Here is a 70279-nt window from a genome sequence, read left to right as displayed (position 1 = left end):
TCATCAGATGAAGTAAATAAATAAACTTAAACTGAATTAAGATCATAATTCAGTGATCCACTGAAAACAGGGTGTGATAAATCTTCCCCAGGAATAAAATGTCAGGAATTCTGCTATTTCAGCTTTAATAAAATAATTTGTACCCTTCTGCCTATTAGCAGCTGCAGATAAGGTGATTGCACTGAGCATTTGAAGTCTTCTGACATGGGCGTCTGCCTTTGCATGACCATTTGCCCCTAGCCCTTCTTGTAGCCCAAGCCCCAATCCATGTGTTTTCGTCCTGAAAAAGAAAAAAAAGCTGGTTGCTCCCCTGGAAGGTACAGAAGGATTCCAGGCACGTGACAATTTTCTTACAGGGGAGCAGGATTTATCACTAAGGATACATCAGGAAATGTTGCTAGGGTTTTCTTGGGCAGTTCCTTTCCTTTCCAAACTTGGCTTGTTATGGATACTGGAAACTTGGGTGCCCTCATCCAGTAAAGTACTGGGCTCCTTGAGGAGTCACAGCCAGGGAAGAGAGCAGGCTGAAGGCTGCTGCTGGACACTCAGGAAGAAGTCAGGATGATGATGAGAAGGAATTTCTGTGTTCACTTCCAGCTGAATTTAAATTAAACCAGTTTTACTGAAGTCTTAATTCCTCCCCTGCATTTTAATGCTCTGATCTGGAAAGCAACAAGTTTATATTTATGTATCATACATCAATAAAGAGCTAGAGTTTTGTATGCTTCCTTATTAAATAATCTGGCCTAATTTAATTGGAATTTGGCTGGTGTGGAAAATAGCTCTGATTTAATTTGCTCTTGATTGTTCCACTAAAACTTTGTGATCTGAAAGTAGTGTGTTTGTATTTACTTATCGCAGCACTAGAGACCTGCATTGGCAGGCTCTCGATCAAATTACCTGATGAATATAAACAGCAGATTTAATTTAGTTTCATATTGATTTTTGTCATTATTATTAAAACCCTCTGATCTGAAGAATGAGATGCTTGTATTTCCTTAATATCTTATTACTGGGGTTTGGGTTAATCTTGTAGAGCTTTTCCTTTTTCTTTTGAGTAACCAAGTCTAACTAATTGGAATTTTAACATATGGCAATTTTGACTCTATAAAGGGGGAAAAGGAGCTCAGTATCCTAGGGCAAAATAGCAAAGTAACCCAATCTTGTCAGGGGCTGGGGTACTCTTCCCTGGATACCTGTGTGCACTTTGGGGGTTGTGGGTGCCCCAGGAGCCAGTGGGTCAGCTCAGGACCTCTGCCTTGCCATCTGTCTGGTGCCCACGTGGCACTGGGCAGGGACCCTTTCCAAGGGCTGGTTTCTGGGGAAGGGAGAGGGCATGCACAAAGGCTTTGGGATCCCATGGAAAGCAAATGGCTGGGAGATTTGCAAACTGCCCACATGGGAGTTGTCTGAAGAGCTGCTGCTCACCTGTAACTCAGCTTGGCCTTGGAAATGATTCCACGCTTCCAGCTGAGCGGGAGGGTGGAAGGTCCAGGTGTAAGCAGTGAGCTGTCTTCAGAAACCAAAGGCTTTCATCGATGTGAAAATAGCTTTGAGCAAAGCAACAAAAATGAGTGCATGGAACTTCAGCCTCTCATCTCAGGTGTGCTGAGGTTGCAGGTCTAACCCTTGGCAACAACTGAAAATTCAACCTTTGCCCTTGCTGTTTGTTGGTGTTTTAAAGCCTGTTGCTGCCTGTTGCATGAGGAGCTACCCAAGCTCTGCCCTGGGGGCACCAGGAGAGGGATTCTGGACAAGCCTGGAGCTGCCTTGGAGAAAGAACTGTCCCAGGCTGTTGTGGTCCCTGGTGTTGGACTCCCCCGTGTCAGGGGAGTCTCCTGCAGAGCCCGACCCAGGCTGGTGATGCTGTTTCAGTTCCAGGAAAGCTGAGTTTTGGTGGTTTGACACCAAAGACAGGCTCGCATTTTGAGGAGAAGAGGGCTGCAGGAGTGGGTCTATCTGTCTGTCTGTCCATCCCCACACCATCCAGCACCCCTCTGTGCTCATGGATCCATCACACCTTTTTTGTCAGCGAAAATTAGCTTTTGGGTAAATTAGCTCTAACCAGGCTCATCCTTTGAGGAGGAGAATGCCAGGGCCAGTTATCAGGCTGGCTGTCCGTCCATCCATCCATCCCTGCACCGTTCCATATCCCTCGCAGCTCACGGGGCCATCACCCCCTCTTTGTTTTTTGGGGGGCGGGGGGGATGGAAAGGGGTTGTGTGTGTAAATAATTTTTCCCGTTAATTCTCTCTGCCTGTTCCTCCTCCCCGACAGCCTTGACGGGCACCGGTGCTGACCGGGGCGGGGCAGCGGCGAGCGGCTCGGTGCGCAGCCGGTGCCGGTGCCAGCCCGGGCTCGCGGGCCGGTCCCCGGGCGGCAGCAGCAGCAGCAGCAGCAGCGGCAGGCGGCGCTGCGCCCCTTCCCGCCGGCACCGGCTCCGCCGGGCTCCGCTCGGCTCCGCGCCCGCCGCCCCCGCCCAGCCCCGCGCCGCCGCCGCCGCCGCCCGGCGATGCCCGCGGCCCCCGGCGGCTGCGGCCCGCGGAGGCGGCGCTGACCCGGCGGAGCGGAGCGGCCCCGGCCATGGGCGGCGTCGGCCCCCGCCCGCCCCGAGGCCACCGGCAGGTACGTGCGGAAAGTTTGGCGGGGGGGAACGAGAGGGCGGCCCCGGGGCCGCTCCCGCCGCGGTGCCGAGCGCCGGCCCGGCGCCGCTCCGAGGGGACGCTGAGTCCCGCCGGGGAGCCGGGTCCGGAGCCGCCGGGATCGGTGTGCCGCTGGCACCGGGATGCCGGTCCCGGGCTCTGCCGTGGGGTCCGGCGCTCCCGGCTCCGCCCGGCCGCCGTGCGTCGCTTCTCGGTCCCCGCGTGTCCCGGTCCCCGCCGCCCGCCGGGGCTCCCCGGTGCCGCTGCGGGGCTCGGGAGGGCCCCTGCAGTGAGTTTAACGGGGCCGGCTCTGCCCTGCGCCCCGTTACGGTGACTCCGGCAGCAGCGGCGGCCGCCGTCCCTGCGGGCTGTGGGGGGATTCGGAGCCGGTGGGGCCCGGTCCGGCCCCAGCTCGGGGAGTGGGCTCGTCGCGGATGCTGTTTTGCCAGCGCTGCGAAGCTACCCGCCTCTCTGGGAGGCAAAGCGCTGCTGGAGAGATCCCAGATTCTGCAGCCAAGGATGCTCCGTTGCTCTGGAAGGGCAGTGGCACTGAGAGCCAGCTGCCTCGTGGGGCGGCTCGAGGGGCACAGGATGGGTCAGATGGCCCCATCACCACGAGCAGAGGCTCAGGGGCTCACAGGAGGGCATGAGCTGTACCAGTCCCATTCTGGAGTCATGAGTTTGTCCATGCCGTGTGTGCCAAGGCAGGGAAGCAGCAGTCTCCTGCTCGTCAGCCATCCCTTCTGCTGCAGAGGGCTTGGGGGGCTGCTCATTAGCCTCATTAGCACCAAATGTTGTGGGGCACTGGGCTGTGCTCCAGCAAGCTGTGGACCCTGGCTGGAGGGGCACAGTTCCACATGTGGCTTTAACGGAGGAGGAGGAAAAGGTCCATAGCTCCTGTGACAGGCAGAGTGGTCGTTGTCTGGGAGGGCAGCGGGGAGCTGCTCCTGTAGTGCGTCTGTGCTGAAGAACCTCGATGAGCTCCCATGTGGATGATGGCCCATGCCCACATGTGCCTACAGGGAGGGACGTGGACCCTCACAGAGGAGCCATCATCTCTTGGCACTCTGGTTGCAACTGAGATTGGGGAATTTGACAGTTCTTTCAGGTCCCAGCTCAGACCCAAAAGGCAAAAGCAGCTAAAAAATGTTTGGGAAAAAATCCACAAAATTCTGAACAGCACATAACAGAATGGAGAATACCTAGATCTTCAATCAAAATTAAGTGTTGTGACATGCCAGAACACCACTCTTCATTTCACTGACATTGCAGGCTGAAAAATCTCAAGTCAGACCAAACATTTGTAGTTGTAATCTCACGACACTGGAGGTTGATAACTGTCAAAACAGCAATTTCTGTGGAGCTGTGTTTTCTAATGGGAGTTTGGGCACGAGTGGGAGCTCTGAGTGCCTCTGCCAGCATGGAGCACTGGGATGCACTGTGTCCTCCTGCTCCCCTGGACCACATGTGCTCTCCTGGCCTCCAGCGTGGCTCCTGCTCAGCTCAGTGGTTTCCCTTCGGAGTGTGGCATGGACAGTGTGGATTGCATTATTGATAACACTAATTTATTTATGCTTCCTTGGCTATAGCAAACAGCTCAGCCTTTCTGAGCTAAATATACCTTGCATTGGGAGTGTGTTGATGTCCTCTGTGGGATGGAGTGGCCAGTGGAGCGCTTGGTTTTTGGTCCAGCTGAGAGGTTTAGGAATGTCTCCTAGAGACTCACATGGCCTGGAGGGTCCCATGGGGATGGGCTCCTCCAGAAGGACTCTGTGTGTGCTATGGGGCTCAGGCCTGGTGCCTGGGAGCTGGGCTGTGCTCCCTGCATGGAGCAGCAGCTGGAGCAGCAGCCAGGAAACCAGGGTCTCCTGATGGGGACCTGGCTGCTCTGCTGGAAGGTGCGTGGGAGGTTTGTTGGCACTGGGGACTCACTGTTGTAAAAATCGCAGTAGCATTGTGTCGGATGTTCTCACACCTGGGCTGCCAGCTGTGCCCCATCATGGGCCAAGTCAGCTGGGACACAGCTCCTGCTGTGTGCAGCAGGGCTGGGCAGGGGTGGCCCCGGGTGTGGGGCAGGTGCCCCACTCCCTGCTGGATGCAGTGCTGTGGCACTGGCTGCCTCTGGATTCAGGTGAAGGACTGAGCAGCTCTGAGAGAGCTGTTTGCTTTGTCATTGAGCAAATAGTGCATGCTTGAAGCTGACACCCGTATTTACACAGGGGGCTGTCACCTCTCCAAAGGGACTCCAGCAGTACCAGCTGTTGTATGATCCCCCTCTGAGAAGCCTCATGCAGTCCCACCACATCACCCCGAGGAGCAATGGTTTTCTTGCACATTGAGCCACACTGGATTCTTCCTGGCAATGGAGGGGCTGGAGCAGGGGCAGCCCCTCATCACCCAGTGGGCAGGGATGGAGTCAGGACAGCAAGTGGGATGCTGCCAGACACTTCAGTCTGTTCCTGGTCAAGCTGACCATCCCACAGCATTAATTATAAGTATTTCCTTACCTCTAAATTCTTTTTTAGCATAAAATATGTGGTTTTGTCAATATACCTCTGGTTTCTTCCTGCGCAAATGTCAACACTTTTGATGACATTTTCTGATTTTTGTTTTCCAGATGGGAGAATCAAAGTGCAAAATATCACTTTAAATCACCAATTCAGAATGAAGCCTTTTTCATTTTGAAATGCCAGTTTAAAACAGGAAAATTCATTTTTAAATGCTTCCAAACAAGAAATGTCCTTTTTACCACTTCAAATCACTTCATTTTGATTAAAAATGTCAGCATACTGTGTCCTGGCTCTTCATTAGAGGAGTCTGTGGTTTCACTCTCTCATGGTCCAGAGCAGATAGAACTTTCAAACATGGTTGAAAATTGAAGATTTCTTCTCTGAGAGGTGTGGGTTTGTCCAGTGCACTGCCCGTGGAGGGGACTGTGGGTGCAAGGTTGGCACCGGGCAGGGGCACCCCTGGCACCTGCTGCTGGTCCTGGCAGCACTCCCCAGCCTCAGTGTCATCGCCACTTGTCTTTGTGGTATCTTGTTAGTAAGTTACGATCCAGCACTAAAATTTTATGGGGGACACAGTTGTTTGCTGGACCTGCTGAGACCCCAGCAGGTGATAATGGAGGCTGGGAGGTCACCATGCCACCTGGCAGCTGCCAAGCAGTGACATGGCTGTTGGTGCTGCTGCCTGCAGAGTGCCAGAGCTGTTCCCATCTGAACATGTTTAAAGAACCCAGCAGTAAAATACAAAACCTTTTGGGATTTACATTTTTCTCTAGGGGCTTCAGATGATGTAAAACTTGGCTTCTTCCCAGCATGTGCTGCATGGAGTGGGAGTGGTGCCAGTGTGGTGCCAAGAGAGATTCTCAGCGTGTCCAGGGGTAGCTGATGCAGCTTTGAGTGTGTGGTTGCACGACTTTGGTGTCTGTGCTGGAAGGAGGAGCAGCCCCAGAGGAAGGTGATGCCGGGGAGAGCAGACTGCAGGTCCTGGCACTGCCATGGGCTCTGTGTATCCGACTGGCAGTCTGCAGCAATTCCTGCTTCCTGTGGGTGCTGGCCCCGGGACATCCAGCGGGATCAGCCCATCCTCCTCTTTGTCAGCAAGTGGTTTACAAGTGCCAAGCCTTGGGCATCACTGCAAGGGACCTCAGTGACACAAGGACAGTGACAGCACGTAACCACGCACAGAAAAGGCAGAACCTGAAATGACTCGCTGCTGATCTGCTCTGGCTCTTCCCACACACACTGCCTGTGCATTTAGTGTTTGTCATCTGCTTTAATGACCTACTATAAAGGACCTGATTTTGTGCTCTCAGCAGTAAAAATCTGGAGCAGCTCTGCAGGTCCTGCTGTTCAAAGGGGTGAGCAGGGTTATGGACTGAGCTCCTGGAGAGGTTTCAGTGGTGCGATGGACACATGCTCATGCACCTGAGAGTGTGTGTCCTGAAGTGGGGCTGGTGAAATTCCCAGGTGTCCCCAGCCACTCCCAGGGACACAGTGGCCCATGCTGATGGCAGGTATCGCTGCCCATGTCCTTCTTTCTCCTTTCAGATGCGCTGATGTCTGCTCCTTGCAAAGACCTGACCCACCTGAGGTTGGCAGATGCACAGATGTGGCCGTGAATCACCAGTAAAAGGTAACCATCACTCACCTGTACTACTGCTGGTGGGATCTCTTTCTGTCCTGCTGAGATGGCCTATGCTGCTGATGAAGTCTGAGGTCATCTGAGGGTGGTGGGTGAATCCCTGCATCTCCCAGGGCCATGTCCCCACAGCCAGACACCCCAGTCCTCACAACGTTCAGGAGTCATACCACTGCGTGCAGGAGCATTGGTGAGTGGATCTGCACCTCCTAGCCCTCCTCAGTCCCTCTTCCTCCACATATCTCTTCTTGTTTTCGGTAGAATGAGTGAGAGAGACATACAGAGCCTGAGCAAATGGGTTTTCGTGCTCAGTCTCTGCCTTACCACGCTGTGGGGACGTCTGACGCTGGCCTCCACGCATCAGCACAGAAGCCATTCAGGTAGGGGAGCAAGACCCTTGCTGCATGTGTCACATGCTTGTGCAGTCATCTGGGTGCCCACGATAATGGCAGTACTTTGGGGTCTTCATGGGATGCCTGAGGGGGGGGTTACATGGGGATGAGCTGCTTGGTGGAGTTCTGTCTCACATTTCTTGATGGGGGAGGAGGAGTTCCAGGCTGTGGTGCACACCTGCAGCAGGCAGGCATCTCTGGGGATGAATGCTGACGGCCTCAAGGAGCTCGGTGTCCATCCCTTTTCCTGGGGTCTGGGCAGCAAGGGTGAGCATGCCAAATGTGTGGGGCAGCATCCAGCAAACAGACACCAAGAGGCACAACACAGTGCCACTGTGACAGCTGTTGGTGTTTGGAGTGTCCACTGTGCAGGAAACTCCTGGGACTGCTCCTTCAAGATGGGTGGGAACATGCAGCCATAGCAGCTGCTGCCTGGAGTTGGAAGTTGTGAATACTCATTATGGGGCATTTAAAACCAGTGGCTTGGTGAGCTGGGGTGGTCTAAGGAGTTAAAGAAGGAATTTCTTCATGTCTGTAGCAAAATCTGAGGCACATATGATGATCCATATGTAGATCTGATCCATCTATGTGAACCCATTGTTGCAGTAATTCCTGCTCTGTGGGCAGTGGATGTAAATCTTTCCACCCAAGTTGCTATGAGTATCACAAACCCCACTTGTTATGTGGTGGACACTCTCCACCCCACTCTCCACTTATTAGAAATAAAAATTTGTATCGCCCTGGTTGCAAAGATCATCTAGGAAGATGGAACAAGTGTAAAGTATGTAGAACTGAAAGTCTTGGTGGAAAACATCATTGTGGCTCTGAGATGTTCATTTGTTATTCCCAGCTGTGAATCTGAGATTTCCTCTCTGAGCATTGGAGTGCTGCTTTGTGGCATGGATGTGATTTTTTTGGAGGGGTTATGTGAACCCATGGTTGAAGTTTGTGTCTGGAGAAGAGAAGCATCTGAGAAGTTGTGCTCAGCCCTTTGTGCCCATCCTCCCTTGTACAGGAGCCTGATGGTCCAGGGCTGGGGGCTTCTTGGAGCACAGTGGGAGGATGTAGGGGAGGTGGGTGCTGGTGTTACTGGTGTTACTGGTGTTACTGGTGTTACTGGCGGAGCTGTGCACCTGGCAGCACAGGCAAACACTCGCATCCCAGGGCACCCGCTGTCTGCTTCATATGCCTCTGCTTGGAAAGGGCATTTAGGGGTTAATTGGAAACCATTCACACTCTTGATTGACCCCACACCTCGCCCTGTCCTATTTCTGTCATTTTTGCCTGACAGTTAAAGCAGTTCTAATCCTGTAATCCCCACCCGCATTGCTTAAAACCAAAACACATCTTCCAGAGTGCCTCCCTCACCCAATCAGGCAGCAGCTACCTGCCCTTCCCTCCTCCTAACCTTGGATACCCCATCCTTGGAAGTGTCCAAGGTCAGGCTGGACAGGGCTCTGAGCAACCTGGTCTGGTGGAAGGTGGTTCTGGCAGTGGCAGGCAGTGGAGCAAGATGAGCTTTAAGCTTCTTTCCAACCTAAACTATTCTGTGATTCTAACCGGGGGAAAACTCTTCACTTTTTTTCTGGGATGACTTTTTTGGCACTGAATCAGGTCTACCAGGGATATGGGCACTGCTGGCAGCTTAAATGCTCACTCAACCTGCCCAATCCCAGTGCCAGAGAGCCCTTCTCCTCCATGGTATTAATTTGTAGGGAGCTGCTTCTTTGAATTGTGTTTATTCACAGGTAAAACCACCTAAAAATTATCAGCAGCAGAGGAAGGTCTTTAATTGTGGCCTCAAACTTAAAAATTTTTTGAAGAGAGAGTCCACATGCAAACCCTCTGTTTGCTGTCCAGGGACACGTCTGACTGTGGCAAGCAGGTCTGATAACAGAATTATAAAATATCTCAAGTTGGAAGAGATCCACAAGGATCATTAAGTCCAACTCTTGTTGCACACAAATCACACCACGTGCCTGAGATCCCTTGTGCCCACCCAGCACATGGAGAGGCTGCTTTGTCCAAGCAAAGTGCTGCTTCCTGCAGAATGTGGTTGGATTTAAGGAGCCGCATGAATCAAGCACAGTCGGTAGGGAACAGAATAGGAGACTCCTTGGTGAAGAATATTCACCAGCAGTTTAATCCCCTGTGTAACATGGCGAGGTCTTCATGATGAACAAGGCTGGAATGTCTGGATCCAACTCCCACAAAGGCGGCCCCAGCACCTTCTAAAGCTGATAATCAAAGGGCTGTCTTTGCCTTTATGCTCATCACTCAACCTGAAGCAGAAGTAAAAAAGCATTTAAGTCAGCTGGGATTTTTTCTTTTGGAAAATGAGGTTCTCTTGGCATTGCCTGACACTTACATGCATCCAATTTCTCTTCATTTTGTAGCTCTCCACCAGCAAGCAGTATTTTACACTGAACATGTGGGGTTGTGCCCACGCTCCCTGAGATACTCAAAATGTGTCATTTCGGGTTATGCCATAAAAACCCCACGTTCTGCTGCTCATTTAAAGGTCAATCAGAGTAGGACAGCATTTTCATTTTATTTTTGCATGCAGGATTCAAAAGCTGTTTGCTCTTACAATTCTTCATGGTTCCATGAGATAAGCTGTGTCTTTTAAAAACGGGTTCCAGTGGGGAAATACCAGTTAAATGGGAGGGAGAAGCATGCCAGAAGCTCTGGAACTTATCCCAGGCTCTCGGGAGGTTTCCTGCTGTCGGTGTTAAACACACCATCCATCTGATACGCATTTTGTTCCAAGTTTCCTGCTGCTCAGCAAAAGGAGAAGCAGCTGCAGGGAGCTCTGGAGCCCGCTGCTCGCGCTGCACGTGGGCTCAGCCTCTCTGCTCTCACTTCCCAGGCACGGGACATGAAAACCCTGAGTGGCGGGGGTGGGAAAACAAGTGAATCTGGTGTGTAGGAGCTGAGGTGCATTTTGGCAGCTGGGATGGCCCCTACCTGGCTCCCCATGGGCTCAAATGCATGGCCTGGGAAGGGGATGCAGTGTCCTGCTGCCAGGACTGGGGCTGGCACCTGGAGGGGGCAAATTTCCAGTGGCATCGTGTCCTAGGGCAGGGCAGGGTGCCAGTTGGTCAGAAGAAAATGCAATGGGGAATGGTTTGAACTGGAAGGAGACAGGTTTTGGTTAGATGTTCAGAAGAAATTCTTCCCTGTGAGGGAAGTGAGGCCCTGGCTCAGACTGCCCTTGAACACAGTCCGGGAAGTGTTCAAGGCTGGGCTGGATGGGGCTTGGAGTAACCTAGCCTAGTGGAAGGTGTCTCCACCCATGGCAGGGCGTGGGATAAGATGATTGTTAAGGTTCTTTCCAGCCCTAGCCAGGCTCTATTCTACAGTTCTAAGAGCTTCAGGCAAATGGGACTATTCTGTGTCCTGAGAGCTGGATGAGTCCCGGGGCTGCGTGCTGCTTCTTCGGCTCTGCCATCAGTAGGGCCCTTGCTGTGAGTGCCCCAAGGGGGCTGTGGGGCTGTGCCACGGCAATGGGGTACCTGCCCCACACAGGTAGCTCTTCCTGGGCAAGGACTCTGAGCACTGCAATGCCCCACACTCAGGTGGCTGCCATAAGCCAGAGGGAGTCAAATTTCTCTTTATCTCTGAGCTGCACCTTTCTGAGCAAATTGAAAGGGCTTTGACACGTTAGCAAACTGCTATTGCATGGTTGTAATGACCAATTTCTCAGTTCTGCCTGGCTTTCCCTCGGCTGAACCTTTTAAAATTAGCTGGAAATGAGCAGCCGGAGAGCAGGACTGCAAGGGAGCAGAGGGCTCCTGGGCAGCCCTCCCGGGAAGAGCTCTGCTAATGAAGCTTTTCTGAAAATGAGTCAAAACCGTAACCTCGTGTGAACACTGAGACTTGAGGGTGTAAAATTCCCTGGTGAGGTGCGCGGGGTGGAAGAGTGACTCCCTGTGGTCCTGAACCGCAGTATGAGAGGAATGTGGGCTCATAGGCAGCCCAAGCCAAGGATCTCTATGTCCTCCTCAGATTATTTGAAAAATACCATGCAGCATAAAGAAAGGGCAAAACGGTCATGTTTGTTCTGCAAAGAGTTGCTTTCCTTTTCACTTTCACCGAAGTCTACCATTTCTGTATACAAAAAGAATAGAATTCATTATTAAAGCTGAATTACTATGGCATTTCAAAGAGAAGATAAAATTTGTGGCCAGAGATATTATTACAAAATATTCCATATAATAATGGTGTAATTTTTATGGAAGAAATGAAAGTAAGGGTTCATTAAAAGAAAATGACCATGAAATAGCAATAAATGGAGTAAATTAAAGTCATGGTGATTGTGCAGCCCGTCCTGCCCGTGTGCGGTGGTGCCGGGCACAGGGCAGCTCCTCACCTCCCCTGGGGATGCTCTTTGTCTCCCACCCGGCTCTCAGGAGGGCAGGGAGTGCTTTGACTGGAAGCGGGTAGAGCCATGCCCAGCTGCCACAAGCCAGGCGTTCACACCCCGCAGAGCATTTCCGAGCAGGGATGTGAAAAAATGTCTGCAAGGTAAAGGGATTTCCCCCGCGGTGGGGGAGAGATCCCATTTCCCTCAGCTGTCCTTGGAGAGGCGGAGTGGCTGCGTTCCAAAAGCTGGGCAGCATTTGTTGGTGAGGGTGGGCACCTGCCGAGGGGCACTCGCCATGCACAGGTCAGCTGCCCTGGACCCCCGGCTTTGTGTCACTGGCAGGGATGGCATTGCCAGCAGGATGCTCCAGGGTGAGCTGGGAGCTGTGACAGCATGGGCAGGATGAGGCAAATGCAGGGTGGGTTGGAGCAGCTGCTGGAGCCTCATGAGCTGGGAGAGGGCTTGAGTGGGGGCTTGTGCTGACAGGGTCCTGCAGCAGCAGCACACATCGTTCCACACAGCCCTGCATGTCCTGCTTGCACACATTGATCCACACAGCCCTGCATGTCCTGCTTGCACACATTGATCCACACAGCCCTGCATGTCCTGCTTGCACACATCGTTCCACACAGCCCTGCATGTCCTGCTTGCACACATCGTTCCACACAGCCCTGCATGTCCTGCTTGCACACACCGTTCCACACAGCCCTGCATGCCCTGCTTGCACACACCGTTCCACACAGCCCTGCATGTCCTGCTTGCACACATCATTCCACACAGCCCTGCATGTCCTGCTTGCTCACACCTTTCCACACAGCCCTGCATGTCCTGCTTGCACCTCTCTCCAAGTCTTTCGTCTGGTGGCAGCTCCTGGGGGCTCTGCGCTCCAGAGTGTGAGAGGTGTCCTGAGCCAACGGCATGGAGCAACCAGGAATGCCCTGATGCCTGCTTACCTCCATACGTTTTGGGATACCACACTGCAGGAATGCAGCTTCCCTGTCCTCTACCCAGCTTGGCTCCCGTTTGCTAGGGAATAAAAGACTGTCCCCAGTGACCCACAGGACCCAAGGCGTGCCCATGTGTGGCTCTGCACTGCTGCTCCAGTGCTCATTAAGCAGGACCTGCAGGCATCTCTGGGGTCGTGGGAATGAAGTCTCTCAGCCCTTTTTGGCTGATTTGTATTGTGCTTGTGTGGGCCATTACCCAGCCAAAGCACTGATTTGAGATGCTGACCAGCTCTAAACTCTGATCCCAGAGGTGATCAGCCAACACGGTAGTTTTCTATTTTCCTTAATATTTTAATGGCACTGGGAGGAGGAGCAGCAGAGCAGCTTGAATTGCTGATGAACACCATGACATTTCTCTGCCGCTGCAGGGTGGAAACCTGATCCTCCTCCAGGGAGAGGGTGGGTGATGGCAAGGTGGAGGCACTGACTGTAGCTGTGGTCGGAAGGGATGCTGTTCTGCTTGAAGCCAAAAGCAGCACAATGCACCATCCTCTCTTGTAGGAAAGTGCATCTCATTATCAGCTGCAATTAGCTAATGTGCTCGTTAGTTTCAATAAAGCTCTTGGCTTGGCTGTGGCAAGAGGGGATGCATTTTGGAGGGTACGATGGATGTGAGGGCTATCAGGAGCAAGAGCTGAGATATAAGAGGTGTGGGGCAGGAACCACCACTTTTCCTTACACGAGGGCTGGGAAGATGCTGTGCCCAGACACCAGCTGTCCATCACCAGCAGCCCCAGGGGCGATTCCAGAGCCGGGACACCACTGCACATACTGGGCTCTGCTGTGCCTTGGTCACAGCTCGCAGCAGCAGCCCAGGGCAGTGGGCAGGGGATGGCCTGAGCTCTCTGAGTCTCACGGGGCTGTTTCTCCTGCAGTGCACGTGGAGCCGGGCACGTGCGAGGTCATCGCGGCTCACCGGTGCTGCAACAAGAACAAGATCGAGGAGCGCTCCCAGACGGTGAAGTGCTCCTGCTTCCCAGGGCAGGTGGCAGGGACAACACGGGCAGCTCCCTCCTGCGTGGACGGTGAGTCCCCATGGTGCAACCCCTTCCTTTTCAATCCCTGACCTCATCTTCATGGGTTAAACATGTGTGGGGTCTTCATGTCCCTGGCATTAGCAGAGGAGACCTGCCCTGGGATCCTGCAGCAGAGCAATGGGGAAGGGGGCACATTTTGGGGACGCTCCTTCATTGGACACTCACTGAGTTGGTGTGGCTGTGATACTCCACTCTGTGCAGCCCTGGGTTATGTGCTGTGGGGGAGTTACTGGGGCTCCAGCTTCACTGTGCTGGGGTCAGGTCTGCAGCACTGATCCCTGCACTTCTCACCCTGCTGCCACAGCTGGAAGCAGGGATATGATTCCAGCCATGCAACACCTTTGCCTGTGAGGAGCACCAAGCATACAGCCTGTATGTTTTATTGAATGCCGTTATGTGCCATGACCAAGGAGCCATCAGGAGCACCACCAGCCCCTGCCAGCATGGTATTGATTTGCTTGACAGCCAGTGGCTTGTGACTGCAGTTCTGTGCAACACCAAGTAATGCCAGAATAAATTGTTAGGGAAGGCTCTTGTTGTCCCCAGCTGCTCAGGACATATTGTTCCCAAATATAAGAGAGCCCACTCTGGTTGCCCAGACTGGAGCCATGAATCACAAGACCCTAATAGAGCAGAGTGGTAGGAGACAATCCCTTTGCTCTGTAAGTGGAGCCTGAAACAGGTTCTTGAACAGCACTGCTCTCCCTGGGAGTGAGGACACTGGGCTTTTTTTCCCTTGCGTAGTGAGAGAAAACAGGGTGTTCTGGAGGCAGGTGGAGCAGCTGGGCCAGGTGAGGCCAGGCAGGTGAGGAGCAGCTCCTTGTCCAGGGCTCCCCAATGTGAGCTGTGCTGGAGAGAGGGGCTGTGTCTCCTGGTGTCACCCAAAGGTGGGCAGAGCTGGTCCTCCATGCCCTGTGCTGCAGCCTGGCTGCTGATCCCCTCCTCTCCCCAGCCTCCATCGTGCTGCAGAAGTGGTGGTGCCAGATGGAGCCGTGTCTGGACGGGGAGGAATGCAAAGTGCTGCCTGACCTGTCGGGATGGAGCTGCAGCAGTGGCAACAAAGTGAAGACGACCAAGGTACGTCCCCGCCAGGTGATGGGGGGAACCCAGGTGTGCCTTCCCCAGCCTGGGGCAAGCAAGCAACACCCAGGAGAGCACCCACAGCTCCGTGGGGAAGGAGAGAGCTCCAGCTCCTTCAGGGCACACACTGATAGGGACTCACCGGAGCAGAGCACAGGGTCTGGGCTGTGCACTTGCCACTGGTGCTGGAGGGGCTGGCAGGCATGCCACAACCCTGAGTGCATCGCAGAGCTTTGCCAATTGATCATTCTTGCTGGAAGGCTTGGTGTTGGATGGCTCAGCCGCTGAGCAGACATCCTAGGTGTGTCTGTGTAACATCCCAGGGCTCCCAGGGTGTCCAGGTTGCTCCCCAGCACTACCCACTGCTCTAAGGCCACAGGTTGCCCTTCCCAACCCAGTGGCACAGCCATGAATCTGTCCCTGTTCCCTGTCTGAGGCAATCATTTGTGACAGAGCACTACACAATTATTATTTTCATGGCTTGCTGAATACCCCAAAGAACAAGGTGTAATTAAAATTTTATCAAACTCATTAGTAATTACATATATGCCATGGTTAATCAGTTGCATAATTTTGTAATCATTGTTCATACTGTTGAGTGTAATTATTCCTTATGCTTTCGTTTTCCTCGTTCCACATCCCCCACCACAAAATTATCGTATTAAGCAATGTCAGGATTTTTTTCATTGCTGCTATTATTTTTGTGCACAGAAAGCACTTTCATGCTGAAGTGTTTTTATGGACATCCAAAAAGGTTCCTCCAGCCCTGAGCATCCATCACTGACCAGTACCTACAGCATTACATTGAGCTGGTTGTCTTTTTCCCCTCTTAGTGTTGTTTGGTTGGTTTCCCCCAGCAACTGACTTAGCACAAAGCCTCTGCTCTGGCTTTGCTGTCTTGAATTCTCACTGGGACCATTCCCATCTGGAATGGGAGTAGGACTTGGGAGCTTCTGCTCTCCTGCCTCATCCAGCAGTCCCCTCCATGGCCAACCTCCTTTTGGGTGCTGTGCCCCTCCTTAGGGAGGCAGCAGTTTGGGAACACAGACCTGTGTTTTCTAAAGGACTTCTGGTAACTTTGGATGACTTTAGTGACTTTGGAATGGTGCCAAAGGGCTGGATTTGCATCTCAGTCCCCTGTGCAGGCACACCTCCGTGGGAGCTGCAGCCAGAGCACAAAAGTCACAAACCATCCTTAAGGTGACATTTGGAGTGGCCACTCCATTAAATGAAAGTAAAGAGCCAATCTTATTTGCACCTCTTGAGGCTGTTTGCTGATAATTAATGGATGAGGAATCAGCTGGATGCATTGGATAATTTCTCCTCTCCTCCACAGGTCACTCGATAGCCCCCGTGCAGGGTGGCACAGGCTGAGCAGCCTTGCCGTGGGTCCTGGTGCTCCCGTGGGCAGCAGGATGTGGCCCTGCAGAGGGGGGATGCTGCAGGGCTGCCAGGCTGCACCCGTCAGCAGGACTGTGACACTGCTGGATCAGAGCATCCTCTGCGCCCCAGCTTCCCTGGAGGCTGCAGGCAGGGATCCCAGCGCAGCTGCCAGCATCCCATCACTCCACGGTTTCCTCCTTTTCTGTGGACACGTTCACCAACCAAGAAATGCGCTCGTTTTCTAATGCTCCTAAATAAAATACTCCCACTATGTAAGAGCTGTTGACAATGCAGAGACAGACAGGCAGCAGGCCCCCAAAATGGGCTTTAATTGGAATAGCTGAAATCATTGCTGTGAGTCGCCTTTCCCCCCAAGATGCTGAATCCAGGTTGCATTGGAATTGGGAAATCAGTGGTTATGTGAAACCCTTCCCCATGTGGCTCCTAGCCCTGGGGTTCCTGGGAGCAGCTGCTGAGCTCCAGCCTGATCCTGAGTCACTGAGGGCTGCTCTGCCCTCGGAGCCTGGCCTTTCCCTGCCCCACTGCTATGACCACAGGCAGCAGATGTGGCAGCGTGGTCAGAGGGTGTCTGACACCCTGTTGGCTCCCAGGGATGGTGAGATGTCTCCATGGTGCATGCTGCTGGTTTCTCCTTCCTCAGTAATTGCATTATTCAGGTTGCAAATTTAGTATTTTCCACCATGCAAATCCCAGGCATTGAGTTTCTGCTTGTGTTTGCAATTGAATTTCAGACTTGTGTGAGGCGACCTCTCTGTCTGCGGCTCTGGGGTGTCTGGGGCATCAGAAAGGGCCTCTGACCAAGCTAGATTTTGTTGTAGTAATCCCAAATAAAGGAAAAATGTACCACCTTCCGGCCCTGAGCTCATGACCTTCTCCAGGACACACCATTTCCTGTGGTGTGGCAACTCAAGGTGGGGGACAACGTGAGCTCTGTGCCCCCAGTGTCAGAGGTGCTGGGGACCCTGGGGCTGTGGGACCAGCACCTCTAGCCCTGATCTGTGGCTGCTCTGGGACCCTGCAGGGGATGTGCTGGTGCAGGAGGGGCTGGAGATGGTGTGAGGACCATGGCAGTGAGGGGGTCCCTGCCGTGCTTGCTGCCACCTGCCTCCTGCCCTGGCTCCCACCACAGGACTCATTATTGAGATGTTTTTGTAATGGGTTATGTAATACCCTCTCCAGATGCGATGTAAATACCGGACTGTGAAATAATAAATTCATTTTAATCTCTGCAAAAGATCTTTTCACTTATCAGCAAAGAGAGGCTCTGGGAGTGCTTCTCATGCTGCTGAATCCGAAGTGAAGCGGCTGGGGACTCTGCCCTGGCCATTCCAGTCCCAACCAGCTTGTTCAATGATGGCTTTGGAGGAGAGCTGAAAGCCTGTTGTGGCCAGCAAAGGCTGAGTCGCTCATAGTGATCCTAAAGAAAAGCGCATTAATTTCTGCAGGATGCTTTGCTTAGAGCTTCTCTTATCCTGCTGCTTCCCCTTTGTGTGGCAGCTCCCACTGCTGCAGCGCTGTGCCCCCAAAGATGCTCCCCCTGCCAAAGGCCAGACTGAGATTTTAAAGGTTCCCACCTGGAGTCCTGTGCCCTCTGAGAACCTAGGCTGTCGGATGCAGAGTGGGAATCTGTTATTTCCAGTAGGAAACACCAGGCTGTAGATGGGAACTTCCCTGCTTGGCTGAGCATTTTCATAGCTGGCTCATAACGTGAAGGATCCACTCTGTGGAAGTGTTGAGCTTGACACCTACATTGATATAAAAACATTTTATTGTCTGCATAATAGGCACCCTTGAAGCTTATTTTTCACTTACTGCAGCCCACAGTTTAGTGAGGAAATAGCCCCTTGGTGTCTCTGCTGAGTGCTGACCTCGCTGCTATCACACCATCCGAGTACACAAATACTGCAAATTGCTGCTCCTCTCCTGGCAGGTAAATGTGTTTCCAAGGAGAGCACTGCAGCCTGCAGGACTGCTGCTGTTACCTCTGACTCCTGAGCAGCCAGGGAAGGATGCTGCTGCCCTTTACAATTCTGGCCCTCTACCCTTCTTGCACTCACTGTGTTTTCAGTGCTTTCCTTTGGCCAAGCAGACAAACAGTCCTAGCAGGAGCAATAAACCAAGGAGGAGGGTGATGGTGATGGGAACATCTCTGGCCTGAGACAAGGACTTTGATGCCCTGTCTCTTCACTGCCTCAGTGGGACAATGCCACCTGCACAGTCCCCAGCAGACACCCTGATCCCTTCTCTCTCTGTGTGACCACACTGCTGGTCCCTGAAGGACAAATCTGTAGGGGGATAGAATATAAGAAAATAAAGATAGTATAGAAAGTAATCTTACCCCTAAGGCGTTGCAGCTGGGCCCATTATCAAAGATTAGGAACAGGTCTGACTTTAACATGCCACAGCTATAACCAGTGAGAAGAAGAGTGCTATAAAAGAGTGGATGGCTGGTTAAGACAGGAACTGGAGTCAGTTGTCTGCCTTGTGAAGAAGAGAGAGTCAGTGCTTGGAGGAACTGCCCACAAGAAAGCACCAAGAAGGTATGAAACTTTTGTGGTAAGGAACAACCGTATGGAACCCCTGCAATAAGATAACAACACAAATCAACCCCTGCAGCTGCATCAGCAGCTTGGACACCCCAAGCTCTCATGCCAGGGTCCCAGATCCACCCTGCCCAAGTCCCCGTCTTCGTGGGGAAGTCTTGTGCCAAGTTCTGTCTTGTGTGCAGTATCTGACTGGGAGCTTGCACAGACAGGATTTGAAGTTGCCCAAGGGGTGATTAGTCAGATGAAACTGTCACAGTTAACGTACTTTCAACATCATCTCCCTGGGTATTATAATTACACCCCATTCAATTAGTCTTCAGGGAAAAAAAGTCTTTTGTATTAAGATTTGGTGGAGAATTATTAAAGAGTGAATTAAAAGACAAGGATTCCATTTTACCTACAAATACTAAAAGCATAATGCATAAAATACCCCCAAATTACAAGCTGACTAAATGTAGAGCTGTGCTAGGAGGTGAAATGAAAGGTAAAATGAAACCCTTTGAGCAGTACAAGGTGCAGTATTATCAAAGAAATAAGATGGAAACATAATTAACCACCCAGCATTATGCTGAAAGATGGCAAATTGAAATGGGAGACAAAATTAGGTGAAATTGCAGAGCAGGCTCATTTATTTCTGCTTTATAAATCAGTGCTACCTGTCAGCAGTGATGCCAGGCTATTCCAGAACAGGAGCTTTCCAAGGGAGGATGTTCACAGAGACCTCACCTTGTCCACGTTGGGGCTGCTGTGCTCTCCTGGATGGTGAATCTGTGTCACTGTGGGAGCAGGTGATGCCTCCAAGGGTCACATCTTTGGTGCCCTTTCCTTCACCCAGCCATGGTGCATTCAGGCCACACCTGGTCTGTCCTCTTCCCCAAAGGCTGTTTCCCTTTCCCTGATGCTTTGCTGCTCTAACTAGTGCCACCCTTGTGACTTTTGCAAGTGCTGCTCCTATGGCATCCCACAGGGAACCTGCCATCAGTGGCCTCTTGCACTGGTGAGTGCAAGTCCAATTTAGGGCTGGAGGAACGTTTTCTTTAACTGTGCTAAATTTCCTCCTCTCAGCCTTAATTGGCTCCCATTCCCTATAACCCCTGCCCCCTCCACTCTCCTGCCATGGCTCTGCTTGCTCCTCTCTGCCCATTTGCTTTATTGCTGCTTTTCAATGAATTCAAACAAGAAAAGAATTGTCTTTTCCAGAAGTAGAGAGATTTTTGTTAGAATCACCTCAGCTATGCAGAAACATCCCTGTGCATCTCCCGTGCTGTGCTCGGGAATGGAGAAACCTGGAACTGGTTTATCAGATGAGAAGGAGAACCTGTCTCATCCAGCTTACAGGGTTCACAGAGGTGGCAGGTGCCCGTGGCTGTTCTGGCACTAGTGTACTTGGACGTGAGCACGTGGGTCAGGTTTTTTTCTACTTTGCCAATACCTCTCACTAAGAACACTATTTTTTGCCCCCTCTGGCTTGTTTGTAAGTAGATATATCCCTGTTTTGGGGATGTGAACCAAGTGGCTTCAGCACCCAGACATGCTGCCCCATCCCTCCCGCCCTCAGGACAGAAGCCAACAGCAGCCACAGCCCCACCACCAGGACATGGGGACATGTGGCCATAGGGACACGGGGCTGTGGGCACCTTCCCCACTGCCTTGCATGCCATGGGACTCCATTAGAATCACTAAAATAAAAATACAACAGCACAGTCTTTTCTCTGGTTAATACACTGTGATGGGGCTGTTGGAAGCATTAGATGGCTCTTCCAAAAATGCATCCTCATGTTTTATTCAACTGTGCATTTGTGAAGATGTTCTTAAGGGAATGAATAAAATATTCATTTAGATGCTCCTGTGCAATAAAGGCAGCCAGGGCAGAAACCATGCTGCTGGGTCAGGGCAGAGCTGGCCCTGGTGCAGGCAGCCCCAGGAGGATCCCTGGGGATCACAGAATATCCTGAGCTGGAAGGGACCCACAAGGATCATTGTGTCCAGCTGCTGGCCCTGCACAGGACATCCCCTGGAACCCCACCATGAGGGGCTGCACAGACATGGGTTCATCCTGGGCAGACTCTGCTTACTACCTGGATCAGGGATTAAATAGAGGCTCATTTTTACAAAGGGATTTCTAGCCTTGTTTTCCTGCTGGGGCAGCTGCAGTGGCCACAGCAGAAAAAGAGCCATTGGCTGGGCCAGAGCAGAGAGGGAGGATGCAATTTAATTTGTGCATTTCCCAGTTTGTTAATCTCCTGACTTACTGCTGGTATTTGATTTCCGTAGCATTGCTTCATAATAAAGGGATTAGCCTGGACCCTAGGTCTGCTCTAATGCTCATCTACTAGGGATTAGAGAGAAATTTTGCAGTTAGTTCATGGGTCAAATAGGTAGAAATGAAAATATGTGTATGGTTTTGTTGACATTTGCAGGAGCACTCAGTCTGTGATCTGGCACTGGCTCTCCTGACCCATTCAGCATCCCCTGCTTCCTGATCCTCTTGCTTCCCATTTTACAGGGCTCCCAATACCCTGGTCCCTGCCTCACAGGGGTCCCAATCCCCTCCTCCCCATGACAGGACAGTTTCAATCCCCTCTTCTCTGACTCATGGGCATCTCAGTCCCCTGTCCCCAGTCTCACAGGGGTCCCAGTCCTCTGCAGTTTGGCCCAGAGCCCCAGAGTCAGGAGCCTCAGCATCTCTCCCTCGTCAGGGTGATGGATGCTGTGGTGGCAACAGCAGCACCTCCAGCTGCCAGTGCTGGCATGGTCAGGAAGTGCCTTGGGCAGTGTGTAAAATCCCTGTGAATTGTGGTTTGATTTTTTTCCTGCGCACGTCTGTGGCACCAGAGGTTAATACATTACCAGGCTGACCTGGATATGAGCAAGTCAGACATCCTAATAAATGCGTGCTAACTGAAAACACAGACAAATTAGCACATGCTCCATTTCCTTCTAATGGTGTGCTTTTCTCTGCTCTCAGCTTCCCCATGCGTGCCAGGAGCCAGCTGCCCCTGGAGTCCTGTGGAGCAGGACTGGCCACCTCCCTTGCGTCACCTTCTCTGCAATGCTCCCAGCCCAGCCTGGTCCTCTGAGCCATCAGGAGTGAGATCTTACAGGCAGAGAGAAGCAAAATTGATTTATTGGTAACATGATATAGTGAACGGAGCCAGGATTAAGTAATGATCCAATTAAACGCTCCTGGATGTATTCATATTAGTGAGCTCTACGTCAATCAATTATTTAAATACAATAATACTTAAATACACTGGGAATCCTGTGTTTATTACAGGGGCTGAGACCATGTTTATTAACAGCAATAATAAATATTTTGGATACTCAGTTCTGTAAGGGCTTTTTTCTCTGTGAGTTGTGAAAACTGTGCAGGAACTGCTGTGGCCACTTACTCCAGTGTGAGCTGTTTCTGCACCTTCATCTCTCCTGCTAGCACCTATTTCCATTTGAGACCTCATCTGGAAAGCTGATGCCTGGAGCAAAGAATCCAGGACTCTTAAATGCAGCAAGGCTATTAATTAATATTTTAACTGCTTTGCTGGAATAAATTCAACTTTAATGAAATAAAATTAAACCAGTGGCCTGGTGGAAAATGAGCTCAAGGATGGAGCTTATGTCATATTGTAGTGTCCCAGTGGTGAGTTTTTAAAGGGAAGCTGCATTTCAGGCAGAGCTCTGGCTGTCAGATGGTTTTCCCTGTATCACTTCCAAATGCAGTACAGCTGCCTTGGAGCCAGGAGCTGGAGATGTGCCACCAGATGTTGGGAATTAAAGGGAACAAGCAAATCTGTGTCTTAAAAAAGAAGCCTCTGTTATTTGGGATGGAGCCATGGGACTTGACATCAGGTTCCCTCTTCTATTAATCAGTATTTGTGTTGGGTTTAATTAGCTTTGATTGCAGTTTACAGATGTAAATGTGTCTCTCATGGCATCTCCCTCACCCCCTGGGAATACGAAATGAGTGTTTAGTGTAGCAGCATTGGAGCGATGCACAGGAAGGAAAACAAACAGAAGAGCTTCATGTGCAGCCTCAGAGTTTCTGGTGATCTCCACCTCAGTCTGTGATAATAAATAGAAAAGGGAGAAGACCCCCAAAAAGAGAAGGGCAAGGAGAAAGGAGCCCCATCTTGATGCTCCTAGAAAGCAGTGTCTGATGCTCTGAGGAGAGGTCCCTGTGCCAGTGTGGAGCCTGCAGGAGTTATGCACCAAGTTGTGCTCCACAGGAGGAGCCACAGCAGTGAGGAGGAGCTGTGCTATGCACAGCCCAGCAGCGACCCCGGGGACACCTTGCATTAAACTGTGAGGTCTCTTATGTCTGTCAGATGAAGAAAGAATTCCTCCCCAGGAGGTTATTGTGTTTGATTCACCCCCCACAGCAATATGAGCTTCCTTATTAGTGTTTGCCATTTTATAGTTTAATTAAGGTCACCCAGTGGGCCTGTAAATGACATCTTAATTAATAGCCTGCAATATCTGCCAGCACCAGTCAGGCTTACTGTGGGTACCTCGGGAGGAGAGGTACCTGAGGCACACCTGGAGCTCTCCCTCTGAAGGAAGAGGTTAGTGCTGATTCCAGAGTGCTCCTGGGTGTGACAGGAGCATCCCTGCTGGTCCCAGAGTGTGACAGGAGCATCCCTGCTGGTCCCAGAGTGCTCCTGGGTGTGACAGGAGCATCCCTGCTGGTTCCAGAGTGTGACAGGAGCATCCCTGCTGGTCCCAGAGTGCTCCTGGGTGTGACAGGAGCATCGTGGCTCTGCCTGGGAGCTGCGTGTCCCCAAGGAAGGTGCTGTTTGATACTGGCATCCCAGATTTACACTGTGACATTTACTCCCAAACCATGAGACAGAGCAGAGGCCACCTCACCAGCCCGTAAATCGGGATGTGTGTGATCCAAAACCTGCTTGTGACTCAGCAATGTACTCAGATCCATCTCTTGTGATTTACAACTCAGCTTGGTGACTTATTTCGAGTCAGTCAAGTTCAGAGGCAGCCTATAACTCAGACTCATCACACATTCATCAGTGACACAGGACTTGGATAACTTGAGGATAACTTCAGAATTAATTGTGTTACTTATGATGTTGCTGACATGACTAATCAATTGCCACATGGTGAATAAATCAGCAAGACACCTGAGAAATACATCATCCTTTTTTTTTTTTTAGTTAGAAACTTCACATGCCTTATAAATCAGATATTGTAATAGTTTGTTTTACATCAAACCCAGACTTGCAAAATGGCCTTTTGGGGAGAATATATATTTATGGAATATCGGTCCTGAACCGGTTAAAAGAGTTAAAGAAAATGCGAGGGCAGTGGGTTGAACATTTTATTTTACAATCATTACCTGTGTGCAAGCAATGAACTAAGAACTTGCCACAGTCATGGCTCAGTGGTTTGGATCAGTGCAGGGCGTGGTGCTGTGTCAGGAGCAGAGGTGTGAGCCATCCCCTCTATCCCCACAGTCGCCACCATCCCCATCCCAGGGTGAGCTCCTGCTTTTCCCCTGGGCTCTCCCTGAACTGGGAAGATGTGCGTGGAGCTGACCTTCACATCAGACCAGGCTGGCTGAGGCTTGGAGCAACCTGGTCTAGTGGAAAGTGTCCCTGCCCAGGACAGGGGATGGAACCAGATGAGTTTTTAGGCCCCTGTGATGATTCCCTGTTGCACACAAAACATCCTTTCTCTGGAGCTCAGCAGTGCTGCTCTCATCCTGTCAGCCTCCTGCTCGCCAAGAGTAGCAGATCTGCTCTTAATGATAATAATCAATACATTCAATGAAGAATCAGATTTTATTTAATGTGCAATTCACTTAGAGTCTGACACCTCTAGATTTATTAAAGCAATTCTTGTACATTGACTCGGTACTGATTGATTCCTTGAAATGCATTTTAGTGGGGATTTAAAATCCCAACAAGATAGACATTTTCTATAGCCTGCATTTAAACTGCTACAAATGCAACATGTTCTTATCAGTAGGTGTCCCTTTAGAATACAGAATCACCTCACTTTTGTTCTATATATAAAATACACGGAAGAGATTATTCAGAACATATTTAAAGGATGGGTTTTTTAATGAATCTGTAGGCAATTTACCATAAATTACAGATGGAAATATAAAATCTAATCAAACTAGTTGTATAAGCAAAGCCATATGTGCAAGAGTTCTACTCCTGGGGGAAAAAAAATTGGAGATTATTTGAATATGTAGATTTTTTAAGTATTTCCTTAAGAAACTTAGCCAGCACAAAGTGCTGCTGCTAATAGAATGGGGAAAATTGCCAGTAAATATTTATATTAGCAGCTTTAGATAGAAAACCAAAACTCCAGGCGGAAGATCTAAGGTTTCCTATCAGATGCAGCTCTGAGACTCGCTGGTTTCTCGCTTCTCTCCCCAGTGGAGTGGGATTTTTTTGGGTGACTCTGCTTGGCTTTTTGTGGAGGGATCCCTTGGAACCCGGGATCAGCACTTTTTCAGAAGCATTTTTCAAAGACCTTTAGACCCACAAGAACTTGTCACCCTAACTCCAGGCCATAAACTCAATTTCCCTGTGTGAAGGGCTTGGTGTGGTCATTGCCCCTTTTTTCCAAAGCCCCAGCTGAGAAACACTAGGAAGCTGCTGCTGCTGCTGCTGCTGCCCAAGCCCGGTTCAAGCCCTTGGGGGATGCTCTGGAAGTGGTGGGATGCAGAAAGACTTGACTGCCTCAATCTTCCTGCTGATCCAGGAGCTGGCATGCAGCCCATGCCTGCACAGCCATTGGACAGAGTCGTGGAACAGGCAGAGATGGAAGAGCATGTGCAATTTTGCTAGTTTTAGAACCATAGAATGGTTTGGCTTGGAAAGGACCTTAAAAATCTTCATAGCAGATGATTAAAACAGTTTTTAACCTACTGGTAAAGAAACCAATATTAGTGCCAATAGGCCAAAAGATATCCCTAGCTTTACCCTCTCTTGTATCCTCTCTTTCTTGCCTCATCTGCAGCTGGAATTGATTAATGTGATGCAAATATTGACAGCAAACTTCAGCTCCTGAGTTTGCCGGGTGCTGGCATAGGGTCATTGGCTGCTGAGTCCCATTTTCTGCTGGCAGCCGAGGCAGAGTGGCTGTCCCTGGTCACAGTGAACAGCTTGGCTTTCTGAGGGGCAATGAAGCTCTGATGAGAACTTAAAAAGCCCAGCAGCCTGACTCTGTGGTGATGTGCTACTCAGTTTCTATGGGAACAGGCTGAGCTGGTTGATTGGAAGCCCACATGTAGGAGAGGCAAGAGAAGGAGTGAGTGGGGCTGCGGATGCAGAGATTAATTGGTGTGACTCAGGCTGGGCTTTTATATAATTTGCAGCATCCCAAAAGGTGCCTGGGCACTGGAGTTGGAATGCAGTGAGGAGGTGTTCACAGGAGAACAATCTCATTGCTTGTTGAAATGATTGTAGCACCTACTCAAAAAAAGAAAAAAAAAGGAAGTGGGTGGTTTCTTTTTGTCCACTAGTTTCTAAATCACCTTTAACTTAGAATCGTGGAATTGTTAAGGTTGGAAAAGTCCTCTAGGGTCATTGAGTCCAGCATTAACCCAGCTCTGCCAGGTACACCACTAAACCGTGTCCCTAAACATCACATCTACACAGTTTTTGAATGGTGATTCCACCACTTCCCTGGTCAGCCTGTCCCAAGGCTTGACCACCCCTTCAGCAAAGAAATTTTCCCTGATAGCCAATTTAAACCTTACTCATAAAGGTCACTGCTCAGGCCTGAGAAGCACCTGCTGCTGGTGGGAGAGGCTGTTCCTTCCCTTGCCCTTGCTCGGCTTGATCTCACCAATATTCACAGGTTAAAAATTAAATTTTTTTCCATTTGAGAGATTATTTCCAGCTATGGAAAGGAACAAAAGAAGCCATAGGATTGCCAAGCTTCAATCCTGACAGTGTATCACACACCACAAACCACCAACCTCTCCTAAAAATGATCCCTGAGTTAAAAACCTCTCTTCTGTCAGCCTGGAGCTTGGACATGCCTCAGCCCCATGTTGGGCAGATGCTGGCACATACCCTTTAGGAAGGCAAAGCTGCTGCCAGACTCCATGTCCATGACTCTCCCACCCCCTTTGGTATGTTTGGATGCATTTTTCAGGGTGGTGCATGAGCTGGGAGAGCAGTGGAATAATAGTAGAGCAAGTATAATATGTTCCACTTCAACCATTTAGAAATAACAAGTAGAGCTACATGCTTGCTTGAAAAAAAAACACATTTGGAAACCAAAATTAAATGCAAAGCTGAAAGATAAAGTCTGTTGTAAGCACTTGTAAGAAAGAGTTTAAGAAAAGGATTAAAAGGGATTAGTTGAGCCTCTGAGACAGAGAAGCTCCATCAGTAAATCTGATTATCAGCTCTGCATAGCACTCAGTGATTTAATACACCAAAAGGCTGATGCTGGAAATAAGGCGGATTTGGAGAGGCAGGCTCCCATCCCTGCCATGGTGATGGAGGCTGGAGGCCACATGTGGCCAGCACTGAATGGGGTGACAGTCCCAAAATTCTCTCCACGGGATGGGGACTGCCCGGGATCAGGGCATGGTGCTCCCCTCCTGCCCACTGAAGGACGTGTTATGCCACCAGGTCCTGGGCAAGAACCTGAACCAGCATAATCATCAAATCATGGAATGGCTTGCAATAGAAGGGCTTTCTTTTAAAGCTCACCCAGTTGTACCCCCCTGCCATGGGCAGAGACACTTCCCACAGCCCAGGTTTCTCCAAGCCCTGTCCAGCCTGGCCTTGGACACTTCCAGAGACCAGGAGTTAGCTGGCAGATAGATGAGGTTTTCATCCTCTTCCTAATGAATGATGCTCAATGCAAATCAGGAGCTGTTACTCATGTGTCAGTGGCTGTTGAATTATTCATCGGTGAGAAAGTCACCAGGGACCAGGCAAAGGAAAGTGCAATAAGCAGTTAACTGCTTTCATTGGTGCTGCCTGCCTCCTGTTAATCGACTTCCATATAATCAGTAATTTTTCCAAGGAATGCCTTTGGCTCTGGGAGGGAGCACAGTGCAAAAGCCATGCTATGCACAGGGTACCTTCTGCTGGTGTTCTCTAGAGAGTGCAAGAAGATTTTTGTCGCTGTCTTTCTTTGGCTCCTTGGTTTGTTCCTCCTCAGAGCTGGAGGATGCCCAGTGAGCCCAGCCCTGTCCTACCATCAGCACTGCTCCCTGCAAGTCTTCGTGGAAACTCATCAAACCTTAGATGGAGGAGAAGTAGCGTGGATTTCTTCCCCACTGTTCTTGGAAGGGTTTTACAACCTAGACCCAGCCTGCTACAAGCTCAGAAACTGTTTTGTTATTTCCAGCCTAAATTTATTCCTCAGCTCATACCTCCTTATGCCCCTGTTAACAGCATTCTCTGCCAGCCCCTCTCGGTGGGGACAGCCTGACAGGGACGTTCAGATGCACAATGAGGACATTTCCAACCCAGAGAGACCTCTCCGGGTCCCTCTCTGCCTGGCCTCGGGAGCGTCCCCATGCCCCGGGGTCCCTCCTGCCCAGCCAGTCCTGGGACCCCTCACTCCTGCGAGGTGAAATGGACCCTTGGGTTCAGGCTGATCCACACAGGCTCATCCCATCGGGGCTTCTAGTCACTGCATGTGCTGTTATTTTCCTTTCCACAAAGATGAAGTCTTCTAATGAGCTGGTTAAACATTGAAAACAGTCTTTCATTAAATTTACACACAAAAAAATTGGTTGCAATTACAACAATTAGCTTGCCATGGAAATTGGATGTATGGAGAGGATAAAAATCTTCCTGCAAGAAAAGGACCAAAAATTCACATTTATACTTATTTAAATAATCTCCTTTAATTTGTCACTTTGACTTCAGTCCTGTATTTTAACGTGTGCTTTACACGCCAAGGGTTTAGCTCACTTGTTGAATGATGCCACATATGCACATACTTGCTGGACAAAAAATAATTGGTGTTTCAGGAATCGTCTTCAGTCCCCAGAGCAGCCCATCTGTGTTTGAAGCCTCTTGCACTCACACACTGGCCTCAGTGCAGCAAAACTTTACTTAGAAGTTACATTTCATTCAGAACAACTGTAGCCTGAACAAAATTACTCTTACAAAATGCAAATGAGCTGCAGTTCCTTTTCATTTTCCATCTTAAACAGCATTTATTCTGTCACTGGTGGATTTATGGCGTTTGGCTGTAGGTTTTAATTGCTGTTTGCATGCACAGCAGTGCCACAGCCAAGCTCTAAATGTGTATTTCCATTTTACATCCAAATCCAAGCCACTGCACAAAAATTATCAGTGTGTGTGTTTTCATATCAGCTCCATCGTAATTTGCCCTTAGAGCTGCTGAGGAGAAGGGATGAAGTATATTTTTTTATTTTGAACTCTTTGTAAAACACCCAATGAAGCAGAAAGGAAACCAATCCCACAGCAGAGGCCACACAGGATGAAGGGTCTCGATGTGACTTTGGGACTGGAAAGAAATGTAATAAAACTTGTGTTATTCCAGTTTTGGGATGAGGTGAAGAGCTGGAGTGGTGCAGGGATGTGTCCCTGGTTTGGCTGGTGCCACCAAGCCTTGGGGAACTGGGTGGCACTGGGAACCCTGGCACCCCTTCAGTGTGTCACCCACCCCCCAGGTGGAGGTGTCTTTCATTTTCAGGTCACACACCACCCAGGTACCTTTCTTCCCTTTGTTTTTCTTTCTTTCCCCCCCCCGCCCCTTTCTTATTCCCTGGTTGATCAATTATTTAAGTGAGTGCAGAGCTCCCTGAAGTGAGTTGTTTTAAATTAAGTACATTTCTCTTTGAATCAACTGGCGTCTCTGAGAAATTTTTAGCTCTGCAAATGAGTTCATTAGAATTTTGGAAGTGTACCTGAATCTCTTCTCTGTGCTTTTTCTTTATTTTTATTATTTCAAATCTCATTCCACTTTGTTCCATGTTCAACCTTTTCCCTACAGCAGTGCCCTATGCACTGACTGATCAGAATAATTTCAAAAGGAGCAAATTAAAGGGCCCAACATGAAATTTCCTTAGAGAATTGATGTGGGTTAACTGTCTGTATCTTATTGTGCTGCCTTGTTTGGAAAGCTTCTAGCAACCATCCATTATAGTTATAAGGCTGAGTGATGACTACAGCTATACTGGAAAAAAAAAAGGAAAGAAATGTGTTTTCTATGAATAATAGCATCAGGGTATTTAAAACACTTGGCTGCACACTTTTCAGGCAGCAGGTGCTGAAAAATGCATTTCTCCCTTAATAACCTTTAAATCCCTTGTATGATGTAGGTTTTCTCTAATCCTCTAAATATGTTCGGAGGAGACAACAAAAATATGTACATGACAGATTGTGGCTCCCAGGGTGGAAACCACCTCTTCATCTCCCCATAGACACAGAAAAAGCTCTTGTTCCAGCCGTGGTACAGGAGCAGCTCTGGACCTCACAGACACAGGTGCACTGTGTGTGGGCAGAGGCTGTGGGAGTGCCAGGCTTGTCCTGTGCCAGGAGCTGCCCCAGGCACGCTGGCAGGGCTGCCCAGGGCTCTGGGGTGGGAGCAAGGGCACGGGAGCAGGGGGAGCCAGCCCAGGGGCACTGGGGGACACAGCAGAGCCCAGCTGGGCTTACAGCTCTGTGCACCCCCAGATCAAGAGAGCTGTTTGACAGCAAAGGCATTTATTTCCAGCCCCAGCTCCACAGCATGTGCATTCATTTTTTCCCTCTTTTCCACCTAGGGAGAGTCTGCTCCATTGCACGCTGCCCAGGGGAAGAGATGAGGGGTGACTGCAGAGCTGGGTTCGCCCTGCCCTCAGCCTCCTCCTGAGCACACCTGTGAGCCACCCCAAAAGGTAATGGGTACGGACAGGCTCAGTAAAATTATGTAGCTGGGAGATCACTGTGCAAGTCCTGGGATGATGACAGTGAGTTTTCTCTATCCCTCAAGCAGATGAGGGCAGCACTGGACTTGTACAGGTTTTCAAAAAGGCTGTCAAGAACTGGGAGCTTTCACACAGTCTGTGCCCAGCAGTGCCAGGTGAACTCCATGCAGCAAGGTGCCAGTTCCTACCTTGCAGTGGCTCTTGGCAAGAGATTTTGGTTTTGTTCATACCCCACCAGCTCTGCCATCCCTGCTCTGCCACGGGAGTGAGCCCCTCACAAGGGTGGTACAGGTCTGTTATCACATGAATTAGCTCTTCAAAGGACAATTTTCACTTGCTTAAAACTTCTGTTGAAACAAGATATATAATTTCCATCTGAATCTGATCCTTTATAATGCAAATGTACAGAACTTCAAACACCAGCTGGCTGCCACTCCACAGGGCTGAACACCCTAACCTTGTTCTGGAAGTGACATGTTTACATGTTTACATAAGGGCAAAAAATTTGGTCCATCAGGATACTTTTAACCACCAGTGCATTATGACCATTCCTATTTCCCTGCTGTGCTGGTTGGAGCAGGGATGCTGCCCCCTTTCCCTGGAGGAAATGCTTATTCCAGACCTCTTCTGAAGAATGTCACTTTCTAAGCCTTTAGCTGCCTCACCCTCCCAGGCTCTTCACCTTTGCTGTTCTGTGTTGCCAGGGCATTGCCAAGCCATAAAGGATGTGTAACAACCAAGGCGACAATACACATTCCTAAGCCTAAATCAGCAATGAAATAAATTGGTACAAAAGCCCTTTCCTGGGATTTTCTGAGGAGCCTCCAGGCAAGCCTCGGGCAGCCTGCTCAGACGTGGAACAGCAAGGGAAGAGCAGTTACAGAATCACAAAGTGGATTGGGTTGGAAGGGACCTTAAAGCTCATCTTGTTCCATCCCTGCCATGGGCAGGGACAGCTTCTGCTAGACCAGGTTGCTCCAAACTCCATCCAGCCTGGCCTTGAGCACTTCCAAGGATGGGGCATAAATGCTGCAAATGCAAATGTGCTCTAAACACATTGGAGAATTCAGGAGAAAATTAACAAAAAGGGGAAAAAATCAGGACAATAATCCTCAGTGGTGTAGTGAGAACAAGAGCTGGTAGGGCAGGAGACTCTAAGGGAACTCTCTCTGAATGGAGCACACACCAACCTGCAGGATCAGGTCCCAGAGCCCTGCCAGGTCAGGGGAGGTGTGAGCCCTGTGCCACCAATAGTGCTGAGCTGCAGCTCATGAGCCAAGGAGGAGACTGTTTGTTCCACTGCCTGCTTTTGTGTCACATTTAAAGGGAAATTTTTTCCAGGAATTTACTCCTGGTTTTTACAGGACGCCAGAAGCCACACAGTCTGTCTGAAGCTGTTTTTCCTTTTGCCTCACTCAAGGAAAACCAAGGGTTAGGAAAAGCCTAGCCAGGCACATTTACACTGAACGCCCCCCTGCAGATCCCAAACAAAAGCTGCAAAAATGCCACGAATAAATTTCTTCCTGTTTGGCTTTGGTTCCAGTGTTAAATGGACCATTCAGTGCCCTGGTGGCCCAGCAGGGAGGGGGCTCTGGGTCTGCTGAGCAAAGGGAGCTCAGTCTGCCTCTGCTGTGCTGTTATTTCATTTTCACCATGACTAGCCTAAAGACCCAATAATCACAGATAAGCCTGAGTGAGCTCTTGTTAAAGCCACCAGGCAAATAACCAGCCCAGCCCAGGGACCCCACAGAGCCTGGGAATTGCTTCTGACACTCCACTGCCTCCAGCCACCAAGGACAAGCAGCTTTTGATCCACCAACGCTCAAAACCACACTGTCCAATTGGAAATTTCCAACAGGCTCATTTATTTTAAACAGAATAATTTGCAGTTTGCTCAGAGTTTTTAAGCCAAGCTCTTTCCCTGCTTATTTTCTGAATTTTCTGTTTAGATGAAAGACCTGCCTCCTCTGCTCAACAGCAGCTCTGGGCTTACTGCTGCAGCTTTCTTGACAGGAAGAATATCCAAAAATCAGAAAAAATATCCTAAATGCCTCCAAGTGGAGTCACACCTCTACCCCTGGTTCTGGTGGATGTGTGACAGCCCCACGAGACCAGAGGAGAATGAAGCTATTGGAATTAAAAGGGAACTGTTTGGGCTGTCTCATCTCTGTCTCATAATGCTACCAAAACAAGAAGGGGATGAGCAAGAGCCTTTTCTCGGTGATCATTTGGTTCATTTTGAGGCCCCAGCAGGTTCTGTGTGTTGGGAAGGTTCACCCATTGCCACGGTAGGCATGAGCCCTGGTTCTCAGACACTGAGGGATGATCCCACCCCACAGGAGCCTCCTGCACCCCTGGGGCCTTTCTCCCTGGAACAGGGCATTCTTATTTTGGAAGTAGCCATAGCCTCATGGTACAGGATCAGTCCTTTGGGGAAGGGACCAAAAGGAAGTTTAAAAGGAAGAAGGAAGCATGCTGGAATCACTACAAGGAGCCAGAATTGTCTGGAAAATCCCACCTGGCTGAAGGTGGGATAACCCTAACCCTAACCCTGTGCTGCCTAAGAGCTGCCTGTGCAGCCCTGCTTGGGAACAGGGTGTCTCACCCTCCACTTCTGGTGGGAGCAGCTCAGGACAGGGTGCAACCATCCCATGGAGCCAGCTGTGCCTCTGCTTATTTCCAGGTGTGAGACTGGCAAATCGTTTTGATTTGCTCCTTCCTTGAAGGTGAGTTTAATACCATTCATACATTTTCATTTATAAATTTGTCAGTAATAAGAGAGTTGGTACATGGGAGAAAGTAACTGCATAATTGCAGCTTACACGCTTGTCTTACTGAAAAACTGCTGGCTCAGGCACTGGCCGTGTCGGGCATCATGCATGAAATTGCAAATAGAATTTAATTTGCCCTTGTATCCTATAGGATCAGCTTAAAATGATTAATGCAGGAGAAAATGTTGTCAAGATTTTATTCATTACAATCTCCAAGGACTGCAATGCAAAGCCATCATGTATAACATGACAATGTGTAATATGCATCTTTCTGAACTGCTTTCCTGTGGCAAACAATCACATTTCTGCTCCTTAATTCCAGTGCTGAGGTAAGCAGGATTCACCCCATGCATGTTGTTGTGATCTCCTGGACAGGTGGAAATGCAATTTGTTTAAATTTAGGACATAGAGAGCTGATGTCTGAAGCAGCTCTGGAGCAGGAGGTAGTGCAGGCTCTGGAGGCTGTTGGACCTGCAGGAGGGTGATGTGTCCTGTTGCATCACAGCTGGGAACAGATCAAGCTCTGAGACAGGGAGAGTCCAAACATTTTGAGTTTAGGTGTCTCAGTCCTCTCTGAGCTCAGCTGTCTCTCACCCTTCCCCTTCCCTCCACTGGTGCAGAAGCAGGAGTTGGCCAAGCCTGGTGTCATCATCAGCATGAAAACATTGCTGAAGGGCAGGAAGGTGAGACAGGAAAAACAGTGGAAAACCTCACAGCTAAATTGAAAAGGATAGCCAAGACAGAACTGAGAGACCGCAGAAATGGCTCAGTCTTAAAAATAGGCCTCTGAAGAGACAGATGTTCTTCCCCTGAAACTTCACTTTCCACTGCTGATGAGTACCCAGTAAGAAAAATCCCTTCTGCTCTGTAGCCACTGACTAATTGGCTTAACGCAGAGAGACAAATTATTGGATTGTTCTCTTTTTAGTGGGGGGTTTTTGAGGAGGTTATGGCTTAGAAATTGTTCTCATCAGAATTCTAATTGAGGAATGAAATATGGGTTGTGATTATGTTATTGAAATGGATTGTCTGGTAATTATATTAATACAACAGAATTACCATAGATCCCATGTAAACTGCAGCTGGGAACATTCCTGCCTCAGAGGAGTAGTCCCTCCTGTCTCTGAGTTAATCACTGCTTTGTTAGAATGAGAAATGGCTCTCCCTGTCCCCTGAGTCAGAGACAAACATCCTTTTCCCTTGGCCTGAAATCCATTTTACCTTCCGATTTCTTGTTGGCTGATCCACACTGGCTCTTGAAACAAAAGCAACAGGAGCCCTGCCCTTTCCCCCTGCCTGTGTCATCCCAGGGCTGATCTCAGGTCCCTCCTGAGCCAGGGATGTGCACTGGGCTCCCTGAAGCTGCCAGTTAGGGAATCCTCCTGCAGCAGCTGTGCTGCTGTTATTACAGAAGCTGTTTGGCTAATTAGGTATTCAGAGCACGGCACGGACACCTCAGGCTCCGATCTCCAGCCCACACTTTGCTGCCTGTGCTGTGGCAGGGACAGAGCAGGGTTGAGACTGGCAGAGGAGCACCACTGCTCACACAGACCTCCCCCCCTCCCCAGAGCAGGCAGTTCATCCTAAAACCACATTTTTAGTGGAAGAACAGGGTGTGCACCAGGGAGCTGAAATTACGCAATTAGACGGTTGCAGTGAAAGTCAGTATAAGTGTAAGATCATCAGGATGCTGGGCACCCACTGATGGCTCCACACAGCTCTGAGTGTGAGGCCCTGGCCCAGGGTGCCCAGAACAGCTGTGGCTGCCTCTGGATCCCCAGAAGTTTCCAAGGCCAGGTTGGAGGACAGAGCTTGGAGCAACCTGGGATAGTGGAAGGTGTCCCTGCCCGTAATAGGGGAGCTGGAAGGAGATGAGCCTTAAGGTTGTTTCCAACCCAAACTATTCTGGGATTCTGTGATGATTTGGCAAGGTGGGTGTCCTTGTCCAGCCTGCACCTGCCAGTGTGAGCACATTTAAAAGACATCTCAGTCTGACAAGTTCCACTTTTGCATTAATTTAGAAAAGTGCTGCAAGTAGTAATTGTGCCTAACCCCCTTTGCAAACCTTATGCCAGATTTTTGTAATTAATTATTAGCAAAGAGAAACACGTTGGGCTTGAAGAAGCCAGCAGGGCCTCCTGGTGGGAGCACATGGACTAATACCTTATTGGTTTAGCTGCCAGTTAAAATGAGACAAATCAATGTAAATTTCATTGTATTACAACAATATTGATTCCCTATTAAACAGCAGACAAGGCAGGTTATGGCTTTAGGAAAGCTATTAGGTTTTTTCTTGAGAATAAACAGGAAACTAGTGTTTAATACTGGAGAGTCAAAGAAGGAGGAAGGTGTAGGGGAGGTTAAGGGGAGTGAAGGGGCACAGTCAAGCCAAGAAATGGCATGAATGTCTTAGGAGAAACCAGTGCAGTAATGGACACCTGCTGGAAGGGTCTGAGCATGCTCCAGTCCCTTCCAGCCCCACAGAGAGGGATCAATGCTCACATCCCAGCAAGGCGCCAGCCACTCTGCCGCTCACCGCAGCCTCCAGGCAGTTATCCAGGCAGAGCACCTGGGTCAGCACAGCAGAAAATCCCTAAGAAATTCCATCATGGAGAAAACCTCCCACAGCCTGGAAGCCAGGCAGATGCCTTCATTCATAATATGCCTTCTCCAAAGGGTTAAACCAACAGCAGCCGCAGGCCTGGGATTAAGATAAATAATTTTTAATTGAATCAATACTGATAACACAGCTGAAGCTGGGAGCTTATTGACTCCTGGAGTCACTTTTAATGGTTCTTTACCCAGCAAACTCCACATGATCTCTCACCCATGTGAGTGCCTGGCACAGACAGCAAATTCCCTGATACCACAGAAACTTGTCTGCACCACAGGACAATAAAATGAGGAATTAGAAGCAGTAATTTCCACCCTTAATTACCAATGACAAACTAAAAATCAACTCAAACTCCTGTAAAGGAATATGCAAAGGAAAAACATTTTGATTCCCTCAATCAAATACTTAAGTCTATATACTGTGTACAGTAAATGCAGTATATGCCAACAAAATAACCTTTTGGATACTATCTACTGAGTGACACAGTGGCAGGATGAAGGCTGGGATGTTGACATAGTCCCACCAGGATCAGCCCCAGGATGGGGTTATTGTCAGTGTGGAAAATGGGAGGTGAACTGACACAGCAGAACTAAGAGCAACTCCACTCAGAAAGGTAAAATTAGTTTTAACCTGGTGACATTCTCTTTGCAAGTAAGTTCAGAGTTGGGTTAAGAACATGACTTGGACATGGCCCAGGTCTGCAGCCCCATGGCTGGCTCAAAACCACATGAATTATAAGAGGAAGGAGGGAGATTCCTGTGGGGTGAAGAGGGCAGAGCACCCCGTAGAGCTTTAGCTCAATCTACTCTGCAAGGAAGTGGATGAAGATTTCCCATAACAGGGATCACAGCCAAAAATTCTGTGTTACACTGAGCTGCAGTCCAGCACTATGCCAGAACAGTCTGCAGAAGCCCAAAGGACCTCAGATTGAAATAATCCAATTTAGGGAAACCAAAAGTATGAATCACAAAACACCAGCTACAGCATCCAGGTAGGAATGAATGAGAGCAGTTGGCTGGGTGATAAAACCAGCCTGGCGGGAGCTGGAATAGGATGCTGATAAAGCTGTCATCTTTATCAATTTACAAAAATGTAGTTATAAAAGCTGGGCTTCAAGGCAAATATGGGCTCTCTGTGGGAGGCAGTTTGAGCCGAGCCTTCTCTGCGCACAGCCAGAGCTCTGAGGGATCGGAGGATGGTGCTGCTCCCCTCTGTCCCTTGGTCCCTGCTCAGATTCCCGCTGGTCAGCTCAGGTCTCTCTGCTGGTGATGCTTTTGAAGCACCAGGGAACTGGGCTGATTAAGCCTCTTCCTGGGGTGACAACAGAAGATCAGGTAGAAGTTCAGAGCCACCAGCTTCAGGAAGCAGCACTGAACTTCCTCCTTTCCATCAGATGCTCTAGACCTGGCCTTTGGCAAACCATATCTTGGGTACAGCATTTCTCATTCTATTTCCATCTCCTGCTGTAATTTGTTACCAAATTCTTACCCCTCCCTCAACCTCAATCAGTTGTTTTACATACAGTGCATGGTCCTGCACACAGGTTCTGTAAATGAACATGGTGACACTCCAGTGTAGATGAAAGTGAAAAATTGATATCGCATTCCTGGCTTCATTTCACTGTGGCACAATTCATTGGTGCCATCTATCTTAGTCCTTTTTTAAATGGCAGTTCTTCTTGAGGTGATTGACAAGTGAATAGATTTTCTGCCACAAAGTTTTGAGGTCAATCAATCACTTATGTGTATTAATTACAAAGATCTTGAAGCTGCAGTAGGCAATTTTTTTACTTCAATGAGCTACACACACAGAGTTGCTTAAACTTATTTTTAAACAGCTTATTTTTCACTGTTGGTCAAAACTCTGGGCTGACAGATTAAAAAAAAAAAGGGACTTGCAGCTCCTGAAAGCAAACTTTATTATTTCAGCAGACAGCACTGCTGGGCTATATCAGTGATGGCACAGCAGGAGTCTGAGGGCACAGAAAGCCATGTCTTCCTCCAGGTAAGGAAAAAACCCAGTTGCTTAGGCAATTAAAGGTTTTATAACTCTTTCTGCAAGAGAAGGAATATATGGAATCCTGGAATGATTTGGAAGGGAAGGGTCTTTAAAACTCATCTCATTCCAACCACTGCCACTAGATCAGGTTGCTCCAAGCCCCCTCCAAGCTGGCCCTGAACACTTCCAGGAATACTGTGGAAGAAATGAAACCTTATCCAATCCCTGCCCAAATTCTGCTGCTTCTTACAGAGAATTAGTAGCATCCTGGCTGACAGGATGCTGCCCAAACTCCATGGGAAATAGCAATGTAATAATGTTGCCTCATGTTGTATGGATTTGTAGTGCTGCTCTGCACAGTTAAACAGATAATGTTTCTCACCCAGAGACACCTGCAGCTTTACAGCCAGAGCAAAGATTCTTTATACACATAATATTTTTCCTATACAGAGTCGCTGACACGTGAAATAGGAAATGCAGGAGATAAGGTAGACTGTGTATGTATATTTATACATACATAAATTCTAGTTTGTCTATCAGTTTAACTTTATAAAGGGTTTGAGCTTCTGAGCACATAAAGGGATAACTTAAGCAGGTGTATGTTCCATGAATGTTGAAATTTTCCTGGATTTCATATAGCAAAATTCTGTCAGATTTTCAGGCTACTTCAAATGCAGGTGGTTGGAGGAAAGGAAGTTTTTTTGTAAGAACAGGCTTTAAAAGAAACTGGTTTTATATCCTCTATTATATTAATTGAATCTAACTACAAGCTGATGGTGAGAAAACATCTAACAACCTCTGTGTGTTATAACAAGCACTAGAAAAGAAAGGAGCTGGTTATTTTGGGAGGTTCTGCACTGGCTTAGCTAATTGCAGCTCCTGCAAATTCTGAATTGTATGAAATTTTTACACACATTTTGGGGAACATTCAGAATGCTCGATTTTCTCCAGAATGAGGTATTCACAATTTTGTAAAATCCCACAGCTGCAGCAGGGAAAGCATTGTAATACCCACCTTGGAAATGAGCACAGTGTAATTAACACCCGCATCGAGCCTCAGATACAATGGAGGCTTCCAGATAAACAGCTCAGAGAAGAAAGGGAAAAGCTCTGGCAGCAGTTCCAGGGTGATGTGCAGCCCCCCAGCATTGGGGTGAAGGGGTGTCTCTGCAGCACCTGGCTCAGGACACCCTGTCCACAATACGGGGACACAGACACACCCGGCTGGGGACGGCCGTGTTCGGCCAAAGGCTGGACTTGATATCTTGGAGATCCTCCAGCCTTACTGACAATGATTCTGTGGTTCTCCCCTGGGAAATGGAGAGTGGCTCTGGCCTTGCTGGCCCGAGCCAGCCCCAGATGAGCACTGGAGAGCTTTTCCTCCAAGCTCACCAGGAAGTGTCTCAGCTCTTCTGAGCAAACACTGGCAGCACTTCCTCAGCTCCTGCTTCAGTGCTCAGAGAGAGAAGTGTCCATTCCCCAGGAGCTGTGAGCTGCTGGATGCCATAGCCCTACCTCTGAGCACCATTTTAACCCACATGCAAAGGGAAATCTTGAGGCTTGAGCCCTATGCTGTTGGACACATGAAGGCTTTAGTGCATGAGAGGGACTTGTAAATGATGCAATTGTAATAATTTGTATGTAAAACAGCTTGTCCTTCACCTACCAATTTAATGCAGCCAATTGCAATTCCCAGTCTCTTTCTAGGGGAATAGATTGAAGGAAAACCTGAGGCTGCAGCCCATCTGTGCTTATAAGTTTCTATTTATTGCAAAATAATTTCCCATTGCTGTTTTCTAAACTGCTTTGACAGAAACAAAGCTGTGCATTGGAGTGCTGGCTTCCCTTGGCAGTAGCCGTGTGGAATTGCAGGTTTGACCTCATTTCATCCTCTGAGTATTTAGAGATTGCTTTCATGCCCAGGAACCATAGGAGTAGAATATAGATTCCTTCCAGAGTGCATTGAACTTGGAAGCAGTAAGTGACCTCTGAAGCTGAATTCTATAACCACAAAAATAAAAAATTTCTTTCTTTAGGAATGAAAGAAACAGGTTTAAGATCAACATCAAGACAACAGCTGCTCAACTAAAAATATCCAATAAAGTGGAAATAGAAAAGCTGTTTCCAAATTATATCTTTTTGAAAAAAATCATTATTTCTGTGATTCCCTCATGCTTTCCATATCTATGTTACTATCTAACAGCAGGGACTGCAGAAGTTAAACTATGTGAGTCTGTCCTGGTGTCCCCTTGCAAACACACAGGCACAGGGAAGCTACACCAGGACTAGATTCTATTCCAGGAAAAATTGGCAAATTTCCACTTACATAATGTGATGCCCAAAGGGCATTTTCACAGAATGGGAGGGAAAGAACAGAGCAACTTCCAGCTGTTGGTCTGCTGGAACAGGTTTTTAGAGGCCCAAGTAGAAACTGCTTCCCCTTAAGGGTGTTGTCACACCTTTCCATGAGGAACAGGAAGCTGTCACAGCAACAGAAGTGCAACAAACACTTTGCCACTTCTGTGGCACTCTCTGCCATCTCCAACCCACTCAGTGGGTTTCAAAGGGCTTCTCAAACACTTTACATCAGGCCATAAATGTGTATCCATTAGTTACCCACCCACAGCATCCAGGGGAGTGGAAGCAATTCCTGAGGCTAACAGGGAAAAAATAAATCTCACCATTTGGAAGGTGATAGCATAGATGTAACAACTGCACATGTCTAGATAAAAATAGATGAATACTGCAGAGGCCAAATTGTCTTTTTGACAGATGATATGAAGATAGGGTCATAAAAACGTTCTCTCCATAACTGCACCCCCCTTGATTTATATTAGGAATAGTGCCAGGAGTCATTATGGATTTAAACACAGCATTTTGCTGCCATGTGCTGTGATGTTTCCAGCCAGATTAGGAGACAGCACATGGATATGGCTCATTATGCTGTCATTTCCCAGGATTGGCGCGAGGAGTTTGCACACCTTGGCACCAGCATCGTGACCCTGTGAGAGTGATGGCCTCAGGCTATCACAGGTCAGGGGCCACTCTCCTCCTTTGGCTGCAGCAGCACCAGGAAGGGACACTGGGAATCCTGAAAAGCTGCATTTTGTTTTGTAGCCAGGATCTTACATCCCAGCCTGCAGGAATGGATGGGAACCCCCGTTCTACCTTGTTTTGCAAACACAAACCTTTGGTGCTGCAATGGCTCTTTGCTGCAGGGCAGTCTGGAGTAGTGAGTTAATTAATTTAGGGTGGTGATGTGATATCCAGCATGCACAAGGGGCTCATGCCAAGCTCTCCATAACCCCATTTAGCACCTGACATCCCCATGGCACATCCCAGCATGGTAACCAGTAACTACCACCTACATCCTCAATGGAGCAAACCAGACCCTTCCTGGTTCCGTCTGAGCCATCAGCACGTTAAGCAGAAATTGCCTGGAAATACCTAAATGAACATGAAGTAAAGCTGAATGAAATCCAGAGCCAGCTGCAAAGCTCTGAAAGCTGACCAGCCTCCCAAAATTCGGAACAGTTGCTGCTGTATGGGACAGGACCGGGAGTGTCACACCCACTTAGCACCTGACTGAGACACGGGATTCCCATTAAAGGTGATTGTTAACACCTGGTGGTGCTCGTGCTCCTCTGCTCCTGGTCAGACCAGTCACTGCTGCAGCTTCAGAGGCGTTTGGTGCAGCAGCAGCTCCCATGGGTCTTAATGAAGGGCTCCCTAATAAAGGCTTTAATTGCCTGGTAAGAGGAAGGGCAATCCCCTGAGGTGGAACATCTCTAAGATTAAAGGCTGCTCCCAGTCTTTCTCCCACTGCTTCTCCTTGTGACTTCAGATTTAACTCTCTTCACACTTTATTTCTTAATTTCTCTTCCCCTTTGGCAGTCATGCAAAATAAATGGGAAGGAGAGAAGGCCCAATATCAAAGAGAAAGAGAAAAATTATTATCTTTAAAAACTTAAATTTCTTTTTTTTTTCTTCCTAAATAATACGGGCAAGAAACTTCAGAATAACCCAGCAAGAAAAAATCAGTCTTTAGGTGCCTTGGGAGTTTGGAAAGCAGAGTGGCTGAAAGAAGTTCTTCCCTGTGAGGGTGAGGAGGCACAGGTTGCACAGGGAAGCTGTGGCAGCCCCTGGATCCCTGGCAGTGCCCAAGGCCAGGCTGGACGGGGCTTGGAGCAGCCTGGGACAGTGGAAGGTCCCTGCCATGGCGAGGGGGGAAGGAGGTGAGTTTAATGTACCTCACAGCCCAAACCATTCCAGGATCCTAGGGCAGCTTCCCAAATCCCATCCAGTGGACAGTGAGCCTGGCCCTGCCTGTGCTGGGGTCCCCTCATCCCAGTCACTCTGCTTTGGTGATGGAGTGTGCAAAAGCATTCCCTGTACAGAGAGGGAATGGTGCTTTAGCTCCCTTTCTCTGTCAGGAACTTTATTCAGTTGTCCCCAGACATGCTAATTAGTTTGTTCTGAGTGGAAATAAGTGTTTCTGGACTTCCTTTGTCATTTTCCGTCTCTCTTTAACTCCCATCTGTTCCCTTCATGGTTTGTGAACTAAAAAAGAAAGAGGAAAGAAATGGAAAGGAGTTGATTTGAATTTTCCTTATCAAATGCTGTTACCGAAGTGGGGCCCTAGGGATCCCATGGAAAGGTTGCACATGCCTCTGCTGAAATCGAAACAGCTGTGGGAAATGCCCTTTTGCTGTAAATGTTGCACGGAAGTCATTAATAAAGTGCAGTTTCACTAGGTATTGCCAGATGCTGACTCTGGGAGCAGCAGGAGGTCAGCAGCCCGTGAGGCAGCAGTGCCAGGGGGGAATGAGCCACATTGAACCTCTGTCTGCAGCACAGGGCTCCTGGGGAGACAGAGACCCCATCCCTGACAAGCACAGCCTTGGAGCTGTTCCGACTGCTGCCCTGCCCTGTGTGAGGGCTTGGCACAAGCATGGTGCCTCGAAAGGTTGGGAAAGCTTTGTTTCCTTCTCTCTGTGCCCTCCTCCTCCTTCTCCAGTGCACTGCATGGTTCCAGGAACAGCTGCTGCCCCAGACCCCACCCCAATGCACGAGGAATCACCTTGGGAAAAAACCTCCAGGATGGTCAAGACCAAGCTGTGCCCAATCCCCACCTGCCACCCAGCCCAGAGCACTGGTGCCACGTCCAGTCATTCATTCTTTGGACACCTCCTGTGGTGGGGGCTCCACCACCTCCCTGGGCAACACATTCCAATGCTTAACAGCTCTTTCAGTCAAGAAATTATTCCCAATATCCAACTTGACCCTCCCCAGGCACAGCTTGAGGCCATTTCCCCTCATCCTGTCCCTGTTCCCTGGAGCAGAGCCCAAACCCCCTGGCTGCCCTCTCGTGTCAGGGAGTTGTGGAGAGCCAGAAGATTCCCCTGAGCCTCCTTTTCTCCAAGCTAAAGAGCCCCAGCCCCCTTGGTTGCTCATCATAGAACCTCCCCTCCATTCGACCCTGTTCTCTTTCCCTTCTCTGGACACACTCAACACCTGAGTGGGAAGGGCAGGGGTCTGGTGGTGGTGTGAGGGTGATCCTGTCACTCCTGGCTGCTGCTCAAACCTGGAGCAGGATCCTCTCCATTTGCAAGCTGCCACAACAGCTCCTTCAGTGCAACAGTAGCATAGTGATGATTATTTTCAAGACCTTGTTACAGAGAGATTAATTCTTGTTTCTGGTTTCTGTTTCAAACTGGGCATTTTAACTGCACTAGCAGGAAGCAGGCAGTGATTAGTAGTCTCAGGTATTTGATTTGAAGTAAGCATAAACTCATCAAAGCTAATTTTAAGGTGTGGGAATGCTTTCCCAGCACATAATCAGATACTCCAGAGCCAGCCAGCAGGAGGTCCTAGGAGAAACGTTCCCAGTGGAGGGAGAGTGCTGGGGTTTGTGCCCAGCTCACCCCATCCAGTACCACCAGGACACACGTGGCGGTGTCACCACCGGGCTGGCACCACCAGGCTCGGTGGTGCCGCTGGATGCTCCCCCCTGGCCCTGTGCCCCTGCCAGAGTGAGCTGTTCCTGGAAGGCAAAACATCCCAGGGATGGTGGCTGAAGCATGGTGGGTACCAGAGACCAGCAAAAGCTGCTGCCATGTCCTGCCTCTGCTCGAAGGCTCTCCCCAAGGCACTGAGACTCTGGGAAATGCTGACTCCTACACATGGGATCCAGTGAAAGGCAGCCCCATGCTTGGAAAGCCAATTACATGCTTTTGCCCAGGATACTCTGTTAATGCCCAGGAATAACTGAATCTGCTCAGGTTCTGAAGCTCAAGGTCACCTCTGATGGCTCCATCACCAGCATTGCCCACAAGAGGACACATTTAAGGGGCACAGGGATGGGTGCTCCACTCCCCAGCCCATCCTAGGGATTATCCAGGGTCACCTCAGCTGCAGGTGGGGCCTGCAAGTAGGAGCAGGCATGGGCAGGATGGGCACAACATCTCAGCTCTGCAGAATGAGGCTGTTTTTCCTCCTCTGCAGAGGATAAAGTCAGTTACAAAGGAGCCAAGACAATTCAGCTGGAAGTGAGCAGGTTGTTATACCTGGCAGTTGATTTTCATAGCCTTTTTTATATGGTGCATTAACAGAGTAACAAACCCTGTTACAGTTTCATAAACATGATTTCAGACCGAACGCCCTGTTTCAGGGCTGGCTCGTGTTCGAAGAGCAGGACAGCCAGCTGAGCGCTGACTCAAGAAGCTGGGAAGTGGTCTGAAAGTAAAAAGAGAACCATAAATGAAGCAAGAAGCTCTTCTGTAGGTTTGGGCTTTCTCACAGCTCGATGTTCTAGCTCAATGCGCCAGCTGAACACCTTGATTTTGGGACACAGGGGAGGATGGCTGCTCCCGATGTGACCACCTGCTCACCATGACCTTCTGTGTGCTTTTATTGGAAAATGAATTTACTCGCCGTATAATTAGAGAAAGAAAATAGTTTTGACCTCAGCTTCATACTTCTCAGCTTAATGTGTATGATTGCTTTGCCAGCCATTTATTACTGTCAGCATTTCCAGTTGGGGCAGTGGGGAGCAGCGATGGGAGGGCAGGAGGATGGGAGGCTGGGCATGGGCAATAATAAAAAGCTGTTTACAATTGCATTTTAATCATAGATACACACCTGGGGTGCAGAAAATCCCACTGGCCTCAGTCACCAAAGGTTCACAGGGGTGCTGGAGGGGAAAAACATTGCTGCATCCCCTGCCTTGCCCTTGGTCTGCCTGCTGCAAGCTTCTCTCCTTCCAGAGGTGCTCCAAGGCAGGTACATCCAAGACTAATGAATTATTGATCAGAAGATAATAGGAGTAGCTTTATTTCTAATGGCTGAATTGCTTATTGATCCGCTTCACACGCAGAGAGTGGGAGGACTGAACATTTACCACGTGTTATTGCCATTGCACCCTTGTCCAATTAACACCCCCCTTGTCTAATTAACACCCCTCTGGGGCGTGTGCTGGAGAGGAGCCTGTGCCCAGGACTAGGACTGGGAGCCTGTAAATCCATCTGGGTTTAAGTAACATTAACAATGAAGGAAAACCCAGCAGCTTTAGGTAGTCATGGACAGGAGAGGAAAAGGGGAACTCCCTGTAATGGACAGGCAAAGCCTGGTAATTCCCTGACACCGCAGCATCTGGCATTCACTCTGAATCCCAACAGGATGAAATGAGAACCAGCCACTGCTTGGAACTCCATGCTATTTGCAAAGTACAAAGGAGTTCTCACTCTTGGATATATGGAAATCAGACAGGTAAAAGAAACAAGGGCTTAATGCTGCCTGACAGTACAAAGTGTTATGTGGAAATGGATTTTTTTTTCCCAGTTCTTAACTGGCCTTTGTCCTTTAACCTTGTGAGACAGAACAGGTATCTAAACTGGCATTAGAATTTGTATTTCAAAGTAATATGTGCAAAAATACTCAATACAATAATAGTTTTTAGCTTTCCAATTTCAGGGTGAAGGAGACATGGCAATAATCCAGCGTGTGCCAAACCTGTTGGAGGGCCAAAGCAGGAAAGTTCTTCTATTCTTATTAGATTAATGTGCCGTGGCATTTTAAATTAGAAAATATTAATGTCGAAATAATAGGAATGTGCTTGGGTAATTCTTCATTCCCTTCAGTAAGGAATGAGAGGGCTAAGGGAGAGCTGCTGCCAGAGGAGTTTCCACTGCCCCATGTTAATCCTCCCCTGAGTAGGCAGCTGGCTGGGCAAGCTGTGCAGAGGCAGAGACACATTCTTGCCTCAGGAGCGCTCTAGATGGGACTTCTGAAAATGAGGAGCCTCTGACAGCCCCACGGAGACCTCCCTGCTCCAGGCAGAGGGTCTGTTCCTGCCCTGGGACCCCCAGTATGCCCCCAGCTAAGCCATGGCATCACTGACAAAGTTTACCTTTTTCCTCTTTTATTTATAACTCTCATTCCTCTTTCTGCTGACTCTCTGATGGCACCACTCCAATTTAATTAAGTAAATAAATAAATTGATTAATTTCGATGGACTCTCCTGAGTCCTGACACATCTCCTGGCTGCAGGCTGGGCAGGGGACAATAATCTCCCCCTGGTGCCACCCAGTGCCCTGTGTCAGCACAGATCCATGGACACTCACGTGCTCTCATGGTATCACCAGGACAGGGTAATGGAAAGAGGAGTTCAGGACATCCCTCATCCAGTGGCCATCCAATATTCCAGGCTCTAGAAGTTGGGCTGTGAGGACAGGAGCAAACAAAGTCAGTTTGATTTTGTGGACACAAAAAACCTGAGCAGCATTTTTTTTCCATTTTGCTTTGATCCAGAGCTTTTTTTAAAAATACAATTCAGAGGACAATATGGAATAACTGTGTTAGTATCTAATTATCTTTGCTGTTGACTCACTGCTCCCAGACAGTTCGACATGGTACAGGTTTTTTCTTTAAAGTGTTATTTCCAAGTAGCCATGAAATAGCACAGGATTACAGATGGAAACTTGTCTTACTTGGGATGTTTCTGAGAGGAATTGGGACAAACAGGTAGATGGAGATGCAGCTAATTAAACTGAGATTTGTGCAAAGAAGAGAAAAAAAAGGTGCCTTATCTGGTGGGAAGGGCAGAGTAGAGGAACTGAGGACACCTGGTTTCTAATCTCCAGCCTCCCCTGATGTGTTGTGTAGCCTGGGGCAAGTCACTTAATTACCTTTTGTGTGACATATATTCATTCTCAGTAAGGACTAGGCATAATAGGACAAGGGCTGGAACCTTTCTCTACCCTGCTTTGCTTATGTCTTGAGCCAGGACAGGAGTCACTGGACGTGTTCAGTTTGGCTTTCCAAGCCTCATCTATGCAAACCTATCATGAGAAGACGTGTGATGATGGTGGAGAAGTCATTGGCAGAAGCACTGCAGCACCTTTCCTTTCCTCCTCAGTTTCCTGCAGCAGCTGCACCTCTCCAGCACCAACCCATATCCTGGACCTGTCTCTTTCACTGCTCTTTCTTCTCCATCCTCCTCCTCCGTCCCTCCCCACGCTCCTCTTGTCCTCACACCCACCCCCGGGTCCTCCTCAGCCGTGGCTGTGCCTTTCCACGTCCCCTGGCACAGTGTCCAGGCTATTGTGGTCCTGAGCAAATCTACGAGGGCAGAAAGGCCATTCTGCAGCCCCTGGTAGGCCAGCCCCTGCCCGCTCCTTCCCCCGACTGGGATCCACTAAGTACAGCCAAGGAGTTGGGGACTAATAGAAGGAGCAATGAAGACTTGGAATGACCAAGTCCCAGTGGAGTGGATGCTGGCACCTTTTCAAACTGATTTAAAACAGGAACTCCCTTTTATCCTCCTCCCTTATCTCATTCCCCACCTCACTGATTCCTCATCAAACAGTTTAAATTAATTTGACCCTGCTGTTCTCTGCCCTGTTATCTTTTCCCCCCTCATTTATGAATTTTAAATCAACTTGTTAACTACCTATTTAGTTGCATAGTTTCCCTGTAATAATCCCTGCCCCTGGCCGATTGAGAATTAATTCTGGAGACAGCACACTCAGACTTCCAACAGTGGCTGCAGTGTCAGGAAAATGACTTTATACAGACCAGTAGCCCAGTGGCCGTTGGAATTCGGCTACTGGTGCTTTGTGTACAGCCCAGTGCTCTCCAAGCCAGACCCTGCCACACCATTCTGGTCTGGGCAGGACCAGGGCATCTGTGTCTTGGTGCTGTGCAGGGACACAGGGGCACAGGACAACTTCATTGCCAGGCAGGCAGCCCTGTTTTCTCCTCAGCCCTTCCCCATCATCTCTATCCAACCTCCCAGCCCAGAGCTCTGGAGCCATTTGTGATGCTGACAGGTACCATTTCCAAGATGGAAACTGAAGAAAAAAAATCTATAATCATTTCCTAAGGGTTATAATAGTGGATTATGGATTAATAGGAGAGGGTAGAGAAAACATAGGAAGCACTGGAGGCCATAAATCCTGTAAATTAAGTAACTCTTTGTGTCAAGTGATGGTGGCTGTGTGCTCAGGTCCTTGTGTGGCAGCAGATGGATTTTCTGCCTTGAGGAAGCTTTAATTCTCACCAGTATCAGGGCCAGACACTTGCCCTCAGCTTCCCAGGAAAGGTTGAGGGACAGCAATGCTGAATCCTGTGGGTTTCCTCCAGGCTTCACAGCTGAAGGTCATTTCAGTGAAATGCTCAGAGTTCCATCTTTAGGAAGTTTAATTCCCCTCCCATGCTTTGCTTTCATTCCTTCTTTCTTGTTTCTCTGAAGTCATAGAGAGCACCACTTCTTTATTCAACCCTACTGTGCATTCATCCTACTTGTTCTACTTGCACAGAGACATTGTGAGAGTGCTGGTACTTATTTTTCCCACTTTTTCTTGCTTTGGTTAGTTTGGTTTTTTAAAGTTCAAGGCTAAGGAAAGCTGTCGCAGAATAGAATTACAGAATCATAGAATCATCAGTGTTGGAAGAGAACTTTATGATCTTCCAGTCCAACCATCAACCCATCACTGTCACTCTAAGCCCTAAGCCACTAAATCACATCACCCAGTGCCAGATCCAGACACCTGTTAAACACTTCCAGAGATGATGACTCCATGCCCTCCTAGGGCAATCTATTCCAGTGCCCAACCTCTTTTACCCATGAAAAAAAATTTAATGTCTAATCTGAATCTCCCCTGTCTTAGTTTAAGGCCTCTTCCTCTGGACCTCTTACTCTACTCTTAGGGTAGAAGAGACCAGCTCCCTTGTCACTACAACCTCCTGTGGAGAGTGATGAGGTGCCCCCCAATCCTCCTCTTCTCTAGACAAGGTCCGTTACCTCTACCAACGAACTAGCCAGAGGACCAGCACAGCACGGTGTGTCAGCAGCAAGTGTTTTAGTTTAGCTGTAGGACATGCCTTCTCTTTTCTGAGAAGAGAAGGCTCCAGGGAGCGCTGAGAGCCCCTTCCAGTGCCTAAAGGGGCACAAAGAGAGCTGGAGAGGGACTTTGGACAAAAGCGTGGAGTGGCAGGACAAGGGGGAATATCCTGGCACTGTCGGAGGGCAGCTGGGTGGGATGCTGGGGCAGAGCTGGGGGGACCGGGCCAGGCTGGGAATGACCCTGGCAATTTTCATCCCTGGGATTTCTCATCCGTGGGAATGCTCATCCCTGGGAATTCTGCAAGGCCACAGGGCGCCCTCTGGCGGCCCCGCCGCGCAAGGCCGCAGGGTTCGCCCTTGGCCCCAGCCCCGTAGCCGCGGGCGCCCCTTGAGCACCCACACAGCACGGAGCACCTTTCTGCCCACCCGCGTGGGGATCCCCACACAGCACGGAGCACCTTTCTGCCCACCGTGTGGGGATCCCCACACAGCACGGAGCACCTTTCTGCCCACCGTGTGGGGATCCCCCCACGGCACGGAGCACCTTTCTGCCCACCGTGTGGGGATCCCCACACAGCACGGAGCACCTTTCTGCCCACCGTGTGGGGATCCCCACACAGCACGGAGCACCTTTCTGCCCACCGTGTGGGGATCCCCCCACGGCACGGAGCACCTTTCTGCCCACCGTGTGGGGATCCCCACACAGCACGGAGCACCTTTCTGCCCACCCGTGTGGGGATCCCCCCACGGCACAGAGCACCTTTCTGCCCACCCGTGTGGGGATCCCCCACACTGGTGCATGGATGCTCTCTTTGACAGCAGTGTGGCCATGGCAGCAGAAAGCTCTTTTTGGGGAACTGTATGTCCCTGTTTCCCCTCTGGCCTCTAGCATCGTGGAGTTGCTTCTCTGCCCACCAGGCCAAAGTCCTCCCCGCTGGGGCAAGCAGGTCAGAGACCCCCTCTATGATTAGCACTCATCAGGGTGCCAAGGTCTGGGATGACAGGCAGGAGATGCTCTGGTGGCTAGAAGCTTAAGAGTCTACATGGACACAGCAGTGTGGGCAGCATGTGGAATGGTGAGGAGGGATGATGGGCCACAATGGGCTCCATGCCAGCTCCATATGCCCATGGCAGTGGCAGGAACACCAACAGGATGGTGGTTGGGGTGCATAGGAGGCTTGCCCAGAACTGGTGCAATTCTCCCTTGAGTACACATGCTTCCAAAAAACCTGGGATGCTCAGGGTGTGCCTGGGCCCATCATGGGGCCAGTGCAGCCTCTTCCTGTCATGCAGTCCAGCTCACAGCACAGACAGGACCAGTCTGCCCACTGTGTGCCTCCAAACAGCTTCTCCTCCTTTAACTCGTTGGCCTAGACCACGTCAAGCCCTCCATGGGGACACAGTAGCAACATCCCCTTAACCCCTCACCCTAACACAGCAAAGGGCTCTCATTAACAGAATATAATGTGCACTGAAAATAACTGATGATCATCCTGCAGCCATTGATGCCCTGTCTCCTGTAATTCAGCTTTCCTCCTGTTAAGGGGCTGTTGTTTTTCCCCAGAGCCCAGCCCAGGCAGCAAAGGCTGAGCCATGGCCCTCTCCATCTGCCCATTCCTGTACATCTATCCCTGTTCCATGTCATGCCAGGCCACGGACAGCTCGGATTTAGCTCCAACATCAGAGCTAAATCAGGTTGCTCATTGCACAAGGGTGTTCAGCCTGTGCCAGGGCACAAACCTGGACACACCTCTGTCCCAGAAGCAGCCCGAGGTGGAAGAGAGAGGAAGCCTTCCCTGTGGGCCAGGAGCTACTCCTACAGGTTCCTCCCGCTCCTCAGCTGCTGGCAGGGTGGTTTGAGTGATGCTGGAGGAAGTGTCTCTGCAGCCATGGCTCATCTCAAAGCCTTTGTGGGAGTCAGGATGGGCACTGCATGGCTGTGGTCGTCCCCATACACCCACCTGCAGCAGGAAGGTGGCAGCTAGCAGCAGCAATGTGGTTGGCACTGATCACCCTGCCATTTCTTGGAAGTGTTCAAAGCCAGGCTGATGGGGCTTGTAGCAAGCTGGTCTAGTGAAAAGTGGCCCTGCCCATGTCATAGAGTGGAATGAGATGAGCTTTAAGGTCTCTTCCAACTGAAACCATTCCATGATTCTCTAATTCTCTCTGCCCCTATCCCAGCCAGGGCAGACAGCCACAGCCAGAGGCAGTGCTGGCCATGGGACTGACAGGCCTTTGCCAGCAGCTGCCCACCCTGCTGGGCCCCACCAGCACCTTGGCAGCGGCTGGGAACAGCAGCATTTGTTTGCAGAGCAGCAGCCCAGAGTGCTTGGACAGAGATGCACACTCAGCATAACACAAATCTCCCAAAAAAACTGAATAAAGTCCCTGGGCAGAGCAGGAGCAGGCAGGGACCCAGATCCCCTCCTCATGCTTGTCACATGAATGAGCTCTGCAGCCAGGCTCCCCTCTCCCCAGGAAGGGGATTGTGATACGTTGTGGGGAGGATTAGGCTGTTTCTGTTTCAGGAGGCTGGGAATGTCTGTTGGTGAAGGGCTGTAGGGCTGCCAGGCCTCTTGCAGAACCACAGGCACCATGACCCCACAGAGTGGGGAAAATGGGCTCAAGGCAGCCTCCCAGCCCAGAACTGCTGTGTTCAGAGGGCTCACAGAGGGAAGAAGGGAAAGGAGGGAGGACAGCTGAGGTCTGCCTGCCTCATCCCACTCCCACCATCAAGAGGCCTGGCTGCCACCAGCAGCCAGCAGCAGTTCCAAGCCAGCAGCTGGAGCACAGCCTGCTCCTCTAGGAGCCCCCAAACCCCCCCAGCTGCTGCTGAGCAATCCTGGCTGGCAACTTTAGATGTTTGGGAAAACAAACTCCAGGGGAATTAGCTCCCAAGTATTTCCTCAATTCTGCTTGCTATGAAGAGAATTTTATTTTGCTGTCCCTGGAGGAAGGAAGGCAACGTGGCCAGGTGCATAAAGGAAACCTGTGGAAGAATGGTGGGAATCTGGCCAGCAATACTCCAACTCCTCCCAACTCCTGGCATGGGGAGCAGGGAAGCACACATGTCCCCATGGATGTACTGTGGTCCTTTGCAAAGGAACCACATCCAGCAGATCTCCATCTCCTCCAGTTAGGCAGCACAATGGGTTCAGCCTGCAGAGCAGCCCTGGAGCACAGGGGCTGGTTTGGGCATCCACTGTCCACTCAGCCAGCACCATGGGTAAAGCCAGGGCTCCCATTTGCTTTTTGGATCCCTGTGCCTAATTTTAGCTCCTCTTTTACAGGTACATAACACTGAGAGAGGCTCTGGGAGCCCAGGTAATGTACTTCCCAGCACTGTAGATAACTTTGCTTGCAGAAATAACATGACTAAATATAGCTCTGCTGCTCCTGAGAGCTGAACCAGGAGCAGGCACAGGGACAGCCCCTGCCTGGTGAGGGAGGCTGGCCCAGGGCAGAAGCTGTGCCCTGAAGGGGTGCCACACCTGCCATAGCAAGGACTGTGCTCCACCCCCAATCAGGGCACTTAGTTTATAGCCTAATACAGGGCAAGAGCAAGCTTCTCCTCCCAGTCCAGCCGACATCTTCCTCTCTTACCTGCATTTCCACAGCATTGTCAGAGGAACGAGTCCCACAGGAGATCCTGGAACAAGGACAGGGCTGACACGCAGCTCCAGAGGGGGCATGGAGGTCACCAGTAGAGAACAACCAGGATTTACTACTGAAGTGTTCCCAGCCAGCCACATCCCAGCAGCAGGAAATTATTTAAACACTTTTTTCCTTAGAAGCAAGGTTGGCTTCCTGCCCTAGCTAAGTGAGCCTCTTCCAGTGGTCCTGGCTACAGGAACACCCATGTCAGCTGTGGACACAGCCCACACAGGACCCCCAATGACCACAAGAGCTGAGCACATTCTGCATTTCACAGAACAGATGCTCTTCCTTAACAGGCATCACCAATGTTCAGTATGGCAGAAGAGCCCAGGCTTTCCTGCAGCTCTGTCTGAATCCCACCAGAGACCACCCCACACACAGAGGGGACCTTGTCTGCAGCTACAAAAACTTGGATAACAGGGCAAGTTTCCCAGGGGTTGGTTATTGTGATGTGAGCCCATCTCTCTAGGGGTCCACCAGACACCCCATCTATAAAAATACAATTACCTGGCTTTACAATATCACAGCTCAGTAATTGTACAACATCCTCTTTTGCAAAATACTCCCCTAGCTTAATAATCTACAGTCTTTAAAAAAACCCCAACAATTCAGGGGGTGCTTTATGAGATATTTAGACCAAAAAAGGCAAAATGGGCCTTGCAGACAAGGGAGAGCAAGGAGAGCAGGAGAGCAGTTGCAATGCAGGGCTTGAAGCTGCCACAGACTCAAGAGACCCCAGAACAACTCCCTCAAGATCACCTTCATTTAACCCCTGAATTTAGTTTCAGCCCATACAGGTGTGGTTCCACTCAGCTTGGAAGGAAGTAGCAAGAGAATCTGCACAATATTCAGACTTTTAAGTGCATGTCCCTCCCCCTCAATCAAGGCAGTTCTCAAGGCTTTTTATAGGTTTCTAAAACTAGAGTGCATGAGGACACTATGCTGTTGCCATCCTACTGCTAAGCAAAGCCTCCTCTTCCAGCTAGAAGGGGGCATCTCACCCTCTCAGTATGTGTCCATCTTCCACAGGGTGCTGGAACAGCAAGTGTAGAGTCCGGCCCCACCACAGCCCCACTCACCCTATCCTCAAAACTGACCCTAAATCTATGTGATCTGACACACAGAAATCTCACTTCTAAGAAAGAAGTTCGACATTTGATGGGTAAATTGTAAAAAAACAAGTTTATTTGAAAAAACTCAAGCCTCTTAACATGAATTCTGATCAACATTACTAGAACTTGAGAGCCATTAACCTGCTCCACGTACGTTGAGATATTTTCCAACACTAAAAAATAAAAAATAAATACGTACAAATTCTTTCCTCCCCCTTACATGTCCTAGATGTGAGAGGTTCAGCATCCACTGCCTTAAGATCTCAGTTGAACAGAAGCAAGTAAAAGAGGTTTCTCTAACAGATAAAAGAGCAAAAGCAGAAAAAGTCTCAGGGATGTACCATCTCCACTCACCTTACCACTCTGCCCAAGGTCAGGCACCCAAGACACTTGGCTGGATGGGATGCTCTGGTGGAAGCCCACCCCATGGGCAGGATGGGCCAGCACAGCCAACAGCAGTGTGAATGCCAGCAGCACAACCTGAGCTCATTTCACATCATCCAGCACTGGGCTGAGAAGAGGCACTATTGAGGCAGAGTGGGGAGGCAGGGGGGACTCCAACAGTCCCCAAGGAAGGCTTGGGCAAGCAGGGCTGCCACAGCCCTGGAGTGGGTGACACTGCCCAACAAGAACCCCAGCCATCTTTCTTCAACCTGAATATCCCATGAGAGAACAGCTACAAAAACAGGGATTTTAAAGAACTACAGTAGCTAAAGTGTTTTCAAAACATACCTAAAGACCACCTAAAGAGCCAGGAGGCACTGGGCACGGGGGTTAAGGAGCACCTTGCCCCATGCCTGCATCTCCCCTGCAGAGGATCTGCAGTAAGAAGCGTGTGAAGCAGTATTCATCCAGGGCCGGCCCTGAAGCCCATTGTGCTTCAACAAATCCAGTATCCTGCTTTTTATGGCTTTTTAACAAGAAAACTCCCCAAAACACACACATATCCCCCCAACCCCAAGCAGAATACAGAGCTAAAGCACAGTTTAGAGTTAAGGCTCGTTCAGATTCAGCTAGATATGGAGACTGTAAGGCACATATTAGTACATTCATGTTACTGTTAAAAAGCCAGACTATAAAAGCCCCCTGCCCCTGGACACACGAGGATACTGCATGTGTAGTCCTGTTACCTTTAACACAGATGGAAAGACAATTCAGAGCCTGTTTAAAAATGAACACCCGGTTTAAACACTTCTTACAGCCCCCCAGCGCCAGCGGAGCTCTGCCCTGGCCGCCACACCAGGGCAGCAGCGCTTCCCCGACACTCCGGGATTAAGACCGGTCCCTCACATGCGGCTCTCCTCCTCTTTGACACCACCCTCCATATTCTTCTGAGGTGAGGGGGCTACATCATTTTTTGCCTCTTTGTTCTTCCCAGCCTCATCAATGTTGGTCTCGTCCTCCTTCCCTTCCTTCTTCGCTTTCTCCTCCTTGGCCACCAGGCGATAGTTGATGCCCATCCCGATGAAGAGGTAGATCCCAGAGATGATCAGGACAACCCCACAGGCCCAGTATGTGTACTTGTAGTCACCATATATGTCATTGAGTTTCCCTAAAAGACAAGAGTATACAGTTCAGCAAGAAGCCCCCAAAGCAGCTCCAGGTCATGGAGATATTCCCAAGAGCAGCCCAAGCCCATCACCCTCACATTCAGACAAGGACCTGTCCCACATTCCTTTATTCCCTGCTCCCCTACCCTGTGCCACGGGTTCGGATCCCACTTCCTTGGCCATTCCTCAGTGGTCTACAGACTGCTGCCCCAGTGCCATGGGCTGCCCATGGCTCAAGGGAACCCACCACCACTCAGCAAGTCCAGGCAGGACATCCAGAGTCAAAGAACCATAGAATCATTAAGGTTGGGAAAGACCTTTAAGATCATCAAGTTCAATCACCAACCCAGCACCACCCCACTAAAACCATGCCCTCAAGTGAGTTCTCCAGGCACAGCACACCCTACCTAGCATAGGGGGTCCCAGAAGAACAGGGCAGCACTCCACGATGGTCACCAGGCCAACAGCACTAGAGAACCGCTGAGCTCCCACCAGGTCCATCAGGGTCTCAAAGAGAATCGAGCTCAGCCAGCCAAAGGCATAGCCAAAGAAGCCAGCATAAATGCAGAAGCCAGCATAGCTGGTGGACATGGGGAGCAAGAGGTGGCAAACACCATTGTAAATAATAGAAATGGCAAAGAAATATTGGATGCGGGGTCTGACCCACTTGGTGTTTGCCACCAGTCCCATGGAAGGTCTGGCAAACATGTCCACAAAGGCCAGTATGGAGAGCAAGAAGGCTGCAGAGTCACTAGGAATCTTCTTGCTCTTTGCATAATTGCTGAGGAAGACCAAGGGAGCAAACAACCCGAAGAACATGATTACATTGCCTGACAGATAGAGCAGGAAGCCCCTGTGTGTGAATAGAGACAGGTCCAAGAATTTGTTGATTGTCTGGAAGACTGAGCGCTTCTCTTTCTTGGCCTTTCCATCAATGAGGTCCGTGCTGGTGTCACCATCATCCTTTTTCCCCGCTTTCCCAGCCTCCTGCTGCGCTTCCTTATTGGTCTCTTTCTTCTGATCTGGCTTGGGACCTATAGGCCGCATCAGGGATCCAGCCACGCAGCAGTTCAGCAGGAGGCCACCCAGGATGAGGAAGCTGCCACGCCAGCCAAATATGCCAAAGAAGAGCTGGTTGATGGGTGCCAGGGTAGAGAGGAAGACAGGGCTGCCTGCCATTGCCAGCCCATTGGCCAGTGGACGCTTCTTAAAGAAGTACTTGCCAATCATGGTTAAGGCAGGGTTCAGGTTGAAGGCAAGTCCAAGACCTGCAGGAGAAACATAAGGGGCTCAAGTCTTGGATGCCTCCAGCAGCACTGGCAGAAGGGCTAGTAGGATAAGCGGGGTTTCAATTCTGGGGAGTTCACAGCTCCATTTCCAACTTAGAATCATGGAATCATTTAGGTTAGAAAAGTCCTCTAAAATAATGGAGTCCAACCATTGCCCCAGCGCTGCCAGGTCCCCATTAACCCATGCCCCAAGTGTGACATCCACATGCTTTTTGAACACTTCCAGGGATGGTGATTCCACCAGTGCCCCAGACAGTCCATTCCAACAACTGACTCACCCACTTCCCAGCTGGCATGAGCAGGAGTCAGCCCCTGCTGCCAGCTAAAGAGGCACCCAGGCAGTGACAAGAAACAGAATTCATGCAAATTCAGACATCAACTCATAATTATCGGGTTGAAGTTGCTCCTTTCACTGCCCCACTAGGGCAGAGCTATCACTTACCCCCTATGACCCCAACACAGAAGTAGAGCTCCTCCACCGTGTTGCAGAAGGAGGCTGCGATCAGCCCACAGCCGGAAAGGCAGCCGCCTACAATCATGATGGGCCGGCTGCCATATTTGTTCACCAGGATGCTGCTGATGGGACCTGGGCAAACAAAGGAGATGCACCAGAGAGGAGTTATCTTTGCATGAGAGACCAAACACACACACAAGCACACTGCAGCTTTACTGCCAGAGGATTCCAGCTTTCACACAGCATTGTCTCTCCCAGGGAGGGAACTGGGGTAAGGGGAAAGGACAGAAGGTTCAGAGGCAGCTGGAGACAAGAGAATCACAAAATGGTTTGGGTTGGAAGGGACCTTAAAGATCATCTTGTTCCAGCGCCTTGCCATGGGCAGGAACACTTTCTACTAGAACAGGTTGCTGCAATCCAACTCAGTCTTGGCCATTTCCAGGGATGGAGAAGACACAGCTTTTCTAGGCTTCTCTGTGCCAAGGCCTCATCATCCTCACGGAAGAATTTCTTCCTAAATATCTAATCTAAACCAACCATAAGAGAGAGAGAATTGTTGAAGCACAGAAAGCTTTGACTTCTCTGAGAAAGTTGCCTTCTGTGGGCTGAAACAGGAGCTGCCCAGCCACCAGCTGCCCCCAGAGACAGGGCTTTGGGACAGGTCGAAGCCACCTGCCTCATGCTGCACTGGGGGCTCTGCCCTACTTGCGGCCACCCACCCACCATGGGCTGGGGTCTCAGCCCCAATGCAACTGCACATCTCCTGCCAGAGGTTTCTGATCAAGACCAAATGAAGCTGTGAGGAAACACCTTCTCTGGGTGCAGGTGAAGCTCCTCAGGGCTTGGGGAGAAGCAGCAGTGCCTCAGGAGAAGGGGTGCTTCTGTTTTCACTGCTACCCCTAATGCAGACAGGGGCCAATTGCCCTTTTAAGTGCTTCAGTATCAGGCGCTTTAATCCAAAGCAAACAGTGATTAGAGACTGCCAAGCATGCTCTACAGACACTAAAATGTATTTAAATACACTGAATGAACATCCATTGAATATTAACAGACCTTGCTTTGCCATTAACAGACAGAGAGGTTGTCAACATGTTATTCATGGGTCCTCAGATGGTACTTGACCTTTTTGCCCAGTTTAAACAAAGCCTGGAGCAGGTTACAGAAGCCTTGGTGCTGCAGAGTCTGCTCCCAGCCCCACAGCATTCTGCTCTCTGCTACCAGAAGCTCCAATGCAATGCCACCAGGGATGGGCCATGGCTCTGGTCCTGTGAGAGGTGGCAGCAGCAGCACCTGGGAGCTGCCACATTACAAGGTGCACAGACCACTCAGCACTTTGCAAAACCTGAACCTTGAACTCAGCAAATGTGATGCCCCTGAAGAGTCTAAATGCAGCCACAGCCTTTCTTCCGGGAAGTCCACCTGAAAATAGCAGGCTCCAAAGGGCAATCAGCAGGAAGCCACACAGCTGGGCAGTGCCAGGTACTCTAGGGGCAATTCTCCTCATCCCCCCCCTTTTCTAAAGGAAAACAACACCCATACCTGTTTTCTAGATTCACTGGAAGTGCTTTTGACTAAACATTACCTGATCTAACTTGATTGCTCAAGCTGCCAAAAACATGTAAATAACGGAATCTAATCCCAACATGGGGCTGACAAAGGAGCATTTGACACCATGACATCCATGCATCCTGATGATGGCTGCACAGGGCAGCTGTAGGGAAATATGCTGCTTCCTCACACCCAGCCCTACCAGGACAGAAGCTGCCCCAGCTCTGTACTCCTGAAGATGAACTACTTTTTCAGCCTCCAAGCAGGCAGGTGTCCTAGGAGACAGGGAAAACAGGATGCACACTGGGACTGCTCCAGTGCAATTCAGACTCTGTAAAGGGTCTGGTTTCAGGCAGGAGTGAATGGGGCAGCAGCAATTCCAGTGCTTCAGCAGCTGGGGGATGAATAAAAAGTTCTGAGATGGAAGTGATCCTCAAGAATAGAGTCCAACTCCTGGCTCTTCAAAGGACAACCCCAACAATCCCACCTTCTGCTTGAGAGTATTGTCCAAAATGCTCCTTGAGCTCTGGCAGCCTTGGGGCTGTGGCCACTGTTCTGGGAAGCCTGTTCAGTACTTGGCCACCTTCTGGAGGAAAAATGCACCCAGGTAGATCTGGGGTTACTTTCAGCATCCCTGCCACCAGCCACCATATGGCCAAGCAGACCAAGACCAGCAGCTGCCAGAATTTAATGGCTACAGCTCAGTGAAAGCAGGAAGGACAGAATCACCATGGAGGGAGGGGGACATTGGGACAACCACTACTCCAGTACTGGAGGAGGGAGTTCTTACCCCTGCTGCCAGGCAGCTCCAGACAGTGCCCCCAGAAGAACCAGCTCTGAGCTATTGGGAGAGGAGGAATGGCCCAGATTGGGTCTCATTAAGGCAGTTACACGGTTTACAAGCTTGTTACAACATTGGAGCAGGGAAATGTGCTGGTCGCTTCGCTAGCTGAGCGAGGACAAAGCAGAGCCTGTTCCCTGCAAAGGAAAAGCCTCGTGCTCAGCCGGGAGCTGACGTCAGGTCCTTTGGATGCACAAATCCAACAAGGCTGCAGGCAACCTGCCAGCTGGGGACTGGCAGCAGGGAGAAGCTCCCATTTACCTCTGAAGTGGCCACAACAGCAGGCTCACAGTGTTTCTTTCAGCCCAGCACAAGACTGTGTTTGCAGGCACATACAAGACCCCAGGGTCCGGAGACCAGGAACACTCTGCATGCTCTTCACCCACTAAAAACATGCATAAAGCACCCAGCTTGAGAGTTAAAAGCCTTCAAAAGGCAGCTTCTGAAGGACAGGGGAGGGAGTGGAGCTGTTTTAGTTTAGGTGGGTTTGTCTTATTCTGTTCATGTCTCTGTACTTCCAGTGCACACTACCATTCTCAAACAACACTACCATTCTCAAACAAGAGAAGAACAAGCTGCCTACAGCACTGCTTGGCACCAGCAAGCAGTAACATGTGGCACGAGGCTTCAGTGCACTCCAAGCACAACTGAGCTGACAAGAAACTGAGGACAGATGCCTACATACACCCACTATTCCCTGAATTGGAAAAAAAAAAAAAAAAAAAAAAAAAAATCGATGTCTTATCTGAAAGTGCCCCTAAGAGCAGAGTTGCCACATTGCCACATGTAGCAGAGCAGCTCCTGGCCTTCAGGAGGAAGCTGGGAGTAGACACAGCATCTGCAACTCACTGTAACAAGGACAAGGGCAGAATTACACAAGTCATAATTCCCCGGAAAGATTTTACAGCTTTGCAGAGGACAGATTAACCCGGTTTTTGCACTCTGGGCATTAAATGGAACTTTCTGAGCAGCCTCCTTTACAAAAACTCATTAAGGGAGGTTTTGCTCTCAGATAAGGAGAGAATTCAAAGTGTTAGCAAAATTTTGGTTGTTGTCACCACAGCCGGGTGGGAATCACCAGTCCCAGCAGAAGAGTAGCATCTTGTGCTGTGATGCAGGAGCACAAGCACCGCTGCCTCCACCCCACTTACCTCCTGCATACATAACAGCCAGCATGATGGAGGAGATCCAGGACACTTTGCTGCTGGAGGCATTGAAGATGACCTCAATCTCTTTGAAGAACACTGTGATAGATTTGGGGAAGGCATAGGAAAAACCAATGGAAATGAAGGCTCCGACGACCACAGCCCATCCCCATCCTCCTTCAGGAGGAGTGTATCCTGCAGGGCCTCCGATGGCCGGTGGCATCTTGAATCAAGTCGGCGATGATTCAGCTGGGGATCAAAGATCTGCAAAGGACAAAACATTGCCTCAGCTGAAAGCAGAATCTCTCTCTGCTCCTGGCACACAACTGCATGGCCCAAGCTCTGTTTGCAAGGCTGGCATAGCACCAGTGCCCCCACCACCATGAGGAAAGTTGATCCGTGAGGTGAGATCACCCCAGGATCACCAGCACAGTGGGCCACTCCAAAGCACATGCTCAGATTGCAGCTGGCCTTTAAGAGCCCAGTCAGCACACATTTTTAAGTGACGAATTTAAGACATGACACCCCGACCTAAGCTGGAAAGGGCAGGTAGTGTCTGTGACAGCAGCCAGGACTCATCTGCACAGGCAGAGCTCCCAAAGCATCTGGGTTGCTGGAGTGCAACCCCAGCACTGCAAAATCCCAGGAAGCCCCAGGCCACCTAGAGCTGGAGCTGCGCACCAAGGATATTAAATGCAGATATACTGAGGGGGAGTAAGTCCCCATGCACGAGCTAAACAGGACACCCCTATTTCTGCTGAAAAAGGGCAGTTGGGTGTCACAGCACACCCACCATTCCCAAAGGTCAGTGGCTATGGCTAAACTTAGCCTGAGTGGTGACCAAGGAAGGCTCCCATATGCCACCAGAGAAGGCAGAGGTGGATCCATACAGAGAAGTCCCAGCAGAGCCTGGTTCCCCTGCAGTTTGGCCCTGGCAGGGCACTTCCAGACCCAACTGCATCCAAACCCTCCTCCTTGATCAAAAAGGCTATGGCAGGTTTCACAAAGCACCCAAGTATAAAAACAATTAACTTAAAAAGTTCAAAACTAGAAATGACTAGAAAACAAAATAAACAGGAAGATGCCATTCAGGCTTGCTGAGGTGTGGAATCCCCTCAGAGAGGCTGACTGGGAGCAATCCAGAGGCCATCAAGGTCAGGCTGTTCATGCATGGGCCCACACAGCAGCAGAACCAGATCACACTCCAGAGCCGCTGTTACTCCAAATGAAGGCTGGTACAGGCAGCTGAGAGCAGCACAAGGCATCACAGCAAGGAACTGTAGCAAGGGCAGCTGCTCACAAACAAGAGTCACAACATGCAAAGCCACAGAAACCACTACCAGCCCCAGAACTCCTGTGCACCCACAGGGATTTCAGAAGGCATTTTCTGATGGACTGCAGCCCTCCCCAGCCTCACAGCCAGAAGTACCCCCACCTCACTCACCCATATTAAGCACCACCAGCCAAGGGGACAGCATTAGGCTCCTTCACCAGAGCCCACCCCACACACCACAGCTCTCTGCTGCTCAAGTTTGCACTCAAGGGCAAAAGCTACCTTCAAGCAGGAGAGTCTTTTCCAGAGCTCCTGAGATCATGCCAGGCAGAGTGACAACTTCAAAGCAGTGTGGTGCTGGCTCAGAGAGGTGCAGCCTCCTATTTATAGCCTGCATCCACCCCAGCTCACAGCGATTACCATCTCATCCATGGCTGCTGACATACCAGCATTTACCTGGCACATCCCTATAGCACACAGTACAGGACTACGGGCTCCTGCCTTTTCATTCACTCTGTGTCACTTGGTGCACATCCAAGGCTGGGATCCCAGCTTCCTGGTCAAAGCACAGCTGGTGATCCAGAGTCATGGGGAGATCCTGCTCCTTCCTACCTGGCACTGGAGGTACTGGCGGCAGTTATCTGATACAGCACCAGGTTTGCCAGGGCCACTTGACACCTGGCTGCGGTGATGCCCCAGACCCACACAAGGCGAGAGAAAGAAAAGCACAGGAGGTTGGATTCTGTAAGCTGCTAAGACTAGTTTAGTGTGACCCAGACAATGATTTTTCACTGGCAGGGTATTTTCCTGCATCCTGGCCAGCGCAACACATGACCATCACGAGCAGCTCCAAGCCACCCGCCACTCCAACAAAGGAATCATTGACAAGACGCTGCCCCTGGCACGTCCACAGCTGAACTATGCCCAGGAGCCAGAGCCCGTTTCCTCTGATTTCCTCTCTGGGACTCAACGGATGAGCCGCATCTCCGGTGTCTGGCTGCAGGCAGATCCCTGGGCCAACACACACCTGTGGGCACCTACGTGGGACCACCGAGGGAGCAGCCAGGCTTCACAGAGACTCCCAATGCAGTCTGGTCTCTTGGAACACAGAGCAGCCCACCCACCCACCATGAGCACTGGGAATTGCTGAACATGCCCTCCCCACACAAGCTGCACACTGGAGCTTCTGCCACCTCTTGCTTTGAGTCACACTGAGCTTTCACAGCCTTCAGTGAACCCTAAAGCATCATCCAACCACAATGATTTATCCAAAACATTTTTGAAAGCTGAAACTACCAGGTGTTGGCTATAAAAGCTCCCAGCAAGGAGTATAATCTACTTGTGAGCACTAATTAAAACTACAGGCAATAAAAGCCATCCAAGGCAAAGGCTGAGGAGGTTTTGATGAGGTGTTGGGGATTTTTCCCTTTTGTTCCTGAGACATATACACTGGTTTAATTCTTTCACTGCTCCCAAGGAGCTCAACTGCTCCAAAATGACTGTGGCTTGGTTAATTTATTTTTTCTTCCCCTACAAGCAACATTTCTCCTCCTGAGGTGGCATCTCTCTGTAAAAAGAAAAGGCTTCTGGCAGGTTAGACATGACCTCTCTTGCATGGCTGAGGCACAATGAAAAACCTTGAGCTGAACAAGGTTTTGAGACCAAAGATTCCCAAAGTCTGACGCCAGAGAATTTACACAATGAGTTCTGCATGCCACAACACTCTTCCCTGACTCACTGAAAATCCTTAATAAGAAAGACCAGTTTAGAAAGCTCATGATTCAACTGCATTAGGCTTCTTGACAATTTACTCCTTGCCCCCACACAGAACTAGTTTCAAACAAGTGAGGAAAAAAAATAAAGCACATGTAAGGCAGCCAGCCCATGTGCTGGAAAGATTCCCTCCCTTTTGCAAAAAGGGAAATTAAAAAAAACAAAAACAACCAGAACACATAGTTATGACATTTTCAGCTGTTTTGGAAGAGTTGCAACATGTAAGATGTGATTAGAAATCAAATTCACAGCTGCCAGGCAGCCAGCTACAGCTCAACCTATTAGGAAATAAAATAACCATATTTGCAGTAATTAAGACTGATGAGACCAAGTAATGACTGAGTATCACAACTGCTCCCCTATAAAAGTCCTGACTAATCTGCAGGAATGGGTAGCCTACAGCCACCCTCCTCCGCACAGCAAGAGTGAGAGCAGGAATTGAGACAATGAGGATGGTATCACCCCAAAACAGATCCCTCAGAAGACTAAATCCCTGCCATCTCCTAAGTCCCACCCACAAGCAGTTATCCTTTCTCCAAAGGGGCCTGGAACAGTATGATTTCAAGACTTTTAGTTACATAATGCAGTAAATTGCTGTGCTTTTGAAAGCTCAGATTGGCAGGACTCCAGCACAGAAAGACAGAGGCTCACATTTATAGAGCACTGCAAATGCCCCAAAGTATTTCTGGGGCAAAGCCTTTATTGAAGTGGTTCACATCACTTCTTTTTGGGGTCAAAGGAAGAGGGCCATTCCCCCATCCAAGCAGAGACCCTGCCCAGGCACAACACACCTCTGCCTCTACTCACACATCCCTCCAGCTCAAGGCTTCCCTACAGTGGTTATACACTCAGTGGCACCTGCTGTCCTTTGAGCTCACAAAGCCTTTCCCCGGGAGCAGGGCTCTCTGAGGACCTGGGAACTGGAGCAGGGCAGGCAGGGAGCCTGAACTCTTGCTCCATGGAGCAGAACAAGCTGAGAGACCCATATATTTCTCCCACAACCCACCATCAGCCGAGTGCCACACAGATTCGTGCTGCAGCCAGCGGAGGTTCATCTGGTATCTTTGCAGGTGTGAAATCCACAGTGGCTCATCCCAGCCCTGCTGTCTTTGCTTCCTGCTTTCTGTTCCTCCTGTGCTCCCCCAGCTTGAGATGGACATAGCATTGGCCAGAGAAGGATCTCCACATCCAAAAGATGCCCAGGGATGTCCCAGCTATCCAACAGCCATCTGGGTACCTTGTGCCCTTGTAAGCTGGACCCAGCCTTTGGGCTAGAAATGCCATCAGTGAAACACCTAGGCCAGGAAGGATGGGCACAAAGCTGCCCCTTGCTAGCAGCAGAGTTTGCACTGCCTGAGGGAGCTCTTCCCTCAAGCCGCCAGCAGAAAGGGGGATGCTGTTCCCCAGGAGCTCATTCCCATCAGCCAAGCCCTAAGAATTAGCCACATCCAGCTCCCCAAAGCCCAGCTCACCACAAGAAGCTCTTGCAGTGCTCAGCACAGGGCCATAAAAATCCGTGGGACATTTGGGAACATGGGGAGCTGGCAGGCCCCCAGAATCTCTCCTTCTGATCCCTAAAACTAAACTGAGATCTCCTGCTGGGGAAATGAAGGGGCTGGCAACCACCAGCTGTTCACAGCCTATAACACTCTATACCTTCAAATTTGGCCTTTTTCTGGCCTGAAGTGAGATGAAATAGAGATTGTCAGGAGACACCACTTTCACCAGTTAAGTGGGTTTAGAGCATTATGCACCGAGCTTTAATTCCAGCAGGCACCCACAGGCAGGGTTTAACCTGGCAGCACATGGCCTACGTGACTCCCCAGCGCTTCCAAGGGCTCTGCACCAGGACAATAGTCAATTGAGGCCCTGCTCAGCCCCAGCCTTTGCTGCTGGGGTGAGCCAAGGTCAGCAGCACAGGCAGGGCTCACTCAAGGCCGGCAGCCCGCACAGGCAAGCTCAAGGTTTTGGCCAGGAGCAGCCCAGCCCACTCAGTGCCTCTTCCCACCAGAAATGGCCAACACACTCCCAGACATGCCCTGGTCTGCCGGCCCGGTGAGCCAGCACCAGCACGCAGACAGACAGACAGACAGACGCCATGGGGCACAGCATTGGCAGCCACCCTCCTCCAGCTCCCCCACTGGCAGCACAAGCCTCAGCCCGCAGAGGCACAGATCATCCTGCTCATCCCACCGGGCACAGCCACGGTCTTTCCCTGGACGCTCACAATTACTCTCTGGTGGACACAGCCCCTCAGCCCCCAAAACGCTCCCAGCATGGCACAGGGCAAGAAAGGCTGCAAGCTGCCCTGCAAAGTGAGGTGTTGGGATAGTTTGTTGGCAGCTTTGAGGGAAGCCAACCAACCAGAGAGATGAGCAGCTATTTGTGTCCACCAGAGAAGCTCCCGTCTGGGGCTGCTGTGCCTGGTTGTTAGCATCACCAATGCTCAGTAAGGATCAACCCATCTTACTGGTGTGAGCAAGCATGAAGTCAAGCTTAAGCAAGATACCAACAAGCCCAAGGGAGAAAGCCTGGCTTATTTCTACACCAGAGCCTGGCTGTGGTCATGGCTCTTCTAGAGCCCTCTAATCCAAAATCCTGCAGCCAGAGGGGTTTGCAGACCAGTTAAAGGAATATTATGTGAAGCAAGCAGCTCTTGCATGTAGTCTGGGCTCACATCAGCTTTAGCACCCAGCACAGCACCCAGAGTCCCTCCCATCCCTAGGGAAAGGGATTCTCACGGCACCAGCTTCCAGCCAAACCCCTGTCTCAGGTGGGGACAGGAGGTGCTCAAGCCCCTGCACAGGGTTTCCCAGTCACACCCTGAGCACAAGCTGTGCTCTGCCAGGACACCAAGTTGATCCTCCCTGCACTAGCGGTGCTCAGGAATGCTCCCAGGACACCCTGTGCCCTCACAGAAATCCTCAGAATGAGAAAAATGTAGTATGGACTAGCATTGGCATTCTTTCATTAGAGACCCACAATGCCAGCCAGAGACAGCTCCGGGTGTCTTGGCAAAGCAGGGGGCTGCAAAATCACAAAAAGTCACAGCGGTTACCATCAAACTGAACTGGCTGTCCCTTCCCGACGAGCAGGAGTCTGAATTTTGATCCCAGCCACTGCCACATTATTGCTACCTTCAAGCCCTCAAACCACAGATGAGTAAGCACCAGGATGGAGGTGGGATATGCACACCAAGGACTCAAAAACACAAGGGTGGAGGTGGGAGAAGAGGCCACACCAAGGACCCGGCAGTACATGGACGGAAGTGGGATGGACACTCGCACCAAGAACCCAGCCCTCAAACCAGGACCAAGGCAGCACTGGGATGGAGGCAGGAGAGGAGGTCACACCGAGGGCCCAGTAGCACTCCGGTGGTTGTGGTTCCAGTAATTAACTACAGCCCCACATGGATTTTCCTTAGCTACAGACCTACTCTGCAGCGGCTCTAAGGACACAGTGAGTCATACCGATACCACCAGTGAGAGGCTCCTACTTTCTTAAGAGTCTGTTATAGGCTTATTCCAGAGGAGGAAATGGGAAATGCCATAAAAGTGCAACAGTAGATTTGCACTACAGGGCCCTAATGAGATGCACCTCCCAAGCCTACGTGCAGCTTTTCAACTCCTCATAAAGGAGATATAACATGACAGCGTGAAAGTCACTGGGTATTTTCCACCTTAGCTGCCAGATAAATCAGGCCAACTGGGCCAAACAGGAGCCAAGAGAAAGCACATGCGACCATTCACACCTTTTCCAGGTAACACCTCCTGAAAGGGAACAATGTTTCACACCTTCCCAAGGAGCTAGGACAGGCACAGGCACCCCCACAGAGAGATTTGACATACACTAGCAGAACTTGTTTGTAATTGGGAGGTCCTTCACCCCTGCGGTTCATCTAAGACCAAGGAAGTTCCTCCCCAACAAAGGCACTATCAGGAGCTTGGGGGAGTTTCTTTACACCCAGCACACTCCTGCTCCCTGCCCTGGCCCATTTCTCAGCGCCGCTCCTATCCTTCCAGACACAGCCAAGGCAACCTCAGCGCAAAGACACCCAGGAGAATCCAACAGCACTAAATGACCTCACTTAGCATGAAAATGGGATGCCTGTACATCACAAAAAGACTTAAGGCTCACAGAAAGGCACAAAACCAGAATCATTATACCTCCTTCCTTGTGATGCAACTAAGGAAACCCACATTTTTCCTAAGAAAAAAATTGAAGCTGGAGAACATGAGTAACCATTGTGCAAAAGGTCCACACTTAAGGGGCAGGGTGTGAGCACTCAGGCCATTTACTGTTTCAGGACACAAATCCCACTTCTCCTGCCGAAGATACAATTCACAATTTCCTTATGATCCTCCTGTTCACACTCATCCCCTTTGCCTGAGTCAACTTTCAAACCCTCTGGCATTGTTCACCTTCATGATGCATTTGTGCACCCTTCAGCTGCAGGACTCCTGCCCGACCTGCAATACCCCACCCTGGGTGAAGCATTCCAGCAGCATGTCTGGAGCCCAGTCCCGCTAAGCCCAAGCGTCTCACCCTGGGGCCAGCAAACACCTGCCAGAGGCCACCAGGCTTCAACCAGAGCAGACCCCAGGACCAGAGCCGGTCAGTCCTGGTTCTAGGAGTGTTCTGACAGCCCCTTGCTGCCCAGCGAGTGTAAGCTACCACCAGCCACCACTGAGCTCCAGCAGCCCCAGCTTTCTGCTGCTGGTCATCGCAACGCCTCGCCAGCTAACCGATTCGCACACCAGAGGGTGGATGCTCGCCTCAAACACTTATGGGGCCAACATGACCTTACTACTACCTCCTCCCTGAGGTAGTAGTAGGCAGAAACAAGCGCTAAAGGGACCTTTCCTGGAGCCGGAGCACGGTTCCGCAGTCTATCCTGCACAGCCAGCAGGGGATCACGGTGCTGAATGCCTAGGGTGACTCACCCACCTGAGCAGCCTCGAATGCCCAGGGTCCAGCTCTGAGCACCTGCCAAGAGGAGTCACCTGAAGGCCGGTATGAGCGGCATCGCGATGCAGAGCTCACCCAGATGCTGCTGAGCTCACCCTGAAGGCTGCAGGAGTGCTCCCATGGCGACGAGGGGTACCCCTCTGCACCCCAATACCGCAGACCCACTCCCAGGACATGGCTCCCACGCAGCTTCCAGGCCCTCCCTGCCTTTATCAAGAGCCAAACACACACAGTGATCACCTCCTTCCTGCCCCCCGGAGTTTATCGAGCACCTTCAAATGGCGCGGAGATTCCCCCGCGCGGCCCCACAAACACGCTGGGGGAGCGTCCTGAGGGGCCGGGCAGGGGAAACGGGCTCCCCAAGACAGGGATCCCCCACCTCGGGGCAACGGGGCTACCCGGGCTCCTCGAGGCCATCATCATCCATCCTCACCGTTCGCCGGGAGAAGGAGGCCGGGGACACCACCACCCCAGGGCGCTACTGCCGGTAAGAGAGGAACGAGGGCGCTCGGGGCAGTGTACTGAGGGATCCTCACCACGCGGCCACAGCAGAGCGGGAACAAAACATGGCTCCCCCCTCAGTCCGGGGGCGGGGGAGACCAGAGCGGCGGTTCCAACACAGCCACAAACGCCGGTGTGGAACCAACCGGCCACCGAACGGACGGGCTGCGCGACCGGCCACAAGGGCGACCCCCCGCTCCAAGAACGGCCCAGGACCATCACCGGCTCCAGGACCTCACAGCCGGGCCGGCAGCTGCGGCCCCGGGGAGCGCGGAGCTGCCAGAGTGCGTGGGGCTCCCATAGCCAGGGCCTGACGCCGGGGCCTGACGCCGAGCCCCACCTCACTCGCCACCTCACTCGCCCCCTCGCTCGCCCGTCCCGTCGCGCCACGTGGGCCGCCCGCGCCCTACCTGCGGGTGCCGCCGCCGCCGAGTGCTGCCGCCCCCGCCCCCGCCGCTATAAGGGCGGAGAGGCGCGGGGGGCGGGAGAGGGGCGTGCCCGGCCACGCTCCGCCTCCCGCGCGCCACGTGCGCCTCTCGGGCCCCCCCGACCCCTGCCCGCCCTCACGAGCCCCGGGGGCCCCGCGAGCCGGGCCGTGCGCCACAGCACGTACTGCCCCGGCACGGCACGGGCTGCCCCGGCACGGCACGGACCGCCACGGCCCCACGGGCCGCCACGGCACGTACTGCCCCGGCACGGACCGGCCCGGCACGGCACGGACCGCCACTGCCCCACGGGCCGCCACAGCACGTACTGCCCCGGCACGGACCGGCCCGGCACGGGCCGCCACGGCACGTACTACCCCGGTACGGGCTGCCACGGCCCCACGGGCCGCCACAGCACCGACCGCCACGGCCCCACGGGCCCCCGGTGGTGGCGGATCGGGCTTTGGGGCCGAGTGTGCTGGGAGGCCAGCCCGGATGACACTGCCCGGCGCAGCGGC

The 70279-nt window shown here is 50.4% G+C and overlaps 2 protein-coding genes across 4 annotated transcripts; one reads left to right on the top strand and one right to left on the bottom strand.

Moving 5' to 3' along the window:
- Nucleotides 1–2460: 2460 nt before the first annotated feature.
- TAFA3 (TAFA chemokine like family member 3) lies at nt 2461–17308 on the top strand. Its single transcript, XM_054648841.2, has 6 exons — nt 2461–2625; nt 6698–6782; nt 7050–7168; nt 13429–13578; nt 14543–14667; nt 16007–17308. Exons 3-6 carry the CDS (start codon nt 7051–7053, stop codon nt 16016–16018), a joined length of 405 nt encoding a protein of 134 aa, XP_054504816.1. The 5' UTR covers nt 2461–2625; nt 6698–6782; nt 7050; the 3' UTR covers nt 16019–17308.
- A 36737-nt stretch (nt 17309–54045) lies between these two features.
- SLC16A1 (solute carrier family 16 member 1) lies at nt 54046–69837 on the bottom strand. 3 transcript variants are annotated; one of them, XM_054648755.2, is made up of 5 exons: nt 69747–69837; nt 60828–61085; nt 57276–57419; nt 55952–56812; nt 54046–55546 (listed from the first exon to the last, which is right to left on the bottom strand). In XM_054648755.2, exons 2-5 carry the CDS (start codon nt 61042–61044, stop codon nt 55281–55283), a joined length of 1488 nt encoding a protein of 495 aa, XP_054504730.1. In that variant the 5' UTR covers nt 61045–61085; nt 69747–69837; the 3' UTR covers nt 54046–55280. The 3 variants fall into 3 exon arrangements, with proteins under 3 accessions (XP_054504730.1, XP_077046648.1, XP_077046649.1); XM_077190533.1 differs by lacking the exon at nt 69747–69837 and adding an exon at nt 69269–69291; XM_077190534.1 differs by lacking the exon at nt 69747–69837 and adding an exon at nt 62377–62399.
- Nucleotides 69838–70279: the final 442 nt, after the last annotated feature.

This window comes from Agelaius phoeniceus, chromosome 25, assembly GCF_051311805.1.
Source record: "Agelaius phoeniceus isolate bAgePho1 chromosome 25, bAgePho1.hap1, whole genome shotgun sequence".
Classification (NCBI taxonomy): Eukaryota; Metazoa; Chordata; class Aves; order Passeriformes; family Icteridae; genus Agelaius; species Agelaius phoeniceus.
This window is presented reverse-complemented; position numbering and strand designations above follow the sequence as displayed.

What these genes read in the sequence shown, in the direction of transcription:
- TAFA3 (XM_054648841.2), top strand. Translation starts at nt 7,051, where the DNA reads ATGAGTGAGAGAGACATACAGAGCCTGAGCAAATGGGTTTTCGTGCTC. An exon ending in TCAGCACAGAAGCCATTCAG is followed by an intron (nt 7,169 to 13,428) that starts GTAGGGGAGCAA and finishes TTTCTCCTGCAG; the next exon opens with TGCACGTGGAGCCGGGCACG. An exon ending in AGCTCCCTCCTGCGTGGACG is followed by an intron (nt 13,579 to 14,542) that starts GTGAGTCCCCAT and finishes TCCTCTCCCCAG; the next exon opens with CCTCCATCGTGCTGCAGAAG.
- SLC16A1 (XM_054648755.2), bottom strand. Translation starts at nt 61,044, where the DNA reads ATGCCACCGGCCATCGGAGGCCCTGCAGGATACACTCCTCCTGAAGGA. An exon ending in GGCTGTTATGTATGCAGGAG is followed by an intron (nt 57,420 to 60,827) that starts GTAAGTGGGGTG and finishes TTGTTTGCCCAG; the next exon opens with GTCCCATCAGCAGCATCCTG. An exon ending in TCTGGGACCCCCTATGCTAG is followed by an intron (nt 55,547 to 55,951) that starts GTAGGGTGTGCT and finishes CTTGTCTTTTAG; the next exon opens with GGAAACTCAATGACATATAT.